The 71,145-nt window shown below is 54.8% G+C and overlaps 1 protein-coding gene across 2 annotated transcripts; it reads right to left on the bottom strand.

Annotated features, from left to right (window-relative positions):
- Positions 1-24,051: 24,051 nt before the first annotated feature.
- Positions 24,052-67,159, bottom strand: LOC137359605 (protein yippee-like 5). 2 transcript variants are annotated; one of them, XM_068025434.1, is made up of 4 exons: positions 67,054-67,133; positions 37,711-37,935; positions 37,136-37,310; positions 24,052-24,909 (listed from the first exon to the last, which is right to left on the bottom strand). In XM_068025434.1, exons 2-4 carry the CDS (start codon positions 37,722-37,724, stop codon positions 24,685-24,687), a joined length of 414 nt encoding a protein of 137 aa, XP_067881535.1. In that variant the 5' UTR covers positions 37,725-37,935; positions 67,054-67,133; the 3' UTR covers positions 24,052-24,684. The 2 variants fall into 2 exon arrangements, with proteins under 2 accessions (XP_067881535.1, XP_067881536.1); XM_068025435.1 differs by lacking the exon at positions 37,711-37,935 and having other exon boundaries at positions 67,054-67,159.
- Positions 67,160-71,145: the final 3,986 nt, after the last annotated feature.

Below are 71,145 nucleotides of genomic sequence, written 5' to 3'. Positions count from 1 at the left end.
TGTACAGGGAGAGAGAGAGAGAGGTGAGAATGTAGACAGGGTGTTTCAGTCAGGAGCAGGAGTCTCCGTGTACAGAGAGAGAGAGAGAGCGGTGAGAATGTAGACAGGGTGTTTCAGTCAGGAGCAGGGAGTCTCCATGTACAGAGATAGAGATAGAGATAGAGAGAGAGAGAGAGAGAGAGAGAGAGAGAGATGAGAATGGAGACAGGGTGTTTCAGTCAGGAGCAGGGAGTCTCCGTGTAGAGAGAGAGAGAGAGAGGTGAGAATGTAGACAGGGTGTTTCAGTCAGGAGCAGGGAGTCTCCGTGTAGAGATAGAGAGAGAGAGGTGAGAATGTAGACAGGGTGTTTCAGTCAGGAGCAGGGAGTCTCCGTGTACAGAGAGAGAGAGAGAGGTGAGAATGTAGACAGGGTGTTACAGTCAGGAGCAGGGAGTCTCCGTGTAGAGAGAGAGAGAGAGAGAGAGGTGAGAATGCAGACAGGGTGTTTCAGTCAGGAGCAGGGAGTCTCCGTGTACAGAGAGAGAGAGAGAGGTGAGAATGCAGACAGGGTGTTTCAGTCAGGAGCAGGGAGTCTCCGTGTACAGAGAGAGAGAGAGAGAGAGAGAGAGAGAGAGAGAGCGGTGAGAATGCAGACAGGGTGTTTCAGTCAGAAGCAGGGAGTCTCCGTGTACAGAGAGAGAGAGAGAGGTGACAATGCAGACAGGGTGTTTCAGTCAGAACCAGGGAGACTCCGTGTGCAGAAACAGAGAGAGAGAGAGAGAGGTGAGAATGAAGACAGAGTGTTTCAGTCAGAAGCAGGGAGTCTCCGTGTGCAGAAACAGAGAGAGAGAGGGAGCGGTGAGAATGAAGACAGGGTGTTTCAGTCAGGAGCAGGAGTCTCCGTGTAGAGAGAGAGAGAGAGAGAGAGAGGTGAGAATGAAGACAGGGTGTTTCAGTCAGAAGCAGGGAGTCTCCATGTGCAGAAACAGAGAGAGAGAGAGGTGAGAATGTAGACAGGGTGTTTCAGTCAGGAGCAGGGAGTCTCCGTGTACAGAGAGAGAGAGAGAGAGAGCGGTGAGAATGCAGACAGGGTGTTTCAGTCAGGAGCAGGGAGTCTCCGTGTGGAGAGAGAGAGAGAGGTGAGAATGTAGACAGGGTGTTTCAGTCAGGAGCAGGGAGTCTCCGTGTGGAGGGAGAGAGAGAGAGAGAGAGGTGAGAATGTAGACAGGGTGTTTCAGTCAGGAGCAGGGAGTCTCCGTGTCCAGAGAGAGAGAGGTGAGAATGTAGACAGGGTGTTTCAGTCAGGAGCAGGGAGTCTCCGTGTACAGAGAGAAAGAGAGAGAGAGAGGTGAGAATGTAGTCAGGGTGTTTCAGTCAGGAGCAGGGAGTGTCCGTGTACAGAGAGAGAGAGGTGAGAATGTAGACAGGGTGTTTCAGTCAGGAGCAGGGAGTCTCCGTGTACAGGAAGAGAGAGAGAGAGGTGAGAATGCAGACAGGGTGTTTCAGTCAGGAGCAGGGAGTCTCCGTGTACAGAGAGAGAGAGAGAGAGAGAGGTGAGAATGTAGACAGGGTGTTTCAGTCAGGAGCAGGGAGTCTCCGTGTACAGAGAGAGAGAGAGAGAGAGGTGAGAATGTAGACAGGGTGTTTCAGTCTGGAGCAGGGAGTCTCCGTGTGGAGAGAGAGAGAGAGGTGAGAATGTAGACAGGGTGTTTCAGTCAGGAGCAGGGAGTCTCCGTGTACAGAGAGAGAGGAGAGAATGTAGACAGGGTGTTTCAGTCAGGAGCAGGGAGTCTCCGTGTCCAGAGAGAGAGAGAGAGAGAGGTGAGAATGTAGACAGGGTGTTTCAGTCAGGAGCAGGGAGTCTCCATGTACAGAGAGAGAGACATAGAGGTGAGAATGTAGACAGGGTGTTTCAGTCAGGAGCAGGGAGTCTCCGTGTACAGAGAGAGAGAGACGTGAGAATGTAGACAGGGTGTTTCAGTCAGGAACAGGGAGTCTCTGTGCACAGGGAGAGAGAGAGAGCGGTGAGAATGTAGACAGGGTGTTTCAGTCAGGAGCAGGGAGTCTCCGTGTACAGAGAGAGAGAGAGGTGAGAATGTAGACAGGGTGTTTCAGTCAGAAGCAGGGAGTCTCCGTGTGCAGACAGAGAGAGAGAGGGAGCGGTGAGAATGGAGACAGGGTGTTTCAGTCAGGAGCAGGGAGTCTCCGTGTGTAGAGAGACAGAGAGAGAGAGAGAGAGGTGAGAATGTAGACAGGGTGTTTCAGTCAGGAGCAGGGCGTCTCCGTGAACAGAGAGAGAGACAGAGAGAGAGAGAGAGAGGTGAGAATGTAGACAGGGTGTTTCAGTCAGGAGCAGGGAGTCTCCGTGTGCAGAGAGAGAGAGAGAGAGGTGAGAATGTAGACAGGGTGTTTCAGTCAGGAGCAGGGAGTCTCCGTGTGCAGAGAGAGAGAGGTGAGAATGTCGACAGGGTGTTTCAGTCAGGAGCAGGGAGTCTCCGTGGAGAGAGAGAGAGAGAGAGGGAGGGAGCGGTGAGAATGGAGACAGGGTGTTTCAGTCAGGAGCAGGGAGTCTCCGTGTGCAGAGAGAGAGAGAGAGAGGTGAGAATGTCGACAGGGTGTTTCAGTCAGGAGCAGGGAGTCTCTGTGTGCTGAGAGAGAGAGAGAGAGAGAGAGAGAGAGAGAGAGGTGAGAATGTAGACAGGGTGTTTCAGTCAGGAGCAGGGAGTCTCCGTGCACAGAAAGAGAGGTGAGAATGTAGACAGGGTGTTTCAGTCAGAAGCAGGGAGTCTCCGTGTAGAGAGAGAGAGAGAAAAAGACGTGAGAATGTAGACAGCGTGTTTCAGTCAGGAGCAGGGAGTCTCCGTGTACAGGAAGAGAGAGAGAGGGGTGAGAATGTAGACAGGGTGTTTCAGTCAGGAGCAGGGAGTCTCCGTGTACAGAGAGAGAGAGAGAGGTGAGAAGGTAGACAGGGTGTTTCAGTCAGTAGCAGGGAGTCTCCATGTACAGAGAGAGAGAGAGAGAGGTGAGAATGTAGACAGGGTGTTTCAGTCAGAAGCAGGGAGTCTCCGTGTCCAGAGAGAGAGAGAGAGAGAGAGAGAGGTGAGAATGGAGACAGGGTGTTTCAGTCAGGAGCAGGGAGTCTCCATGTACAGAGAGACAGACAGAGACGTGAGAATGTAGACAGGGTGTTTCAGTCAGGAACAGGGAGTCTCTGTGCACAGGGAGAGAGAGAGAGCGGTGAGAATGTAGACAGGGTGTTTCAGTCAGGAGCAGGGAGTCTCCGTGTACAGAGAGAGAGAGAGGTGAGAATGTAGACAGGGTGTTTCAGTCAGAAGCAGGGAGTCTCCCTGTGCAGACAGAGAGAGAGAGGGAGCGGTGAGAATGGAGACAGGGTGTTTCAGTCAGGAGCAGGGAGTCTCCGTGTGTAGAGAGATAGAGAGAGAGAGAGAGAGGTGAGAATGTAGACAGGGTGTTTCAGTCAGGAGCAGGGAGTCTCCGTGAACAGAGAGAGAGAGAGAGAGAGAGAGAGGTGAGAATGTAGACAGGGTGTTTCAGTCAGGAGCAGGGAGTCTCCGTGTGTAGAGAGAGAGAGAGGTGAGAATGTAGACTGGGTGTTTCAGTCAGGAGCAGGGAGTCTCCGTGTACAGGAAGAGAGAGAGAGAGGTGAGAATGTAGACAGGGTGTTTCAGTCAGGAGCAGGGAGTCTCCGTGTCCAGAGACAGAGAGAGAGAGAGAGAGAGAGGTGAGAATGTAGACAGGGTGTTTCAGTCAGGAGCAGGGAGTCTCCGTGTACAGAGAGAGAGAGAGAGGTGAGAATGTCGACAGGGTGTTTCAGTCAGGAGCAGGGAGTCTCCGTGCACAGAGAGAGAGAGAGCGCGGTGAGAATGTAGACAGGGTGTTTCAGTCAGGAGCAGGGAGTCTCCGTGTGCAGAGAGAGAGAGAGAGGTGAGAATGTAGACAGGGTGTTTCAGTCAGGAGCAGGGAGTCTCCGTGTACAGAGAGAGAGAGAGAGGTGAGAATGTCGACAGGGTGTTTCAGTCAGGAGCAGGGAGTCTCCGTGTAGAGAGAGAGAGAGAGAGAGAGAGAGAGGTGAGAATGTAGACAGGGTGTTTCAGTCAGGAGCAGGGAGTCTCCGTGTACAGAGAGAGAAAGTGAGAGAGAGAGAGAGGTGAGAATGCAGACAGGGTGTTTCAGTCAGGAGCAGGGAGTCTCCGTGTACAGAGAGAGAGAGAGAGAGAGAGAGAGAGAGAGAGAGAGGTGAGAATGTAGACAGGGTGTTTCAGTCAGGAGCAGGGAGTCTCCGTGTCCAGAGAGAGAGAGAGGTGAGAATGTAGACAGGGTGTTTCAGTCAGGAGCAGGGAGCCTCCGTGCAGAGAGAGAGAGAGAAAAAGACGCGAGAATGTAGACAGCGTGTTTCAGTCAGGAGCAGGGAGTCTCCGTGTACAGAGAGAGAGAAAGAGAGGTGAGAATGTAGACAGTGTGTTTCAGTCAGGAGCAGGGAGTCTCCGTGTCCAGAGAGAGAGAGAGGAAAGAATGTAGACAGGGTGTTTCAGTCAGGAGCAGGGAGTCTCCGTGTGCAGAGAGAGAGAGAGAGAGAGAGGTGAGAATGTAGACAGGGTGTTTCAGTCAGGAGCAGGGAGTCTCCGTGTAGAGAGAGAGAGAGAGAGGGAGCGGTGAGAATGGAGACAGGGTGTTTCAGTCAGGAGCAGGGAGTCTCCGTGTGCAGAGAGAGAGAGAGAGAGAGAGGTGAGAATGTAGACAGGGTGTTTCAGTCAGGAGCAGGGAGTCTCCGTGTGCTGAGAGAGAGAGAGAGAGAGAGAGAGGTGAGAATGTAGACAGGGTGTTTCAGTCAGGAGCAGGGAGTCTCCGTGCACAGAGAGGTGAGAATGTAGACAGGGTGTTTCAGTCAGGAGCAGGGAGTCTCCTTGTAGAGAGAGAGAGAGAGAGGGAGAGCGGTGAGAATGTAGACTGGGTGTTTCAGTCAGGAGCAGGGAGTCTCCGTGTGCAGAGAGAGAGAGCGGTGAGAATGTAAACAGGGTGTTTCAGTCAGGAGCAGGGAGTCTCCGTGTACAGAGAGACAGAGGTGAGAAGGTAGACAGGGTGTTTCAGTCAGGAGCAGGGAGTCTCCGTGTACAGGAAGAGAGAGAGAGAGGTGAGAATGTAGACAGGGTGTTTTAGTCAGGAGCAGGAAGTCTCCGTGTGCAGAGAGAGCGAGAGAATGTAGACAGGGTGTTTCAGTCAGGAGCAGGGAGTCTCCGTGTACAGAGAGAGAGAGAGAGAGAGGTGAGAATGTAGACAGGGTGTTTCAGTCAGGAGCAGGGAGTCTCCGTGTACAGAGAGAGCGAGAGAGCGGTGAGAATGTAGACAGGGTGTTTCAGTCAGGAGCAGGGAGTCTCCGTGTACAGAGAGAGAGAGAGAGAGAGGTGAGAATGTAGACAGGGTGTTTCAGTCAGGAGCAGGGAGTCTCTGTGTGCAGAGAGAGAGAGAGAGAGAGAGGTGAGAATGTAGACAGGGTGTTTCAGTCAGGAGCAGGGAGTCTCCGTGTGCAGAGAGAGAGAGAGCGGTGAGAATGTAGACAGGGTGTTTCAGTCAGGAGCAGGGAGTCTCCGTGTACAGAGAGAGAGAGAGGTGAGAAGGTAGACAGGGTGTTTCAGTCAACAGCAGGGAGTCTCCGTGTACAGAGAGAGGTGAGAATGTCGACAGGGTGTTTCAGTCAGGAGCAGGGAGTCTCCGTGTACAGGAAAAGAGAGAGAGGTGAGAATGTAGACAGGATGTTTCAGTCAGGAGCAGGGAGTCTCCGTGCAGAGAGAGAGAGGTGAGAATGTAGACAGGGTGTTTCAGTCAGGAGCAGGGAGTCTCCGTGCACAGAGAGAGAGAGAGGTGAGAATGTAGACAGGGTGTTTCAGTCAGGAGCAGGGAGTCTCCGTGTACAGAGAGAGAGAGAGGTGAGAATGTGGACAGGGTGTTTCAGTCAGGAGCAGGGAGTCTCCGTGTAGAGAGAAAGAGAGAAAAAGACGTGAGAATGTAGACAGCGTGTTTCAGTCAGGAGCAGGGAGTCTCCGTGTACAGGAAGAGAGAGAGAGGGGTGAGAATGTAGACAGGGTGTTTCAGTCAGGAGCAGGGAGTCTCCGTGTACAGAGAGAGAGAGAGAGGTGAGAATGTAGACAGGGTGTTTCAGTCAGGAGCAGGGAGTCTCCGTGTACAGGAAGAGAGAGAGAGAGGTGACAATGTAGACAGGGTGTTTTAGTCAGGAGCAGGAAGTCTCCGTGTGCAGAGAGAGCGAGAGAGCGGTGAGAATGTAGACAGGGTGTTTCAGTCAGGAGCAGGGAGTCTCCGTGTGCAGAGAGAGAGAGAGAGAGAGAGGTGAGAATGTAGACAGGGTGTTTCAGTCAGGAGCAGGGAGTCTCCGTGTACAGAGAGAGCGAGAGAGCGGTGAGAATGTAGACAGGGTGTTTCAGTCAGGAGCAGGGAGTCTCCGTGTACAGAGAGAGAGAGAGAGAGGTGAGAATGTAGACAGGGTGTTTCAGTCAGGAGCAGGGAGTCTCTGTGTGCAGAGAGAGAGAGAGAGAGAGCGGTGAGAATGTAGACAGGGTGTTTCAGTCAGGAGCAGGGAGTCTCCGTGTACAGGAAAAGAGAGAGAGGTGAGAATGTAGACAGGATGTTTCTGTCAGGAGCAGGGAGTCTCCGTGTACAGAGAGAGAGAGAGAGAGGTGAGAAGGTAGACAGGGTGTTTCAGTCAAGAGCAGGGAGTCTCCGTGTACAGGAAAAGAGAGAGAGGTGAGAATGTAGACAGGATGTTTCAGTCAGGAGCAGGGAGTCTCCGTGCAGAGAGAGAGAGGTGAGAATGTAGACAGGGTGTTTCAGTCAGGAGCAGGGATTCTCCGTGTTCAGAGATAGAGAGAGAGAGAGGTGAGAATGTAGACAGGATGTTTCTGTCAGGAGCAGGGAGTCTCCGTGTACAGAGAGAGAGAGAGTGAGGTGAGAATGTAGACAGGGTGTTTCAGTCAGGAGCAGGGAGTCTCCGTGTAGAGAGAGAGAGAGAGAGAGAGAGAGGGAGAGCGGTGAGAATGTAGACTGGGTGTTTCAGTCAGGAGCAGGGAGTCTCCGTGTACAGAGAGAGAGAGGTGAGAATGTCGACAGGGTGTTTCAGTCAGGAGCAGGGAGTCTCCGTGTACAGAGAGAGAGAGAGAGAGAGGTGAGAATGTCGACAGGGTGTTTCAGTCAGGAGCAGGGAGTCTCTGTGTGCAGAGAGAGAGAGAGAGGTGAGAATGTAGACAGGGTGTTTCAGTCAGGTGCAGGGAGTCTCCGTGTGCAGAGAGAGAGAGAGCGGTGAGAATGTAGACAGGGTGTTTCAGTCAGGAGCAGGGAGTCTCCGTGTACAGAGAGAGAGAGAGAGAGGTGAGAAGGTAGACAGGGTGTTTCAGTCAAGAGCAGGGAGTCTCCGTGTACAGGAAAAGAGAGAGAGGTGAGAATGTAGACAGGATGTTTCAGTCAGGAGCAGGGAGTCTCCGTGCAGAGAGAGAGAGGTGAGAATGTAGACAGGGTGTTTCAGTCAGGAGCAGGGAGTCTCCGTGCACAGAGAGAGAGAGAGAGGTGAGAATGGAGACAGGGTGTTTCAGTCAGGAGCAGGGATTCTCCGTGTTCAGAGATAGAGAGAGAGAGAGGTAAGAATGTAGACAGGGTGTTTCAGTCAGGAGCAGGGAGTCTCCGTGTACAGAGAGAGAGACAGAGAGAGAGAGAGAGCGGTGAGAATGTAGACAGGGTGTTTCAGTCAGGAGCAGGGAGTCTCCGTGTCCAGAGAGAGAGAGAGAGAGGTGAGAATGTCGACAGGGTGTTTCAGTCAGGAGCAGGGAGTCTCCGTGTACAGAGAGAGAGAGAGCGCGGTGAGAATGTAGACAGTGTGTTTCAGTCAGGAGCAGGGAGTCTCCGTGTGCAGAGAGAGAGAGAGAGAGCTGAGAATGTAGACAGGGTGTTTCAGTCAGGAGCAGGGAGTCTCCGTGTACAGAGAGAGAGAGAGAGAGGAAAGAATGTAGACAGGGTGTTTCAGTCAGGAGCAGGGAGTCTCCGTGTACAGAGAGAGAGAGAGGTGAGAATGTAGACAGGGTGTTTCAGTCAGGAGCAGGGAGTCTCCGTGTACAGAGAGAGAGAGAGGTGAGAATGTAGACAGGGTGTTTCAGTCAGGAGCAGAGAGTCAATGTGTACAGAGATAGAGAGAGAGAGAGGTAAGAATGTAGACAGGGTGTTTCAGTCAGGAGCAGGGAGTCTCCGTGTACAGAGAGAGAGACAGAGAGAGAGAGAGAGCGGTGAGAATGTAGACAGGGTGTTTCAGTCAGGAGCAGGGAGTCTCCGTGTCCAGAGAGAGAGAGAGAGCGCGCTGAGAATGTAGACAGTGTGTTTCAGTCAGGAGCAGGGAGTCTCCGTGTACAGAGAGAGAGAGAGAGAGGAAAGAATGTAGACAGGGTGTTTCAGTCAGGAGCAGGGAGTCTCCGTGTGCAGAGAGAGAGAGAGAGCTGAGAATGTAGACAGGGTGTTTCAGTCAGGAGCAGGGAGTCTCCGTGTACAGAGAGAGAGAGAGAGGAAAGAATGTAGACAGGGTGTTTCAGTCAGGAGCAGGGAGTCTCCGTGTACAGAGAGAGAGAGAGGTGAGAATGTAGACAGGGTGTTTCAGTCAGGAGCAGGGAGTCTCCGTGTACAGAGAGAGAGAGAGGTGAGAATGTAGACAGGGTGTTTCAGTCAGGAGCAGGGAGTCTCCGTGTACAGAGAGAGAGAGAGGTGAGAATGTAGACAGGGTGTTTCAGTCAGGAGCAGGGAGTCTCCTTGTAGAGAGAGAGAGAGAGAGGGAGAGCGGTGAGAATGTAGACTGGGTGTTTCAGTCAGGAGCAGGGAGTCTCCGTGTGCAGAGAGAGAGAGCGGTGAGAATGTAAACAGGGTGTTTCAGTCAGGAGCAGGGAGTCTCCGTGTACAGAGAGACAGAGGTGAGAAGGTAGACAGGGTGTTTCAGTCAGGAGCAGGGAGTCTCCGTGTACAGGAAGAGAGAGAGAGAGGTGAGAATGTAGACAGGGTGTTTTAGTCAGGAGCAGGAAGTCTCCGTGTGCAGAAAGAGCGAGAGAGCGGTGAGAATGTAGACAGGGTGTTTCAGTCAGGAGCAGGGAGTCTCCGTGTACAGAGAGAGAGAGAGAGAGAGGTGAGAATGTAGACAGGGTGTTTCAGTCAGGAGCAGGGAGTCTCCGTGTACAGAGAGAGCGAGAGAGCGGTGAGAATGTAGACAGGGTGTTTCAGTCAGGAGCAGGGAGTCTCCGTGTACAGAGAGAGAGAGAGAGAGAGGTGAGAATGTAGACAGGGTGTTTCAGTCAGGAGCAGGGAGTCTCTGTGCAGAGAGAGAGAGAGCGAGAGAGCGGTGAGAATGTAGACAGGGTGTTTCAGTCAGGAGCAGGGAGTCTCCGTGTACAGAGAGAGAGAGAGAGAGAGGTGAGAATGTAGACAGGGTGTTTCAGTCAGGAGCAGGGAGTCTCTGTGTGCAGAGAGAGAGAGGTGAGAATGTAGACAGGGTGTTTCAGTCAGGAGCAGGGAGTCTCCGTGTGCAGAGAGAGAGAGAGCGGTGAGAATGTAGACAGGGTGTTTCAGTCAGGAGCAGGGAGTCTCCGTGTACAGAGAGAGAGAGAGGTGAGAAGGTAGACAGGGTGTTTCAGTCAACAGCAGGGAGTCTCCGTGTACAGAGAGAGGTGAGAATGTCGACAGGGTGTTTCAGTCAGGAGCAGGGAGTCTCCGTGTACAGGAAAAGAGAGAGAGGTGAGAATGTAGACAGGATGTTTCAGTCAGGAGCAGGGAGTCTCCGTGCAGAGAGAGAGAGGTGAGAATGTAGACAGGGTGTTTCAGTCAGGAGCAGGGAGTCTCCGTGCACAGAGAGAGAGAGAGGTGAGAATGTAGACAGGGTGTTTCAGTCAGGAGCAGGGAGTCTCCGTGTACAGAGAGAGAGAGAGGTGAGAATGTGGACAGGGTGTTTCAGTCAGGAGCAGGGAGTCTCCGTATAGAGAGAAAGAGAGAAAAAGACGTGAGAATGTAGACAGCGTGTTTCAGTCAGGAGCAGGGAGTCTCCGTGTACAGGAAGAGAGAGAGAGGGGTGAGAATGTAGACAGGGTGTTTCAGTCAGGAGCAGGGAGTCTCCGTGTACAGAGAGAGAGAGAGAGGTGAGAATGTAGACAGGGTGTTTCAGTCAGGAGCAGGGAGTCTCCGTGTACAGGAAGAGAGAGAGAGAGGTGACAATGTAGACAGGGTGTTTTAGTCAGGAGCAGGAAGTCTCCGTGTGCAGAGAGAGCGAGAGAGCGGTGAGAATGTAGACAGGGTGTTTCAGTCAGGAGCAGGGAGTCTCCGTGTACAGAGAGAGAGAGAGAGAGAGAGGTGAGAATGTAGACAGGGTGTTTCAGTCAGGAGCAGGGAGTCTCCGTGTACAGAGAGAGCGAGAGAGCGGTGAGAATGTAGACAGGGTGTTTCAGTCAGGAGCAGGGAGTCTCCGTGTACAGAGAGAGAGAGAGAGAGAGGTGAGAATGTAGACAGGGTGTTTCAGTCAGGAGCAGGGAGTCTCTGTGTGCAGAGAGAGAGAGAGAGAGAGCGGTGAGAATGTAGACAGGGTGTTTCAGTCAGGAGCAGGGAGTCTCCGTGTACAGGAAAAGAGAGAGAGGTGAGAATGTAGACAGGATGTTTCTGTCAGGAGCAGGGAGTCTCCGTGTACAGAGAGAGAGAGAGAGAGGTGAGAAGGTAGACAGGGTGTTTCAGTCAAGAGCAGGGAGTCTCCGTGTACAGGAAAAGAGAGAGAGGTGAGAATGTAGACAGGATGTTTCAGTCAGGAGCAGGGAGTCTCCGTGCTGAGAGAGAGAGAGGTGAGAATGTAGACAGGGTGTTTCAGTCAGGAGCAGGGAGTCTCTGTGTACAGAGAGAGAGAGAGAGAGGTGAGAAGGTAGACAGGGTGTTTCAGTCAAGAGCAGGGAGTCTCCGTGTACAGGAAAAGAGAGAGAGGTGAGAATGTAGACAGGATGTTTCAGTCAGGAGCAGGGAGTCTCCGTGCAGAGAGAGAGAGGTGAGAATGTAGACAGGGTGTTTCAGTCAGGAGCAGGGATTCTCCGTGTTCAGAGATAGAGAGAGAGAGAGGTAAGAATGTAGACAGGGTGTTTCAGTCAGGAGCAGGGAGTCTCCGTGTACAGAGAGAGAGAGAGAGCGGTGAGAATGTAGACAGGGTGTTTCAGTCAGGAGCAGGGAGTCTCCGTGTCCAGAGAGAGAGAGAGAGAGCGCGGTGAGAATGTAGACAGTGTGTTTCAGTCAGGAGCAGGGAGTCTCCGTGTACAGAAAGAGAGAGAGAGAGGAAAGAATGTAGACAGGGTGTTTCAGTCAGGAGCATGGAGTCTCCGTGTGCAGAGAGAGAGAGAGAGAGCTGAGAATGTAGACAGGGTGTTTCAGTCAGGAGCAGGGAGTCTCCGTGTACAGAGAGAGAGAGAGGTGAGAATGTAGACAGGGTGTTTCAGTCAGGAGCAGGGAGTCTCCGTGTACAGAGAGAGAGAGAGGTGAGAATGTAGACAGGGTGTTTCAGTCAGGAGCAGGGAGTCTCCGTGTACAGAGAGAGAGAGAGGTGAGAATGTAGACAGGGTGTTTCAGTCAGGAGCAGAGAGTCAATGTGTACAGAGAGAGAGAGAGAAAGAGAGAGAGGTGAGAATGTAGACAGGGTGTTTCAGTCAGGAGCAGGGAGTCTCCTTGTAGAGAGAGAGAGAGAGAGGGAGAGCGGTGAGAATGTAGACTGGGTGTTTCAGTCAGGAGCAGGGAGTCTCCGTGTGCAGAGAGAGAGAGCGGTGAGAATGTAAACAGGGTGTTTCAGTCAGGAGCAGGGAGTCTCCGTGTACAGAGAGAGAGAGAGAGAGCGGTGAGAATGTCGACAGGGTGTTTCAGTCAGGAGCAGGGAGTCTCCGTGTGCAGAGAGAGAGAGAGTGAGGTGAGAATGTAGACAGGGTGTTTCAGTCAGGAGCAGGGAGTCTCCGTGTAGAGAGAGAGAGAGAGAGAGAGAGGGAGAGGGGTGAGAATGTAGACTGGGTGTTTCAGTCAGGAGCAGGGAGTCTCCGTGTACAGAGAGAGAGAGAGAGGTGAGAATGTCGACAGGGTGTTTCAGTCAGGAGCAGGGAGTCTCCGTGTAGAGAGAGAGAGAGAGAGAGAGGTGAGAATGTCGACAGGGTGTTTCAGTCAGGAGCAGGGAGTCTCTGTGTGCAGAGAGAGAGAGAGAGAGGTGAGAATGTAGACAGGGTGTTTCAGTCAGGTGCAGGGAGTCTCCGTGTGCAGAGAGAGAGAGAGCGGTGAGAATGTAGACAGGGTGTTTCAGTCAGGAGCAGGGAGTCTCCGTGTACAGAGAGAGAGAGAGAGAGAGGTGAGAAGGTAGACAGGGTGTTTCAGTCAAGAGCAGGGAGTCTCCGTGTACAGGAAAAGAGAGAGAGGTGAGAATGTAGACAGGATGTTTCAGTCAGGAGCAGGGAGTCTCCGTGCAGAGAGAGAGAGGTGAGAATGTAGACAGGGTGTTTCAGTCAGGAGCAGGGAGTCTCCGTGCACAGAGAGAGAGAGAGAGGTGAGAATGGAGACAGGGTGTTTCAGTCAGGAGCAGGGATTCTCCGTGTTCAGAGATAGAGAGAGAGAGAGGTAAGAATGTAGACAGGGTGTTTCAGTCAGGAGCAGGGAGTCTCCGTGTACAGAGAGAGAGACAGAGAGAGAGAGAGAGCGGTGAGAATGTAGACAGGGTGTTTCAGTCAGGAGCAGGGAGTCTCCGTGTCCAGAGAGAGAGAGAGAGAGCTGAGAATGTAGACAGGGTGTTTCAGTCAGGAGCAGGGAGTCTCCGTGTGCAGAGAGAGAGAGAGAGAGCTGAGAATGTAGACAGGGTGTTTCAGTCAGGAGCAGGGAGTCTCCGTGTACAGAGAGAGAGAGAGAGAGGAAAGAATGTAGACAGGGTGTTTCAGTCAGGAGCAGGGAGTCTCCGTGTACAGAGAGAGAGAGAGGTGAGAATGTAGACAGGGTGTTTCAGTCAGGAGCAGGGAGTCTCCGTGTACAGAGAGAGAGAGAGGTGAGAATGTAGACAGGGTGTTTCAGTCAGGAGCAGGGAGTCTCCGTGTACAGAGAGAGAGAGAGGTGAGAATGTAGACAGGGTGTTTCAGTCAGGAGCAGAGAGTCAATGTGTACAGAGAGAGAGAGAGAAAGAGAGAGAGGTGAGAATGTAGACAGGGTGTTTCAGTCAGGAGCAGGGAGTCTCCTTGTAGAGAGAGAGAGAGAGAGGGAGAGCGGTGAGAATGTAGACTGGGTGTTTCAGTCAGGAGCAGGGAGTCTCCGTGTGCAGAGAGAGCGGTGAGAATGTAAACAGGGTGTTTCAGTCAGGAGCAGGGAGTCTCCGTGTACAGAGAGAGAGAGAGAGAGCGGTGAGAATGTCGACAGGGTGTTTCAGTCAGGAGCAGGGAGTCTCCGTGTGCAGAGAGAGAGAGAGTGAGGTGAGAATGTCGACAGGGTGTTTCAGTCAGGAGCAGGGAGTCTCCGTGTAGAGAGAGAGAGAGAGGGAGAGCGGTGAGAATGTAGACTGGGTGTTTCAGTCAGGAGCAGGGAGTCTCCGTGTACAGAGAGAGAGAGAGAGGTGAGAATGTCGACAGGGTGTTTCAGTCAGGAGCAGGGAGTCTCCGTGTACAGAGAGAGAGAGAGGTCAGAATGGAGACAGGATGTTTCAGTCAGGAGCAGGGAGTCTCAGTGTACAGAGAGAGAGAGAGGTGAGAATGTAGACAGGGTGTTTCAGTCAGGAGCAGGGAGTCTCCGTGTACAGAGAGAGAGAGAGAGAGCTGAGAATGTCGACAGGGTGTTTCAGTCAGGAGCAGGGAGTCTCCGTGTAGAGAGAGAGAGAGAGCGGTGAGAATGTAGACAGGGTGTTTCTGTCAGGAGCAGGGAGTCTCCGTGTGCAGAGAGAGAGAGAGAGAGAGAGAGGTGAGAATGTAGACAGGGTGTTTCAGTCAGGAGCAGGGAGTCTCCGTGTACAGAGAGAGAGAGAGAGGTGAGAATGTCGACAGGGTGTTTCAGTCAGGAGCAGGGAGTCTCCGTGTACAGAGAGAGAGAGAGAGGTGAGAATGTCGACAGGGTGTTTCAGTCAGGAGCAGGGAGTCTCCGTGTACAGAGAGAGAGAGAGAGCGGTGAGAATGTAGACAGGGTGTTTCAGTCAGGAGCAGGGAGTCTCCGTGTACAGAGAGAGAGGTGAGAATGTAGACAGGGTGTTTCAGTCAGGAGCAGGGAGTCTCCGTGTATAGAGAGAGAGAGAGAGAGAGAGAGAGAGAGAGAGAGAGATGTGAGAATGGAGACAGGGTGTTTCAGTCAGGAGCAGGGAGTCTCCGTGTACAGAGAGAGAGAGAGAGAGAGGTGAGAATGTAGACAGGGTGTTTCAGTCAGGAGCAGGGAGTCTCCGTGTACAGAGAGAGAGAGAGAGAGAGGTGAGAATGTAGACAGGGTGTTTCAGTCAGGAGCAGGGAGTCTCCGTGTACAGAGAGAGCGGTGAGAATGTAGACAGGGTGTTTCAGTCAGGAGCAGGGAGTCTCCGTGTACAGAGAGAGAGAGAGAGAGAGGTGAGAATGTAGACAGGGTGTTTCAGTCAGGAGCAGGGAGTCTCTGTGTGCAGAGAGAGAGAGAGAGAGAGAGAGCGGTGAGAATGTAGACAGGGTGTTTCAGTCAGGAGCAGGGAGTCTCCGTGTACAGGAAAAGAGAGAGAGGTGAGAATGTAGACAGGATGTTTCTGTCAGGAGCAGGGAGTCTCCGTGTACAGAGAGAGAGAGAGAGAGGTGAGAAGGTAGACAGGGTGTTTCAGTCAAGAGCAGGGAGTCTCCGTGTACAGGAAAAGAGAGAGAGGTGAGAATGTAGACAGGATGTTTCAGTCAGGAGCAGGGAGACTCCGTGCAGAGAGAGAGAGAGAGAGAGGTGAGAATGTAGACAGGGTGTTTCAGTCAGGAGCAGGGAGTCTCTGTGTGCAGAGAGAGAGAGAGAGAGAGAGCGGTGAGAATGTAGACAGGGTGTTTCAGTCAGGAGCAGGGAGTCTCCGTGTACAGGAAAAGAGAGAGAGGTGAGAATGTAGACAGGATGTTTCTGTCAGGAGCAGGGAGTCTCCGTGTACAGAGAGAGAGAGAGAGAGAGGTGAGAAGGTAGACAGGGTGTTTCAGTCAAGAGCAGGGAGTCTCCGTGTACAGGAAAAGAGAGAGAGGTGAGAATGTAGACAGGATGTTTCAGTCAGGAGCAGGGAGTCTCCGTGCAGAGAGAGAGAGGTGAGAATGTAGACAGGGTGTTTCAGTCAGGAGCAGGGATTCTCCGTGTTCAGAGATAGAGAGAGAGAGAGGTAAGAATGTAGACAGGGTGTTTCAGTCAGGAGCAGGGAGTCTCCGTGTACAGAGAGAGAGACAGAGAGAGAGAGAGCGCGGTGAGAATGTAGACAGTGTGTTTCAGTCAGGAGCAGGGAGTCTCCGTGTACAGAAAGAGAGAGAGAGAGGAAAGAATGTAGACAGGGTGTTTCAGTCAGGAGCAGGGAGTCTCCGTGTGCAGAGAGAGAGAGAGAGAGCTGAGAATGTAGACAGGGTGTTTCAGTCAGGAGCAGGGAGTCTCCGTGTACAGAGAGAGAGGAAAGAATGTAGACAGGGTGTTTCAGTCAGGAGCAGGGAGTCTCCGTGTACAGAGAGAGAGAGAGGTGAGAATGTAGACAGGGTGTTTCAGTCAGGAGCAGGGAGTCTCCGTGTACAGAGAGAGAGAGAGGTGAGAATGTAGACAGGGTGTTTCAGTCAGGAGCAGAGAGTCAATGTGTACAGAGAGAGAGAGAGAAAGAGAGAGAGGTGAGAATGTAGACAGGGTGTTTCAGTCAGGAGCAGGGAGTCTCCTTGTAGAGAGAGAGAGAGAGAGGGAGAGCGGTGAGAATGTAGACTGGGTGTTTCAGTCAGGAGCAGGGAGTCTCCGTGTGCAGAGAGATAGAGCGGTGAGAATGTAAACAGGGTGTTTCAGTCAGGAGCAGGGAGTCTCCGTGTACAGAGAGAGAGAGAGAGAGCGGTGAGAATGTCGACAGGGTGTTTCAGTCAGGAGCAGGGAGTCTCCGTGTGCAGAGAGAGAGAGAGTGAGGTGAGAATGTAGACAGGGTGTTTCAGTCAGGAGCAGGGAGTCTCCGTGTAGAGAGAGAGAGAGAGAGAGAGAGAGGGAGAGCGGTGAGAATGTAGACTGGGTGTTTCAGTCAGGAGCAGGGAGTCTCCGTGTACAGAGAGAGAGAGAGAGGTGAGAATGTCGACAGGGTGTTTCAGTCAGGAGCAGGGAGTCTCCGTGTACAGAGAGAGAGAGAGAGAGAGGTGAGAATGTCGACAGGGTGTTTCAGTCAGGAGCAGGGAGTCTCTGTGTGCAGAGAGAGAGAGAGAGAGAGAGGTGAGAATGTAGACAGGGTGTTTCAGTCAGGTGCAGGGAGTCTCCGTGTGCAGAGAGAGAGAGAGCGGTGAGAATGTAGACAGGGTGTTTCAGTCAGGAGCAGGGAGTCTCCGTGTACAGAGAGAGAGAGAGAGAGGTGAGAAGGTAGACAGGGTGTTTCAGTCAAGAGCAGGGAGTCTCCGTGTACAGGAAAAGAGAGAGAGGTGAGAATGTAGACAGGATGTTTCAGTCAGGAGCAGGGAGTCTCCGTGCAGAGAGAGAGAGGTGAGAATGTAGACAGGGTGTTTCAGTCAGGAGCAGGGAGTCTCCGTGCACAGAGAGAGAGAGAGAGGTGAGAATGGAGACAGGGTGTTTCAGTCAGGAGCAGGGATTCTCCGTGTTCAGAGATAGAGAGAGAGAGAGGTAAGAATGTAGACAGGGTGTTTCAGTCAGGAGCAGGGAGTCTCCGTGTACAGAGAGAGAGACAGAGAGAGAGAGAGAGCGGTGAGAATGTAGACAGGGTGTTTCAGTCAGGAGCAGGGAGTCTCCGTGTCCAGAGAGAGAGAGAGAGAGCTGAGAATGTAGACAGGGTGTTTCAGTCAGGAGCAGGGAGTCTCCGTGTGCAGAGAGAGAGAGAGAGAGCTGAGAATGTAGACAGGGTGTTTCAGTCAGGAGCAGGGAGTCTCCGTGTACAGAGAGAGAGAGAGAGAGGAAAGAATGTAGACAGGGTGTTTCAGTCAGGAGCAGGGAGTCTCCGTGTACAGAGAGAGAGAGAGGTGAGAATGTAGACAGGGTGTTTCAGTCAGGAGCAGGGAGTCTCCGTGTACAGAGAGAGAGAGAGGTGAGAATGTAGACAGGGTGTTTCAGTCAGGAGCAGGGAGTCTCCGTGTACAGAGAGAGAGAGAGGTGAGAATGTAGACAGGGTGTTTCAGTCAGGAGCAGAGAGTCAATGTGTACAGAGAGAGAGAGAGAAAGAGAGAGAGGTGAGAATGTAGACAGGGTGTTTCAGTCAGGAGCAGGGAGTCTCCTTGTAGAGAGAGAGAGAGAGAGGGAGAGCGGTGAGAATGTAAACAGGGTGTTTCAGTCAGGAGCAGGGAGTCTCCGTGTACAGAGAGAGAGAGAGAGAGCGGTGAGAATGTCGACAGGGTGTTTCAGTCAGGAGCAGGGAGTCTCCGTGTGCAGAGAGAGAGAGAGTGAGGTGAGAATGTCGACAGGGTGTTTCAGTCAGGAGCAGGGAGTCTCCGTGTAGAGAGAGAGAGAGAGGGAGAGCGGTGAGAATGTAGACTGGGTGTTTCAGTCAGGAGCAGGGAGTCTCCGTGTACAGAGAGAGAGAGAGAGGTGAGAATGTCGACAGGGTGTTTCAGTCAGGAGCAGGGAGTCTCCGTGTACAGAGAGAGAGAGAGGTCAGAATGGAGACAGGATGTTTCAGTCAGGAGCAGGGAGTCTCAGTGTACAGAGAGAGAGAGAGGTGAGAATGTAGACAGGGTGTTTCAGTCAGGAGCAGGGAGTCTCCGTGTACAGAGAGAGAGAGAGAGAGGTGAGAATGTCGACAGGGTGTTTCAGTCAGGAGCAGGGAGTCTCCGTGTACAGAGAGAGAGAGAGAGCGGTGAGAATGTAGACAGGGTGTTTCTGTCAGGAGCAGGGAGTCTCCGTGTGCAGAGAGAGAGAGAGAGAGAGAGAGGTGAGAATGTAGACAGGGTGTTTCAGTCAGGAGCAGGGAGTCTCCGTGTACAGAGAGAGAGAGAGGTGAGAATGTCGACAGGGTGTTTCAGTCAGGAGCAGGGAGTCACCGTGTACAGAGAGAGAGAGAGAGGTGAGAATGTCGACAGGGTGTTTCAGTCAGGAGCAGGGAGTCTCCGTGTACAGAGAGAGAGAGAGAGCGGTGAGAATGTAGACAGGGTGTTTCAGTCAGGAGCAGGGAGTCTCCGTGTACAGAGAGAGAGGTGAGAATGTAGACAGGGTGTTTCAGTCAGGAGCAGGGAGTCTCCGTGTATAGAGAGAGAGAGAGAGAGAGAGAGAGAGAGCTGTGAGAATGGAGACAGGGTGTTTCAGTCAGGAGCAGGGAGTCTCCGTGTACAGAGAGAGAGAGAGAGAGAGGTGAGAATGTAGACAGGGTGTTTCAGTCAGGAGCAGGGAGTCTCCGTGTACAGAGAGAGCGAGAGAGCGGTGAGAATGTAGACAGGGTGTTTCAGTCAGGAGCAGGGAGTCTCCGTGTACAGAGAGAGAGAGAGAGAGAGAGGTGAGAATGCAGACAGGGTGTTTCAGTCAGGAGCAGGGAGTCTCCGTGTGCAGAGAGAGAGAGAGAGAGAGAGGTGAGAATGTAGACAGGGTGTTTCAGTCAGGAGCAGGGAGTCTCCGTGTGCAGAGAGAGAGAGCGGTGAGAATGTAGACAGGGTGTTTCAGTCAGGAGCAGGGAGTCTCCGTGTACAGAGAGAGAGAGAGAGGTGAGAAGGTAGACAGGGTGTTTCAGTCAAGAGCAGGGAGTCTCCGTGTACAGAGAGAGGTGAGAATGTAGACAGGGTGTTTCAGTCAGGAGCAGGGAGTCTCCGTGTACAGGAAAAGAGAGAGAGGTGAGAATGTAGACAGGATGTTTCAGTCAGGAGCAGGGAGTCTCCGTGTAGAGAGAGAGAGGTGAGAATGTAGACAGGGTGTTTCAGTCAGGAGCAGGGAGTCTCCGTGTGCAGAGAGAGAGAGAGAGAGAGAGAGAGAGAGGTGTGAATGCAGACAGGGTGTTTCAGTCAGGAGCAGGGAGTCTCCGTGTACAGAGAGAGAGAGAGAGGAGAGAATGTCGACAGGGTGTTTCAGTCAGGAGCAGGGAGTCTCCGTGTACAGAGAGAGAGAGAGAGAGAGAGAGAGGTGAGAATGTAGACAGGGTGTTTCAGTCAGGAGCAGGGAGTCTCCGTGTACAGAGAGAGAGGAGAGAGAGGAGAGAGAGAGAGAGAGAGAGAGAGAGAGAGGTGAGAATGTCGACAGGGTGTTTCAGTCAGGAGCAGGGAGTCTCCGTGTCGAGAGAGAGAGAGGTGAGAATGTAGACAGGGTATTTCAGTCAGGAGCAGGGAGTCTCCGTGTCCAGAGAGAGAGAGGTGAGAATGTAGACAGGGTGTTTCAGTCAGGAGCAGGGAGTGTCCGTGTTCAGAGAGAGAGAGAGAGAGAGAGAGATGAGAATGTAGACAGGGTGTTTCAGTCGGGAGCAGGGAGTCTCCGTGTGCAGAGAGAGAGAGAGAGAGAGAGGTGAGAATGTAGACAGGGTGTTTCAGTCAGGAGCGGGGAGACTCCATGTACAGAGAGAGAGACAGAGGTGAGAATGTAGACAGGGTGTTTCAGTCAGGAGCAGGGAGTCTCCGTGTACAGAGAGAGAGAGAGAGAGGTGAGAATGTCGACAGGGTGTTTCAGTCAGGAGCAGGGAGTCTCCGTGTACAGAGAGAGAGAGAGAGCGGTGAGAATGTAGACAGGGTGTTTCTGTCAGGAGCAGGGAGTCTCCGTGTGCAGAGAGAGAGAGAGAGACAGGTGAGAATGTAGACAGGGTGTTTCAGTCAGGAGCAGGGAGTCTCCGTGTACAGAGAGAGAGAGAGAGGTGAGAATGTCGACAGGGTGTTTCAGTCAGGAGCAGGGAGTCTCCGTGTACAGAGAGAGAGAGAGAGAGAGAGAGGTGAGAATGTCGACAGGGTGTTTCAGTCAGGAGCAGGGAGTCTCCGTGTACAGAGAGAGAGAGAGAGCGGTGAGAATGTAGACAGGGTGTTTCAGTCAGGAGCAGGGAGTCTCCGTGTATAGAGAGAGAGAGAGAGAGCTGTGAGAATGGAGACAGGGTGTTTCAGTCAGGAGCAGGGAGTCTCCGTGTGCAGAGAGAGAGAGAGAGAGAGAGAGAGAGAGGTGAGAATGTAGACAGGGTGTTTCAGTCAGGAGCAGGGAGTCTCCGTGTGCAGAGAGAGAGAGAGAGAGAGAGAGGTGAGAATGCAGACAGGGTGTTTCAGTCAGGAGCAGGGAGTCTCCGTGTACAGAGAGAGAGAGAGAGGAGAGAATGTCGACAGGGTGTTTCAGTCAGGAGCAGGGAGTCTCCGTGTACAGAGAGAGAGAGAGAGAGAGAGAGGTGAGAATGTAGACAGGGTGTTTCAGTCAGGAGCAGGGAGTCTCCGTGTACAGAGAGAGAGGAGAGAGAGAGAGAGAGAGAGAGAGAGGTGAGAATGTCGACAGGGTGTTTCAGTCAGGAGCAGGGAGTCTCCGTGTCGAGAGAGAGAGAGGTGAGAATGTAGACAGGGTGTTTCAGTCAGGAGCAGGGAGTCTCCGTGTCCAGAGAGAGAGAGGTGAGAATGTAGACAGGGTGTTTCAGTCAGGAGCAGGGAGTCTCCGTGTTCAGAGAGAGAGAGAGAGAGAGAGAGATGAGAATGTAGACAGGGTGTTTCAGTCGGGAGCAGGGAGTCTCCGTGTGCAGAGAGAGAGAGAGAGAGAGAGGTGAGAATGTAGACAGGGTGTTTCAGTCAGGAGCGGGGAGACTCCATGTACAGAGAGAGAGACAGAGGTGAGAATGTAGACAGGGTGTTTCAGTCAGGAGCAGGGAGTCTCCGTGTACAGAGAGAGAGAGAGAGGTGAGAATGTCGACAGGGTGTTTCAGTCAGGAGCAGGGAGTCTCCGTGTACAGAGAGAGAGAGAGGTGAGAATGTCGACAGGGTGTTTCAGTCAGGAGCAGGGAGTCTCCGTGTAGAGAGAGAGAGAGCGGTGAGAATGTAGACAGGGTGTTTCAGTCAGGAGCAGGGAGTCTCCGTGTATAGAGAGAGAGAGAGAGAGAGAGAGAGAGCTGTGAGAATGGAGACAGGGTGTTTCAGTCAGGAGCAGGGAGTCTCCGTGTACAGAGAGAGAGAGAGAGAGAGGTGAGAATGCAGACAGGGTGTTTCAGTCAGGAGCAGGGAGTCTCCGTGTACAGAGAGAGCGGTGAGAATGTAGACAGGGTGTTTCAGTCAGGAGCAGGGAGTCTCCGTGTACAGAGAGAGAGAGAGAGAGAGAGGTGAGAATGTAGACAGGGTGTTTCAGTCAGGAGCAGGGAGTCTCCGTGTGCAGAGAGAGAGAGAGAGAGAGAGAGGTGAGAATGCAGACAGGGTGTTTCAGTCAGGAGCAGGGAGTCTCCGTGTACAGAGAGAGAGAGAGAGGAGAGAATGTCGACAGGGTGTTTCAGTCAGGAGCAGGGAGTCTCCGTGTACAGAGAGAGAGAGAGAGAGAGAGAGAGAGAGAGGTGAGAATGTAGACAGGGTGTTTCAGTCAGGAGCAGGGAGTCTCCGTGTACAGAGAGAGAGGAGAGAGAGAGAGAGAGAGAGAGAGAGAGAGGTGAGAATGTCGACAGGGTGTTTCAGTCAGGAGCAGGGAGTCTCCGTGTCGAGAGAGAGAGAGGTGAGAATGTAGACAGGGTGTTTCAGTCAGGAGCAGGGAGTCTCCGTGTCCAGAGAGAGAGAGGTGAGAATGTAGACAGGGTGTTTCAGTCAGGAGCAGGGAGTCTCCGTGTTCAGAGAGAGAGAGAGAGAGAGAGAGAGATGAGAATGTAGACAGGGTGTTTCAGTCGGGAGCAGGGAGTCTCCGTGTGCAGAGAGAGAGAGAGAGAGAGAGAGGTGAGAATGTAGACAGGGTGTTTCAGTCAGGAGCGGGGAGACTCCATGTACAGAGAGAGAGACAGAGGTGAGAATGTAGACAGGGTGTTTCAGTCAGGAGCAGGGAGTCTCCGTGTACAGAGAGAGAGAGAGAGGTGAGAATGTCGACAGGGTGTTTCAGTCAGGAGCAGGGAGTCTCCGTGTACAGAGAGAGAGAGAGAGAGGTGAGAATGTCGACAGGGTGTTTCAGTCAGGAGCAGGGAGTCTCCGTGTAGAGAGAGAGAGAGCGGTGAGAATGTAGACAGGGTGTTTCAGTCAGGAGCAGGGAGTCTCCGTGTATAGAGAGAGAGAGAGAGAGAGAGAGCTGTGAGAATGGAGACAGGGTGTTTCAGTCAGGAGCAGGGAGTCTCCGTGTACAGAGAGAGAGAGAGAGAGAGGTGAGAATGCAGACAGGGTGTTTCAGTCAGGAGCAGGGAGTCTCCGTGTACAGAGAGAGCGGTGAGAATGTAGACGGTGTTTCAGTCAGGAGCAGGGAGTCTCCGTGTACAGAGAGAGAGAGAGAGAGAGGTGAGAATGTAGACAGGGTGTTTCAGTCAGGAGCAGGGAGTCTCCGTGTGCAGAGAGAGAGAGAGGTGAGAATGTAGACAGGATGTTTCAGTCAGGAGCAGGGAGTCTCCGTGTCGAGAGAGAGAGGTGAGAATGTAGACAGGGTGTTTCAGTCAGGAGCAGGGAGTCTCCGTGCACAGAGAGAGAGAGAGAGAGGTGAGAATGGAGACAGGGTGTTTCAGTCAGGAGCAGGGAGTCTCCGTGTACACAGAGAGAGAGAGAGAGAGAGGTGAGAACGTAGACAGGGTGTTTCAGTCAGGAGCAGGGAGTCTCCGTGTGCAGAGAGAGAGGTGAGAATGTAGACAGGGTGTTTCAGTCAGGAGCAGGGAGTCTCCGTGTGCAGAGAGAGAGAGAGAGAGAGAGAGAGGTGAGAATGCAGACAGGGTGTTTCAGTCAGGAGCAGGGAGTCTCCGTGTACAGAGAGAGAGAGAGAGGAGAGAATGTCGACAGGGTGTTTCAGTCAGGAGAAGGGAGTCTCCGTGTACAGAGAGAGAGAGAGAGAGAGAGGTGAGAATGTAGACAGGGTGTTTCAGTCAGGAGCAGGGAGTCTCCGTGTACAGAGAGAGAGGAGAGAGAGAGAGAGAGAGAGAGAGGTGAGAATGTCGACAGGGTGTTTCAGTCAGGAGCAGGGAGTCTCCGTGTCGAGAGAGAGAGAGGTGAGAATGTAGACAGGGTGTTTCAGTCAGGAGCAGGGAGTCTCCGTGTCCAGAGAGAGAGAGGTGAGAATGTAGACAGGGTGTTTCAGTCAGGAGCAGGGAGTCTCCGTGTTCAGAGAGAGAGAGAGAGAGAGAGAGAGAGAGAGAGAGAGATGAGAATGTAGACAGGGTGTTTCAGTCAGGAGCAGGGAGTCTCCGTGTCCAGAGAGAGAGAGGTGAGAATGTAGACAGGGTGTTTCAGTCAGGAGCAGGGAGTCTCCGTGTTCAGAGAGAGAGAGAGAGAGAGAGAGAGAGAGAGAGATGAGAATGTAGACAGGGTGTTTCAGTCAGGAGCAGGGAGTCTCCGTGTGCAGAGAGAGAGAGAGAGAGGTGAGAATGTAGACAGGGTGTTTCAGTCAGGAGCGGGGAGACTCCATGTACAGAGAGAGAGACAGAGGTGAGAATGTAGACAGGGTGTTTCAGTCAGGAGCAGGGAGTCTCCGTGTACAGAGAGAGAGAGAGAGAGAGAGAGAGAGAGAGAGAGGTGAGAATGTAGACAGGGTGTTTCAGTCAGGAGCAGGGAGTCTCCGTGTGCAGAGAGAGAGAGAGAGCGGTGAGAATGTAGACAGGGTGTTTCAGTCAGGAGCAGGGAGTCTCCATGTACAGAGAGAGAGAGAGAGAGAGAGAGAGATGAGAATGTAGACAGGGTGTTTCAGTCAGGAGCAGCGAGTGTCCGTGTACAGAGAGAGAGAGAGACAGAGAGAGAGAGAGAAAGAGAAAGAGGAAGAGGTGAGAATGTAGACAGGGTGTTTCAGTCAGGAGAACTGACAGCGAACCTGGGCTAACATATTCCTTTTATTAAATTATTTATAAGTTACATTGGATACACACACTGAGGCTCCCAAGAGGAAACATGAAAATGCAACTTCCCTTGAGCAGACACTGGGCACAGACATGAGCAGAGGATGGTGCAGAGTCTGCAGGCAGGCGGGGAATCCGACTGCTCCGACCAGTGCAATCCAGTGACAATGGACCACATCCGGACTGTGGGAGAACAATTCCCATCTGAGACCACAGACCAGCAATACGTCTCACTAGACTGTGAGCTCACTCTACGCCAGCCTATGCTGTTAAACCTTTCCCTCCGAGTCACAAGCAGCAAGGTCTAGAAGCGTAGGTGAGCTGCCACTCAGCACCTAACAAGGAGCAAGAAAAGTACTATTTAAAAAAATGTTAAATAAAAGCTGAGCATGGCAGAATTTCTTTTCCCTACAGATACATAGATACTGGGAGTTAAAAGCACTGTTTATAAAGTGAGACACTTTCCTCCTGTCTCTGAACTTACAACACAACGCCTGACTCCATGCGAAAGTAACACTGTCCACCAGAGAGAGAAATTACTTTTTAAAATAAAAGGTTTGTCTTTTCTTTCAGAAACAGAACAAAAAGAAAAGTTACAATGAAGGAGAGTCTCCTCAGGAGGTGTCGGAAGGAACATGCTCTTCAAAGCCTTCACTCTCACGCACCAAAGCACGCTCCAGGATCACTCTGCCCTCCTTGTACCGCTGACTGTCCTCAGTTGCAAACTCGTAGATCCAGCCCAGCTTACTGTTGCAGTTCTTGCAGCTAACGTCTCTCACCATGTGTCGACCTGTCAACATAACCCGGTCCTGTACCTCACTGTACTGCAGATTCACAACCTGGGGGTGGGCGAAGGGAGGGAGAGAGAGAGAGAGATAGTGACTAATCACACCCACGCCTCACTATACAGGAGATTCACCACCTAGACACACACACACACTGACTAATCACACCCACACCTCACTGTGCAGGAGATTCACCACCTAGACAGACACACACACTGACTAATCACACCCACACCTCACTGTACAGGAGATTCACCACCTAGACACACACACACACTGACTAATCACACCCACACCTCACTGTACAGGAGATTCACCACCTATACACACACACACACTGACTAATCACACCCACACCTCACTGTGCAGGAGATTCACCACCTAGACAGACACACACACTGACTAATCACACCCACACCTCACTGTACAGGAGATTCACCACCTAGACACACACACACACTGACTAATCACACCCACACCTCACTGTACAGGAGATTCACCACCTAGACACACACACACACTGACTAATCACACCCACACCTCACTGTGCAGGAGATTCACCACCTATACACACACACACACTGACTAATCACACCCACACCTCACTGTACAGGAGATTCACCACCTATACACACACACACACACACACACTGACTAATCACACCCACACCTCACTATACAGGAGATTCACCACCTAGACACACACACACACTGACTAATCACACCCACACCTCACTGTACAGGAGATTCACCACCTATACACACACACACACTGACTATTCACACCCACACCTCACTGCACAGGAGATTCACCACCTAGACACACACACACTGACTAATCACACCCACACCTCACTGTGCAGGAGATTCACCACCTATACACACACACACACTGACTAATCACACCCACACCTCACTGTACAGGAGATTCACCACCTAGACACACACACACACTGACTAATCACACCCACACCTCACTGTACAGGAGATTCACCACCTATACACACACACTGACTAATCACACACACACACCTCACTGTACAGGAGATTCACCACCTATACACACACACACACTGACTAATCACACACACACACCTCACTGTACAGGAGATTCACCACCTATACACACACACACTGACTAATCACACCCACACCTCACTGTGCAGGAGATTCACCACCTAGACACACACACACACACCTCACTGCACAGGAGATTCACCACCTATACACACACACACACTGACTAATCACACCCACACCTCACTGTACAGGAGATTCACCACCTATACACACACACACACTGACTAATCACACTCACACCTCACTGTACAGGAGATTCACCACCTATACACACACACACTGACTAATCACACCCACACCTCACTGTACAGGAGATTCACCACCTATACACACACACACACTGACTAATCACACCCACACCTCACTGTACAGGAGATTCACCACCTATACACACACACACACTGACTAATCACACCCACACCTCACTGCACAGGAGATTCACCACCTATACACACACACACTGACTAATCACACCCACACCTCACTGTACAGGAGATTCACCACCTATACACACACACACACACACTGACTAATCACACCCACACCTCACTGCACAGGAGATTCACCACCTAGACACACACACACACTGACTAATCACACCCACACCTCACTGTACAGGAGATTCACCACCTATACACACACACACACTGACTATTCACACCCACAACTCACTATACAGGAGATTCACCACCCACACACACACACACACTGACTAATCACACCCACACCTCACTGTACAGGACATTCACCACCTATACACACACACACACTGACTATTCACACCCACACCTCACTGCACAGGAGATTCACCACCTATACACACACACTGACTAATCACACACACACCTCACTGTACAGGAGATTCACCACCTATAGACCTCCGAATAGTTCCAGAGATGTAGAGGAAAGGATAGCGAAGATGATTCTCGACAGGAGCGAGAGTAACAGGGTAGTGGTTATGGGGGACTTTAACTTTCCAAATATTGACTGGAAATACTATAGTTCGAGTACTTTAGATGGGTCTGTTTTTGTCCAGTGTGTGCAGGAGGGTTTTCTGACACAGTATGTGGACAGGCCAACCAGGGGCGATGCCACATTGGATTTGGTACTGGGTAATGAACCCGGCCAGGTGTTCGATTTAGATGTAGGTGAGCACTTTGGCGATAGTGATCACAATTCGGTTAGGTTTACCTTAGCGATGGGCAGGGACAGGTATATACCGCAGGGCAAGAATTATAGCTGGGGGAAAGTAAATTATGACGCGATTAGGCAAGATTTAGGATGTGTAGGATGGGGAAGGAAACTGCAGGGGATGGGCACAAACGAAATGTGGAGCTTATTCAAGGAGCAGCTAATGCGTGTCCTTGATAAGTATGTACCTGTCAGGCAGGGAGGAAGTTGTCGAGCGAGGGAGCCGTGGTTTACTCAAGAAGTTGAAGCGCTTGTCAAGAGGAAGAGGGCGGCTTATGTTAGGATGAGACGTGAAGGCTCAGTTAGGGCGCTTGAGAGTTACAAGCTAGCCAGGAAGGACCTAAAGGGAGGGCTAAGAAGAGCAAGGAGAGGACACGAGAAGTCATTGGCGGATAGGATCAAAGAAAACCCTAAGGCTTTCTATAGGTATATCAGGAATAAACGAATGATAAGAGTTAGAACAGGGCCAATCAAGGATAGTAGTGGGAAGTTGTGTGCGGAATCAGAGGAGATAGGGGAAGCGTTAAATGAATATTTTTCGTCAGTATTTACAGTAGAGAAAGAAAATGTTGCCGAGGAGAATACTGAGATTCAGGCTACTAGGCTAGATGGGATTGAGATTCACAAGGAGGAGGTGTTAGCAATTTTGGAAAGAGTGAAAATAGATAAGTCCCCTGGGCCAGATGGGATTTATCCTAGGATTCTCTAGGAAGCCAGGGAGGAGATTGCAGAGCCGTTGTTGTTGATCTTCAAGTCGTCATTGTCGACAGGAGTAGTGCCGGAGGACTGGAGGATAGCAAATGTTGTCCCCTTGTTCAAGAAGGGGAGTAGAGACAGCCCTGGTAATTATAGACCTGTGAGCCTTACTTCGGTTGTGGGTAAAATGTTGGAAAAGGTTATAAGAGACAGGATTTATAATCATCTTGAAAAGAATAAGTTCATTTGCGATAGTCAGCACGGTTTTGTGAAAGGTAGGTCGTGCCTCACAAACCTTATTGAGTTTTTCGAGAAGGTGACCAAACAGGTGGATGAGGGTAAAGCCGTGGATGTGGTGTATATGGATTTCAGTAAGGCGTTTGATAAGGTTCCCCACGGTAGGCTATTGCAGAAAATACGCAAGTATGGGGTTGAAGGTGATTTAGAGCTTTGGATCAGAAATTGGCTAGCTGAAAGAAGACAGAGGGTGGTGGTTGATGGCAAATGTTCATCCTGGAGTTTAGTTACTAGTGGTGTACCGCAAGGTTCTGTTTTGGGGCCACTGCTGTTTGTCATTTTTATAAACGACCTGGATGAGGGTGTAGAAGGGTGGGTTAGTAAATTTGCGGATGACACGAAGGTCGGTGGAGTTGTGGATAGTGTCGAAGGGTGTTGTAGGGTACAGAGGGACATAGATAGGCTGCAGAGCTGGGCTGAGAGATGGCAAATGGAGTTTAATGCGGAGAAGTGTGAGGTGATTCACTTTGGAAGGAGTAACAGCAATGCAGAGTACTGGGCTAATGGGAAGATTCTTGGTAGTGTAGATGAGCAGAGAGATCTTGGTATCCAGGTACATAAATCCCTGAAAGTTGCTACCCAGGTTAATAGGGCTGTTAAGAAGGCATATGGTGTGTTAGCCTTTATTAGTAGGGGGATCGAGTTTCAGAGCCACGGGGTCATGATGCAGCTGTACAAAACTCTGGTGAGGCCGCACCTGGAGTATTGCGTGCAGTTCTGGTCACCGCATTATAGGAAGGATGTCGAAGCTTTGGAAAGGGTGCAGAGGAGATTTACTAGGATGTTGCCTGGTATGGAAGGAAGGTCTTACGAGGAAAGGCTGAGGGACTTGGGGTTGTTTTCGTTAGAGAGAAGGAGGAGGAGAGGTGACTTAATAGAGACATACAAGATCATCAGAGGGTTAGATAGGGTGGATAGTGAGAGTCTTTTTCCTCGGATGAGGATGGCAAACACGAGGGGACATAGCTTTAAGTTGAGGGGTGAAAGATATAGGACAGATGTCAGAGGTAGTTTCTTTACGCAGAGAGTAGTAGGGGCGTGGAACGCCCTGCCTGCAACAGTAGTAGACTCGCCAACTTTAAGGGCATTTAAGTGGTCATTGGATAGACATATGGATGTAAATGGAATAGTGTAGGTCAGATGATCGGCGCAACATCGAGGGCCGAAGGGCCTGTACTGCGCTGTAATATTCTAATTCTAATTCTAACCTATACACAGACACACCTCACTGTACAGGAGATTCACCACCTGTACACACACACACACTGACTAATCACACCCACACCTCACTGTACAGGAGATTCACCACCTATACACACACACACTGACTAATTAGAATTAGAATTAGAACATTACAGCGCAGTACAGGCCCTTCGGCCCTCGATGTTGCGCCGACCTGTGAAACCATCTGACCTACACTATTCCATTTTCATCCATATGTCTATCCAATGACCACTTAAATGCCCTTAAAGTTGGAGAGTCTACTACTGTTGCAGGCAGGGCGTTCCACGCCCCTACTACTCTCTGAGTAAAGAAACTACCTCTAACATCTGTCCTATATCTATCACCCCTCAACTTAAAGCTATGTCCCCTCGTGTTTGCCATCACCATCCGAGGAAAAAGACTCTCACTATCCACCCTATCTAACCCTCTGATTATCTTATATGTCTCTATTAAGTCACCTCTCCTCCTACTTCTCTCCAACGAAAACAACCTCAAGTCCCTCAGCCTTTCCTCGTAAGACCTTCCCTCCATACCAGGCAACATCCTAGTAAATCTCCTCTGCACCCTTTCCATAGCTTCTACATCCTTCCTATAATGCGGTGACCAGAACTGCACGCAATGCTCCAGGTGCGGTCTCACCAGAGTTTTGTACAGCTGCATCATGACCTCGTGGCTCCGAAACTCGACCCCCCTACTAATAAAAGCTAACACACCATATGCCTTCTTGACAGCCCTATTAACTTGGGTAGCAACTTTCAGGGATTTATGTACCTGGACACCAAGATCTCTCTGTTCATCTACACAACCAAGAATCTTCCCATTAGCCCAGTACTCTGCATTCCTGTTACTCCTTCCAAAGTGAATCACCACACACTTCTCCGCATTAAACTCCATTTGCCATCTCTCAGCCCAGCTCTGCAGCCTATCTATGTCCCTCTGTACCCTACAACATCCTTCGGCACTATCCACAACTCCACCGACCTTCGTGTCATCCGCAAATTTACTAATCCACCCTTCTACACCCTCTTCCAGGTCATTTATAAAAATGACAAACAGCAGTGGCCCCAAAACAGATCCTTGCGGTACACCACTAGTAACTAAACTCCAGGATGAACATTTGCCATCAACCACCACCCTCTGTCTTCTTTCAGCTAGCCAATTTCTGATCCAAAGCTCTAAATCACCTTCAACCCCATACGTCCGTATTTTCTGCAATAGCCTACCGTGGGGAACCTTATCAAACGCCTTACTGAAATCCATATACACCACATCCACTGCTTTACCCTCATCCACCTATTTGGTCACCTTCTCGAAAAACTCAATAAGGTTTGTGAGGCACGACCTACCCTTCACAAAACCGTGCTGACTATCGCTAATGAACTTATTCTTTTCAAGATGATTATAAATCCTATCTCTTATAACCTTTTCCAACATTTTACCCACAACCGAAGTAAGGCTCACAGGTCTATAATTACCAGGGCTGTCTAAACTCCCCTTCTTGAACAAGGGGACAACATTTGCTATCTTCCAGTCTTCCGGCACTATTCCTGTCGACAATGACGACATAAAGATCAAGGACAAAGGCTCTGCAATCTCCTCCCTAGCTTCCCAGAGAATCCTAGGATAAATCCCATCTGGCCCAGGGGACTTATCTATTTTCACACTTTCCAAAATTGCTAACACCTCCTCCTTGTGAACCTCAATCCCATCTAGCCTAGTAGTCTGAATCTCAGTATTCTCCTCGACAACATTTTCTTTCTCTACTGTAAATACTGACGAAAAAAATCACACTCACACCTCACTGTACAGGAGATTCACCACCTATACACACACTGACTAATCACACCCACACACCTCTGCACAGGAGATTCACCATCCACACACACACACACTGACTAATCACACCCACACCTCACTGTACAGGAGATTCACCACCTATACACACACACACTGACTATTCACACCCACACCTCACTGTACAGGAGATTCACCACCTACACACACACACTGACTAATCACACCCACACCTCACTGTACAGGAGATTCACCACCTATACACACACACACACACACACACTGACTAATCACACCCACACCTCACTATACAGGAGATTCACCACCTATACACACACACACACTGACTAATCACACCAACACCTCACTGGACAGGAGATTCACCACCTATACACACACACTGACTAATCACACCCACACCTCACTATACAGGAGATTCACCACCTATACACACACACACTGACTATTCACACCCACACCTCACTGTACAGGAGATTCACCACCCACACACACTGACTAATCACACCCACACCTCTCTGCACAGGAGATTCACCACCCACACACACTGACTAATCACACCCACACCTCACTGTACAGGAGATTCACCACCTACACACACACACTGACTAATCACACCCACACCTCACTGTACAGGAGATTCACCACCTATACACACACACACACACACACTGACTAATCACACTCACACCTCACTGTACAGGAGATTCACCACCTATACACACACACACACGGACTAATCACACTCACACCTCACTGTGCAGGAGATTCACCACCTACACACACACACTGACTAATCACACCCACACCTCACTGCACAGGAGATTCACCACCTATACACACACACACACACTGACTAATCACACCCACACCTCACTGTACAGGAGATTCACCACCTACACACACACACACACTGACTATTCACACCCACACCTCACTGTACAGGAGATTCACCACCTACACACACACACACACTGACTAATCACACCCACACCTCACTGTACAGGAGATTCACCACCTACACACACACACACACTGACTATTCACACCCACACCTCACTGTACAGGAGATTCACCACCTACACACACACACACACTGACTATTCATACCCACACCTCACTGCACAGGAGATTCACCACCTATACACACACACACACACTGACTATTCACACCCACAACTCACTGTACAGGAGATTCACCACCTATACACACACACACTGACTATTCACACCCACAACTCACTATACAGGAGATTCACCACCTATACACACACACTGACTATTCACACCCACACCTCACTGTACAGGAGATTCACCACCTATACACACACACACTGACTATTCACACCCACAACTCACTATACAGGAGATTCACCACCTATACACACACACACACTGACTAATCACACCCAAACCTCACTGCACAGGAGATTCACCACCTATACACACACACACACTGACTAATCACACCCACACCTCACTGTACAGGAGATTCACCACCTATACACACACACACACACACACTGACTAATCACACCCACACCTCACTATACAGGAGATTCACCACCTATACACACACACACACTGACTAATCACACCCACACCTCACTGTACAGGAGATTCACCACCTATACACACACACACACTGACTAATCACACCCACACCTCACTGTACAGGAGATTCACCACCTATACACACACACACACTGACTATTCACTCCCACACCTCACTGTACAGGAGATTCACCACCTATACACACACACACACTGACTAATCACACCCACACCTCACTGTACAGGAGATTCACCACCTATACACACACACACACTGACTAATCACACCCACACCTCACTGTACAGGAGATTCACCACCTATACACACACACACACTGACTATTCACACCCACACCTCACTGTACAGGAGATTCACCACCTATACACACACACTGACTAATCACACACACACACCTCACTGTACAGGAGATTCACCACCCACACACACTGACTAATCACACCCACACCTCACTGTACAGGAGATTCACCACCTATACACACACACACACTGACTAATCACACTCACACGTCACTGTACAGGAGATTCACCACCTATACACACACACTGACTAATCACACACACACACCTCACTGTACAGGAGATTCACCACCCACACACACTGACTAATCACACCCACACCTCACTGGACAGGAGATTCACCACCTATACACACACACACTGACTATTCACACCCACACCTCACTATACAGGAGATTCACCACCTGTACCCACACACACACTGACTAATCATACCCACACCTCACTGTACAGGAGATTCACCACCTGTACACACACACACTGACTAATCACACCCACACCTCACTGTACAGGAGATTCACCACCTATACACACACACACACTGACTAATCACACCCACACCTCTCTGCACAGGAGATTCACCACCCACACACACTGACTAATCACACCCACACCTCACTGTACAGGAGATTCACCACCTATACACACACACACACTGACTAATCACACCCACACCTCACTGTACAGGAGATTCACCACCTATACACACACACACACTGACTATTCACACCCACACCTCACTGTACAGGAGATTCACCACCTATACACACACACTGACTAATCACACACACACACCTCACTGTACAGGAGATTCACCACCCACACACACTGACTAATCACACCCACACCTCACTGTACAGGAGATTCACCACCTATACACACACACACACTGACTAATCACACTCACACGTCACTGTACAGGAGATTCACCACCTATACACACACACTGACTAATCACATACACACACCTCACTGTACAGGAGATTCACCACCTATACACACACACACACTGACTAATCACACCCACATCTCACTGTACAGGAGATTCACCACCTATACACACACACACACTGACTAATCACACCCACACCTCACTGTACAGGAGATTCACCACCTATACACACACACACCTCACTGTACAGGAGATTCACCACCTATACACACACACACCTCACTGTACAGGAGATTCACCACCTATACACACACACACTGACTAATCACACCCACACCTCACTGTACAGGAGATTCACCACCTATACACACACACACACTGACTAATCACACCCACACCTCACTGTACAGGAGATTCACCACCTATACACACACACACCTCACTGTGCAGGAGATTCACCACCTATACACACACACACACTGACTAATCACACCCACACCTCACTATACAGGAGATTCACCACCTATACACACACACACACTGACTATTCACACCCACACCTCACTGTGCAGGAGATTCACCACCTATACACACACACACACACACTGACTAATCACACCCACACCTCACTGTGCAGGAGATTCACCACCTATACACACACACACACACACACTGACTAATCACACCCACACCTCTCTGCACAGGAGATTCACCACCCACACACACTGACTAATCACACCCACACCTCACTGGACAGGAGATTCACCACCTATACACACACACACTGACTATTCACACCCACACCTCACTATACAGGAGATTCACCACCTGTACCCACACACACACTGACTAATCATACCCACACCTCACTGTACAGGAGATTCACCACCTGTACACACACACACACTGACTATTCACACCCACACCTCACTGTACAGGAGATTCACCACCTATACACACACACACACTGACTAATCACACCCACACCTCTCTGCACAGGAGATTCACCACCCACACACACTGACTAATCACACCCACACCTCACTGTACAGGAGATTCACCACCTATACACACACACACACTGACTAATCACACCCACACCTCACTGTACAGGAGATTCACCACCTATACACACACACACACTGACTATTCACACCCACACCTCACTGTACAGGAGATTCACCACCTATACACACACACTGACTAATCACACACACACACCTCACTGTACAGGAGATTCACCACCCACACACACTGACTAATCACACCCACACCTCACTGTACAGGAGATTCACCACCTATACACACACACACACTGACTAATCACACTCACACGTCACTGTACAGGAGATTCACCACCTATACACACACACTGACTAATCACACACACACACCTCACTGTACAGGAGATTCACCACCTATACACACACACACACTGACTAATCACACCCACATCTCACTGTACAGGAGATTCACCACCTATACACACACACACACTGACTAATCACACCCACACCTCACTGTACAGGAGATTCACCACCTATACACACACACACCTCACTGTACAGGAGATTCACCACCTATACACACACACACCTCACTGTACAGGAGATTCACCACCTATACACACACACACTGACTAATCACACCCACACCTCACTGTACAGGAGATTCACCACCTATACACACACACACACTGACTAATCACACCCACACCTCACTGTACAGGAGATTCACCACCTATACACACACACACCTCACTGTGCAGGAGATTCACCACCTATACACACACACACACTGACTAATCACACCCACACCTCACTATACAGGAGATTCACCACCTATACACACACACACACTGACTATTCACACCCACACCTCACTGTGCAGGAGATTCACCACCTATACACACACACACACACACTGACTAATCACACCCACACCTCACTGTGCAGGAGATTCACCACCTATACACACACACACACACACACTGACTAATCACACCCACACCTCTCTGCACAGGAGATTCACCACCCACACACACTGACTAATCACACCCACACCTCACTGTACAGGAGATTCACCACCTATACACACACACTGACTAATCACACCCACACCTCACTGTGCAGGAGATTCACCACCTATACACACACACACTGACTAATCACACCCACACCTCACTGTACAGGAGATTCACCACCTATACACACACACACCTCACTGTACAGGAGATTCACCACCTATACACACACACTGACTAATCACACACACACACCTCACTGTACAGGAGATTCACCACCTATACACACACACTGACTAATCACACCCACACCTCACTGTACAGGAGATTCACCACCTATACACACACACACACCTCACTGTACAGGAGATTCACCACCTATACACACACACACACTGACTAATCACACCCACACCTCACTGTACAGGAGATTCACCACCTATACACACACACACACTGACTAATCACACCCACACCTCACTGTACAGGAGATTCACCACCTATACACACACACACACTGACTAATCACACCCACACCTCACTGTACAGGAGATTCACCACCTATACACACACACTGACTAATCACACACACACACCTCACTGTACAGGAGATTCACCACCTATACACACACACACACTGACTAATCACACCCACACCTCACTGTACAGGAGATTCACCACCTATACACACACACACACTGACTAATCACACCCACACCTCACTGTACAGGAGATTCACCACCTATACACACACACACCTCACTGTACAGGAGATTCACCACCTGTACACACACATACTGACTAATCACACAAACACCTCACTGTACAGGAGATTCACCACCTATACACACACACACACTGACTAATCACACCCACACCTCACTGTACAGGAGATTCACCACCTATACACACACACACACTGACTAATCACACCCACACCTCACTGTACAGGAGATTCACCACCTATACACACACACACCTCACTGTACAGGAGATTCACCACCTGTACACACACATACTGACTAATCACACAAACACCTCACTGTCCAGGAGATTTACCACCTATAGACACCCTCCTCACTGTACAGGAGATTCACCACCTATACACACACACATCACTGTACTGAGCAACTCCACCTGTCCAGGTTGGAGAGATCAGTGAGACTGATAATGAGGTCCTAAAACAGTGCACCTTATTGAAGAGGAAGGCTCTCCCTGTCGCTCCTGTGAAGCGTGTAGAGATGAGTTCGGAACGGTTCGTCAGAATTGTGTCACAGTTCGCGCAGGAGAAGAGGCGGGTACCTCCAATATGGTCAAGGAAAATTCTGCCCATGATTCCCAGCCTAGGGACTGTACTCACGTCGAATCTGCAGAAGAGAAGTCGAGTCTTCATTTAGAAAAAGTGACGTTTCAACTGAGCAATCAGGAGATTCCGGCTGAAGAGATAAGAATTAGGGCTGAAGATTAAAACCTCAAGGCTTGGAGGGGGGTGTGTTTGCACTGGGGAGTGGGTGGGAGAGGAGCTGTGATGTGGTAGTTTGTATGAAGGCAGAGAATTGACAACCATGTAACAAAGGCAAGCTACTTTTAAAGGGGAATTTGAACTTTCATAGATATTGGGATAAGCAGACTAGCAAATGTCAGAAAGGTGGTGAATTTCTCGAGTGTGTCCGGGATAGTTTTCTGCAACAGGGGGACAGGCTATATTAGATTTTATGAGTAATGAATCAGATTTAGTTAACAGCCTAATGGTGCACGAGCATTTACCCAATAGTGATCATAATATGATCAAGTTCAACACCGTGGCAGTTTCAGGTTTCTCCCTTTCTAACACATTTAGGGAAGAGTGACCTCAACGGGATGAGACAGAGACCGTCCGCAGTAAACTCCGTCCGCAGTAAACTCCGTCCGCAGTAAACTCCGTCCGCAGTAAACTCCGTCCGCAGTAAACTCCGTCCGCAGTAAACTCCGTCCGCAGTAAACTGGACAGATCTGTTAATGGGGAAAACAGAAAATCAGTGTGAGGTGTTTAAAACAGCATGTGATACAGAAGCAGTTTATACCCAAGAGACCAGAGCTCTACTTGTCAAAAAACCCCCATAGTGCCTAAATAGAGAAGAGACAACATAAATGCACAAAATAGCACAGATCCTGGCAAATGGGGAAGATACAATGAACAGCAAAGGGTGACAAAACAGTAAGAGTTACAAAAAAGGGAGTATGAAAACAAGGGATATCAAATCAACCAAAACATGTCTATAATTACATTAAGTCAGGAGTAACATGGGCCCCTTGATAACTGGTAATGGTGATATTGTCAATGGAAATAAGGAAATAGCAAACATGTTGAATAATTACTTTGCCTCAGTATTTACAGTAGAGGAAGAGATCAGAATGGCAGACATCCCAAAGAAATTATCGAATCAGGGCCAGGGGCTCATTAACAAGATAACAGTAATGGAGAAAATAATGGCACTAAAAAATGATAAATCCCGAGGACCAGATGGTTTCCATCCCAAGGTTTTAAAGGAAGTAGGTGAGAACATTTCAGATATCCTAACTATAATCTTCCAAAGTTCTCTCAATTCAGCAACCTGTCCTTTAGATTGGAAAATTGCATGCGTCACTCTGCTATTTAAGAAAGGAGAGAGAGGGAACCAGGGAATTATAGACCAGTTAGCCGAACATCTGTTGTTGGGAAATTACTAGAGTCTATAATTAAGGAGAGGGTGACTGAACACCTTGAAAATTTTCAGCTGATCAGAGAGCCAGCATGGATCTGTAAAGGGTACATGCCCGATGAACCTGATTGAATCTTATGAGGTGGCTAAAGTAGTGGACAGGGGAATGTCTAAGGATGTTACCTACATGGATTTCCAAAAGGTCAGTCAGAAGAGACTGTTAACGAAAGTTGCAGCTCATGGGATTGAAGGTAAATTGGTTTAGGTTAGGAAATTGGCAGACAGGAGACAGAGAGTAGGGATAATGGGCAGGTACTAGAATTGTCAGAATGTGACTTGTGTTGGGACCTCCACGATCAAACGTAGACGAGGATGAGTTGAAAGTCACATATGGAGTTGGTCACAGAACAGCCGTGATCTCACTGAATGGCAGGAATAGGCTTGAGGGGCTAAAATGGCCTTCTCCTGTTCCTATGTTCACAATTCCAAATTTGATGACACAAAGTAGGAAATATTGTAAGCAGTGTAGATGGAAGCATAAAATTACAGAGATGTTAGGTTAAGTGAATAGGAAAACCAGTTGCAATGTAGGCTTCAATACAGAGGTTTAAGGGGTGATTTGATTGAAGTCTTCAAGATATTACTGAGAACAGACAGGATTTTTTTTTAATTTATTCATGAGATGTGGGTGTCGCTGGCCAGGCCAGCATTTATTGTCCATCCCTAATTGTCCTTGAGAAGCTGCCTTCTTGAACCGCTGCAGTCCATGTGGGGTAGGTACACCCACAGTGCTGTTAGGAAGGGAGTTCCAGGATTTTGATCCAGTGACAGTGAAGGAACGGTGATATAGTTCCAAGTCAGGATGGTGTGTGACTTGGAGGGGAACTTGCAGGCGGTGATGTTTCCATGCATCGACTGCCCTTGTCCTTCTAGTTGGTAGAGGTCACGGGTTTGGAAGGTGCTGTCGAAGGAGCCTTGGTGCATTGCTGCAGTGCATCTTGTAGATGGTACACACTGCTGCCACTGTGTGTCGGTGGTGGAGGGAGTGAATGTTTGTGGATGGGGTGTCAATAAAGCGGGCTGCTTTGTCCTGGATGGTGTCGAGCTTCTTGAGTGTTGTTGGAGCTGCACCCATCCAGGCAAGTGGAGAGTATTCCATCACACTCCTGACTTGTGCCTTGTAGATGGTGGACAGGCTTTGGGGAGTCAGGAGGTGAGTTACTCGCCACAGGATTCCTAGCCTCTGACCTGCTCTTGTAGCTACGGTATTTATATGACTACTCCAGTTCAGTTTCTGGTCAATGGTAGCCCCTAGGATGTTGATAGTGGGGGATTCAGCGATGGTAATGCTGTTGAATGTCAAGGGGAGATGGTCATTGCCTGGCAGTTGTGTGGCACAAATATTACTTACCACTTATCAGCCCAAGTCTGGATATTGTCCAGGTCTTGCTGCATTTCTACACGGACTGCTTCAGTATCTGAGGAGTCACGAATGATGCTGAACATTGTGCAATCATCAGCGAACATCCCTACTTCTGACCTTATGATTGAAGGAAGGTCATTGATGAAGTAGCTGAAGATGGTTGGGCCGAGGACACTACCCTGAGGAACTCCTGCAGCTCAGATGATTGACCTCCAACAACCACAACCATCTTCCTTTGCGCTAGGTATGACTGCAACCAATGCAGAGTTTTCCCCCCTGATTCTCATTGACCTCAGTTTTGCTAGGACTCCTTGATGCCATACTCAGTCAAATACTGCCTTGATGTCAAGGGCAGTCACTCTCACCTCACCTCTTGAGTTCAGCTCTTTTGTCCATGTTTGAACCAAGGCTGTAATGAGGTCAGGAGCTGAGTGGCCCTGGCGGAACCCAAACTGAGCATCACTGAGCAGGTTATTGCTAAGCAAGTGCTGCTTGATGGCACTGTTGATGACACCTTCCATCACTTTGTTGATGATTGAGAGTAGACTGATGGGGCGGTAATTGAACGGGTTGGACTTGTCCTGCTTTTTGTGTACAGGACATACCTGGGCAATTTTCCACATTGCAGGGTAGATGCCAGTGTTGTAGCTGTACTGGAACAGCTTGGCTCGGAGTGCGACAAGTTCTGGAGCACAGGTCTTCAGTACTATTGCCGGAATATTGTCAGGGCCCACAGCCTTTGCAGTATCCAGTGCCTTCCTTGATATTACGTGGAGTGAATCGAATTGGCTGAAGTCTGGCATTTGTGATGCTGGGGGCTTCAGGAGGGGGCCAAGATGGATCATCATCTCGGCACTTCTGGCTGAAGATTGTTGCAAATGCTTCTGCCTTATCTTTCACACTGATGTGCTGGGCTCCCCCATCATTGAGGATGGGGATATTCGTGGAGCCACCTCCTCCAGTTAGTTGTTTAATTGTCCACCACTATTCACGGCTGATGTGGCAGGACTGCAGAGCTTAGATCTGATCCGTTGGTTATGGGATCGCTTAGCTCTGTCTATTGCATGCTGCTTATGCAGTTGGAAACGCAGATAGTCCTATGTTGTAGCTTCACCAGGTTGACACCTCATTTTGAGGTATGCCTGGTGCTGCTCCTGGCATGCCCTCCTGCACTCTTCATTGAACCAGGGTTGGTCTCCTGGCTTGATGGTAATGGTAGAGTGGGGGATATGCCAGGCCATGAGGTTACAGATTGTGGTTGAGTACAATTCTGCTGCTGCTGATGGCCCACAGCACCTCATGGATGCCCAGTTTTGCATTGTTAGATCTGTTCGAAATCTATCCCATTTAGCACGGTGATAGTGCCACACAACACGATGGACGGTATCCTCAATGTGAAGGTGGGACTTAGTCTCCACAAGGACTGTGCGGTGGTCACTCCTACCAATACAGTCATGGACAGAAGCATCTGCAGCAGGCAGATTGGTGAGGACAAGGTCAAGTATATTTTTCCTTCGTGTTGGTTCCCCCACCACCTGCTGCAGACCCAGTCTAGCAGCTCTGTCCTTTAGATAGACAGAGAGAAACTATTTCCACTGGTTGGGGAGTCTAAGACTAGGGGATATAGTGTAAAAATTACAGCCAGACAGTTCAGGAGTGAAATTAAGAAACACGTCTACACACAAAGGATGACAGCACATTGGAACTCTTCTTCTGCAAATGACAATACAGTGGCTACAAGAGCAGGTCAGAGGCTAGGAATTCTGCAGCGAGTAACTCACCTCCTGACTCCCCAAAGCCTGTCCACCATCTACAAGGCACAAGTCAGGAGTGTGATGGAATACTCTCCACTTGCCTGGATGGGTGCAGCTCCAACAACACTCAAGAAGCTCGACACCATCCAGGACAAAGCAGCCTGCTTGATTGACACCCCATCTACAAACATTCACTCCCTCCACCACCGACACACAGTGGCAGCAGTGTGTACCATCTACAAGATGCATTGCAGCAATGCACCAAGGCTCCTTTGACAGCACCTTGCAAACCCGTGACCTCTACCACCTAGAAGGACAAGGGCAGCAAATGCAAAGGAACACCACCACCTGCAAGTCACACACCATCCTGACTTGGAACTGTCGCTGGGTCAAAATCCTGGAATTCCCTTCCTAACAGTAAATGGTATTTATATGGCTGGTCCAGTTCAGTTTCTGGTCAATGGTAACACACAGGATGTTGATAGTGGGGGATTCAGCGATGGCAATGCCATTTAATGTCAAGGGGAGATGGTTAGATTCTCTCTTGCCATTAACAGCCCAAATCTGAATGTTGTACTCCTTCAGTATCTGAGGAGTTGCGAATGGAACTGAACACTGTGTGATCTGCAACAGGACATAGATGGGCCAGCAGAATGGGCAGAGAGGTGGCAGATGGAACTGAATACTGACAAGTGTGGGGTGATGCATTTTGGCAGGAAGAATAGGGAGAGGTAGTATCTACTTAATGGCACAGTTCTAAAGAGTGTGCAAGAACTGAGGGTGCATATGCATCGATCTTTGAAGGTGGCAGGACATATTGAGAGTGGTTAGAAAAGCATATGGGATCTTGGGCTTCATAAATCGAGATATCAAGTACAAAAGCAGGGAAGTTATGCTGAACCTTTATAAAACTCTGGTTAGGCCCCAACTGGAGTATTGTGTCCAGTTCTGGTCACCACACTTCAGGTAGGATGTGAGGGTCCATGAGAGGGTGCAGAGATTTACCAGAATGGTTCCAGTGATGGGGGATTTTAGTTACAAGGTTAGGTTGGAAAAGCTGGGGTTGTTCTCCTTAGAACAAAGGAGATTGAGGGAGATTTAACAGAAGTGTACAAGGTTATGACAGGCTTAGATAAGTTAGACAAGGAAAAACAGTTCCCACTAACAAGTGTCACAAGGACTAGGGGACACAGATCGAAGGTTTTGGGCAAGAGATGCGGGGGGAATGTGAGGGGGAACTTTTTTTACACAGCGAGTGGTAACGACCTGGAACTTGCAGTCCATCCACAAGTGTGGTGGATGCAGAGACAATGACCTACTTCAAGAGGAAATGGATGGCCATCTGAGAGAAACAGAACTGCAGGGCTAAGGGGATCGAGCCGGGGAGTGGGACTGACTGCACAGTTCCGTCGAGTGCCAACATGGACTCGATGGGCCAAATGGCCTCCTTCTGTGCCGTAAATGACTCATATGACTTCTGACCTTATGTTAGAAGCAAGGTCCTCGATGAAGCAGCCCAGGTTAATGCCCTGGGGAGACAGGGGTTCAAATCCCTCATCGCAGCTGGTGGGATTTCAATTCAATTAATTAATGAAAATCTGGAATTGAAAGCTAGTCTCAGTAATGGTGCCATGAAACCATCATCGATTGTCATAAAAACCCATCTGGTTCACTGATGTCCTTTAGGGCAGGAAATCTGCCATCCTTACCTGGTCTGGCCTACATGTGACTCCAAACCCACAGCTTTGTAGTTGACTCTAAACTGCCCTCTGAAATGGCCCAGCAAGACACTCTGTCGTCAAGGGCAATTAGGGATGGGAAATGCCAGCCTTGCCAGTGACACCCACATGCCCCAAAATAAAAAAACAGCTGAAGATGGTTGGGTCTAGGACACTACCCTGAGGAACTCCTGCAATGATGTCCTGGGACTGAGATGACTGACCTCCAACAACCACAACCATCTTCCTTTGTGCTAGGTGTGACTCCAACCAGCGGAGAGCTTCCCCTGATTCCTATTAACTCTTTTTGCTAGGGCTCCTTGATGTCACACTTGGTCAAATGATGCCTTGATGTCAAGGGCAGTCACTCTCACCTCACCTCTGATATTTAGCTCTTTTGTCTATGTTTGGAGCTGAGTGGCCCTGGTGAAACCCAAACTGAGCAGGTTATTGCTGAGGAAGTGCTGCTTGATAGCACCGTCAATGACACCTTCCATTACTTTACTGATGATTGAGAGTAGACTGATGGGGCGGTAATTGGCCGGGTTGGACTTGTCCTGCTTTTTGTGTACAGGACATACCTGGGCAATTTTCCACATTGCAGGGTAGATGCCAGTGTTTTAGCTGGACTGGAACAGTTTGACTAGGGACACGGCAAGTTCTGGTGCACAAGTCTTCAGTACTATTGCCAGAATGTTCTTAGGGCCCATAGCCTTCGCAGTATCCAGTGCCTTCAGCTGTTTCTTGATATCACGCGGAGTGAATCGAAATGGCTGAAGTCTGGCATCTGTGATGCTGGGGACTTCAGGAGGAGGCTGAGATGGATCATCAACTCGGCACTTCTGGCTGAAGATAGCTGAAAATGCTTCAGAGTTATCTTTTGCACTGATGTGCTGGGCTTGCCAATTCATTGAGAAGCCTCCTCCTCCTCCTCCTCTTCTTCCCATTAGCTGTTTAATTGTCCACCGCCATATCATCATTCACGACTGGATGTGGCAGGACTGCAAAGCTTAGATCTGATCTGTTGCTTGTGGAATCGCTTAGCCCTGTCTTATCGCATGCTGCTTCTGCCATTTGGCATGCATGTAGTCTTGTGTTGTATCTTCACCAGGTTGACACCTCGTTTTTAGGTATGCCTGGTGCTGCTCCTGGCATGCTGTCTGACACTCTTCATTGGTTAGTTCCCTGAGCTGGTGGTAATGGTAGAGTGAGGGATATGCCAGGCCATGAGGTTACAGACTGTGGTGCAACACAATTCTTCTGATGACCCACTGTGCCTTATGGATGCCCAGTTTTGACCTGCTAAATCTGTCCTAAATCTATCCCATTTAGCACGGAGGTAGTGCCACACAAGATGAAAAGTGTCTCATGGTTAGGATGGGACATCATCTCCACAAGGACTGTTTGGTGGTCATTCCTACCAATACCGCCAAGGATAGATGCATCTGCAGCAAGTAGATTAATGAGGACGAGATCAAGTAGGTTTTTCCCTCTTGTTGGCTCTCTCTTCACCTGCTGACCTGCTCTTGACCCAGTCTGGTAAATATCTCCATGAGGACTTGGTCCTGGTGCTACTGAGCCACTCTTGGTGATGGACATTGAAGTCCTCCACCCAGAGTACATTCTGCGGCCTTGCCACCCTGGATGCTTCCTCCAAGTCACAGAGTTATACAGCACAGAAACAGGCCCTTCGGCCCATCGTGTCTGTGCCGGCACTGATTCATCAGCCGAATGGAGGAGGTGGGGGGGGGGGGGGGGGTGTGATAGGTGGTAATCAGTAGGAGGTTTCCTTGCCCATGTTTGACCTGATGCCATGAGACTTCATGGGGTCCGGAGTCGATGTTGACAACTCCCAGGACAACTCCCTTCCCACTGTATACCACTGTGCCGCCACCTCTGGTCGGTCTGTCCTGCCGGTGGGACAGGACATACCGAGGGATGGTGACGGAGGTGTTGGCTGAAAAGTATGATTCTCTGAGAATGGCTGTCAGGCTGTTTGTAGGACAGCTCTCTCAGTTTTGGCACAACACCCCTGGGAAGAAAGAGATTAGGTAAACATGGGTTCGCGAGAGGCAGAGATAGAAGAAACTATAATTGGGAATAAGGAAATAGCAGTGATATTAAATAAATAGTGTGTCTGTCTTCAAGGTGGAACATACAAAATATTCTGGAAATAATGGGGAACACTGCGTCCAGTGAGAATGAGGAACTTAGGAATATTATCAGTAAAGAAATAACACTGGAGAAATTAATGAGACTAAGCCAACAAATCCCCCACCCTGCATCCAGGGGTTATAAAAGAGGTGGCTGCAGAGATCATGGGTGTATTGGTTTTGATCTTCCACAATTCCCTCGATTCTGAACAGTTCACATGGAATGTAGCAAATGTAATCCCGCTATTCAAGAAAGGAGGACAGAGAGAAAACAGGGAACCACAGGCCAGTTAGCCTGACATCAGCAGTACGGAAAATGCTAGAATCTATTATGAGGGACTTAGAAAATCATAATATGATTAGGCAGAGTCAACACAGAGTGATGAAAAGGAGATGGTGTTTGAGAAATGCTAGAGATTTTCAGGATGTAACTGGCAGGGTGGATAAGGTCGGGGGGTGGGGGGGGGGGAAACCAGTGGATGTCGAGGATTTGTATTTTGACAAAACATTCGATAATGAGTGATTACTGCACAAAATTAGGATTGAGGGTAATATATTAACATGGACTGAGGATTGGTTAACAGACAGAAAACAGAGAGGAGGAGGAAACGGGTCATTTTCCAGTTGGCAGGCTGTAACTAGTAGGGTACTGCAAGGATCAGTACTGGGGCCTCAGCTATTTACAATCTATATCAATGACTTAGATGATGGGACCAAGTGTAATGTATCCATGTTTGCTGACAGCACGAAGTTGGGTGGGAAAGTAAGCTGTGAGGAGGAGACAAAGAGGCTGCAAAGGGACATAGACAAGTTTAGTGAGTGAATAAAAACATGGCAGATGGAATAGAATGTGGGGAAGTGTGAAGTTACCCAGTTTGGAAGGAAAAATAGGAAAGAATATTTTTTAAAAGACTGGGAAATGTTGGTATGCAGAGGAACCTGGGTGTCCAGGAATCACAATGTTCACAACCAGGCACAACAGGTGAATTCATCAACTGAGAACCAGGCCAAATACAATAAGTTGAGAGGGAAGGTGAAGAGGAAAATAAGACTGGCAAAGAGAGAGAATATGAAAATGGAATGGCAGGCAACATAAAAGGGAACTCAAAAATCTTCGACCAGCATGTAAATAGGAAGCAGGGAATAAGGGATGGAGTGGGGCCTGTTAGGGACAGAGAGGGTGATATATTCTTCAAAGTGCAGGGCGAGACTGGAATACACAGCGAGTACATGGTATCAGTGTTTACTAAGGAAAAGGATGCTGATAAAACATCGGTCTGCTTTTTCATAAATACAGGGCAGAACCCCACTCCCCCATCCCCCGGGCAGAACCCCACTCCCACCTCCCCCGGGCAGAAACCCACTCCCCCATCCCCCGGGCAGAACCCCACTCCCACCTCCCCCGGGCAGAACCCCACTCCCACCTCCCCCGGGCAGAACCCCACTCCCCCATCCCCCGGGCAGAACCCCACTCCCACCTCCCCCGGGCAGAACCCCACTCCCCCATCCCCCGGGCAGAACCCCACTCCCCCATCCCCCGGGCAGAACCTCCTTCCCACCTCCCCCGGGCAGAACCCCACTCCCACCTCCCCCGGGCAGAACCCCACTCCCCCATCCCCCGGGCAGAACCCCACTCCCCCATCCCCCGGGCAGAACCTCCTTCCCACCTCCCCCGGGCAGAACCCCACTCCCCCATCCCCCGGGCAGAACCCCACTCCCCCATCCCCCGGGCAGAACCCCACTCCCCCATCCCCCGGGCAGAACCCCACTCCCACCTCCCCCGGGCAGAACCCCACTCCCCCATCCCCCGGGCAGAACCTCCTTCCCACCTCCCCCGGGCAGAACCCCACTCCCCCATCCCCCGGGCAGAACCTCCTTCCCACCTCCCCCGGGCAGAACCCCACTCCCCCATCCCCCGGGCAGAACCCCACTCCCCCATCCCCCGGGCAGAACCTCCTTCCCACCTCCCCCGGGCAGAACCCCACTCCCCCATCCCCCGGGCAGAACCTCCTTCCCACCTCCCCCGGGCAGAACCCCACTCCCCCATCCCCCGGGCAGAACCCCACTCCCCCATCCCCCGGGCAGAACCTCCTTCCCACCTCCCCCGGGCAGAACCCCACTCCCCCATCCCCCGGGCAGAACCCCACTCCCCCATCCCCCGGGCAGAACCCCACTCCCCCATCCCCCGGGCAGAACCCCACTCCCCCATCCCCCGGGCAGAACCCCACTCCCCCATCCCCCGGGCAGAACCCCACTCCCCCATCCCCCGGGCAGAACCCCACTCCCCCATCCCCCGGGCAGAACCCCACTCCCCCATCCCCCAGGCAGAACCCCACTCCCCCATCCCCCAGGCAGAACCTCCTTGCCCCCTCCCCCGGGCAGAACCCCACCTCCCCGGGCAGAACCCCACCTCCCCCATCCCCCGGGCAGAACCCCCTTCCCACCTCCCCCGGGCAGAACCCCCTTCCCACCTCCCCCGGGCAGAACCCCACTCCCCCATCCCCCGGGCAGAACCTCCTTCCCACCTCCCCCGGGCAGAACCCCACTCCCCCATCCCCCGGGCAGAACCCCACTCCCCCATCCCCCGGGCAGAACCCCACTCCCCCATCCCCCGGGCAGAACCCCACTCCCCCATCCCCCGGGCAGAACCCCACTCCCCCATCCCCCAGGCAGAACCCCACTCCCCCATCCCCCGGGCAGAACCCCACTCCCCCATCCCCCGGGCAGAACCCCACTCCCCCATCCCCCGGGCAGAACCCCACTCCCCCATCCCCCGGGCAGAACCCCACTCCCCCATCCCCCAGGCAGAACCCCACTCCCCCATCCCCCAGGCAGAACCTCCTTGCCCCCTCCCCCGGGCAGAACCCCACCTCCCCGGGCAGAACCCCACCTCCCCCATCCCCCGGGCAGAACCCCCTTCCCACCTCCCCCGGGCAGAACCCCCTTCCCACCTCCCCCGGGCAGAACCCCACTGCCCCCTCCCCCGGGCAGAACCCCACCTCCCCCGGGCAGAACCCCACTCCCCCTCCTCCGTTTCCGTGTTAACCCGGTCCCAGGCCTCCCCTCGCCCCCAGTCACCCCCAAGCTCCCGGACCACCCCTCCCTCCCTCACCCCTCCCTCCCTCAACCCCCAGGACTCCCTCCCTCACTCACCCCCCACCGGGCCTCCCTCCCTCACTCACTCACTCACCCCCTCCCCGGGCCTCCCCCCCCCCCACCCCAGGCCTCCCTCCCTCACACCCCCCCCCCCCCCCATGGGCCTCCCTCCCTCACTACCCCCCCACGGGCCTCCCTCCCTCCCTCAACCCCAGGGCCTCCTTCCTTCCTTCACAGAATCAGAATCACAGAATAATACAGTGCAGAAGAGGCCCTTCGGCCCATCGAGTCTGCACCGATGCATTAAAGACACCTGACCTGTCTACCTAATCCCATTTGCCAACACTTGGCCCATAGCTTTGAATGTTATGACGTGCCAAGTGCTCATCCAGGTACTTTTTAAAGGATGTGAGGCAACCTGCCTCTACCACCCTCCCAGGCAGGGCATTCCAGACAGTCACCACCCTCTGGGTAAAAAAGTTCTTCCTCAAGTCCCCCTGAAACTTGTGACCCCTCGTAACTGACCCTTCAACTAAGGGGAACAGCTGCTCCCTATCCACCCTCTCCATGCCCCTCATAATCTTGTACACCTCGATCAGGTCACCCCTCAGTCTTCTCTGCTCCAGCGAAAACAACCCAAGCCTATCCAACCTCTCTTCATAGCTTAAATGTTCCATCCCAGGTAATATCCTGGTGAATCGCCTCTGCACCCCCTCCAGTGCAATCACATCCTTCCTATAATGTGGTGACCAGAATTGCACACAGTACTCCAGCTGTGGCCTTACCAAAGTTCTGTACAACTCCAACATGATCTCCCTGCTTTTGTAATCTATGCCTCGATTGATAAAGGCAAGTGTCCCATATGCCTTTTTCACCACCCTATTAACCTGCCCTTCTGCCTTCAGAGATCTATGGACAAACACGCCAAGGTCCCTTTATTCCTCAGAACTTCCCAGTGTCAGGCCATTCATTGAATACTTCCGTGTCACATTACTCCTTCCAAAGTGTATCACCTCACACTTTTCAGCGTTAAATTCCATCTGCCGCTTTTCTGCCCATTTGACCATCCCGTCTATATCTTCCTGTAACCTAAGACACTCCACCTCACTGTTAACCACTCGGCCAATCTTTGTGTCATCCGCGAACTTACTGATCCTACCCCCCACATAGTCATCTATGTCGTTTATATAAATGACAAACAATAGGGGACCCAGCACAGATCCCTGTGGTATGCCACTGGACACTGGCTTCCTGTCACTAAAACAGCCGTCTGTCATCACTCTCTGTCTCCTACAGCTAAGCCAATTTTGAATCCACCTTATCAAGTTACCCTGTATCCCATGTGCATTTGCTTTCTTGATAAGTCTCCCATGTGGGACCTTGTCAAAGGCTTTGCTGAAATCCATGTAAACTACATCAACTGCACTACCCTCATCTACACACCTGGTCACATGCTCAAAAAATTCAATCAAATTTGTTAGGCATGACCTCCCTCTGACAAAGCCATGCTGACTATTCCTAATCAAATTTTGCCTCTCCAAGTGGTGATAGATTCTCTCCTTCAGAATTTTCTCCAATAGTTTCCCTATCACTGACGTGAGACTCACTGGTCTATAGTTCCCTGGCTTATCTCTACAACCTTTCTTAAATAGTGGGATCACATTAGCTGTTCTCCAGTCCTCTGGCACCTCCCCCGTGGCCAGAGAGGAATTAAAAATTTGGGTCAGAGCCCCTGCAATCTCCACCCTCGCCTCCCACAGCATCCTGGGACTCAAATCATCCAGACCTGGAGATCTGTCCACTTTTAAGCCTTCCAAAACCTCCAATACCTTGTCACTCCCTGTGACAATTTGCTCAAGAACCTCACAGTCTCTCTCTCTGAGTTCCATATCTACATCCTCATTCTCTTGGGTGAAGACAGATGTGAAATATTCGTTCAACACCCTACCAATGTCCTCTGGCTCCACCCACAGATTTCCCCCTTGGTCCCTAATGGGTCCTATTCTTTCCCTGGTTATCCTCTTCCCATTGATATACTTACAGAATATCTTGGGATTTTCCCCACTTTTCCCAGCCAGAGCTTTCTCATGTCCCCTCTTTGCTCTCCTAATTGCTTTCTTAAGCTCCATCCTACACTTTCTGTACTCCACTAATGCTTCCATTGATTTGCTCTCCTTGTATTTGCTAAAAGCCTCTCTTTTCCTTCTCATCGTACCCTGAATGTTTCTGGTCATCCATGGTTCTCTGGGCTTGTTGCTCCTACCTATTACCCTAGAGGGAACATGTTGGGCCTGTACCCTCCCCATTTCCTTTTTGAATGCCCCCCACTGCTCTTCTGTAGATTTCCCAACAAGTAACTCTTTCCAGTCTACCTTGGCCACATCCTGCCTTATTTTACTAAAATTTGCTCTCCCCCAATCCAAAACCTTTTTTTGCAACTTGTCTATTTCTTTCTCCAGAACAAGCTTAAATTGTACCATGTTATGGTCACTATCACCAAAATGTCCCCCCACCAACACATCAACCACCTGTCTGGCTTCATTCCCCAGAATTAGGTTCAGCACTGCACCCTCCCTTGTTGGATCCTCTATATATTGAGCTAGAAAGTTCTCCTGTCTACATTTTAAGAACTCCACTCCATTGAAGCCCTTAACACGATGACTATCCCAATTAATTTTGGGAAAGTTGAAATCACCGAATATAATTACCCTATTATTATTTCTACACACCTCTGCAAATTGCACACATATTTGCTCCTCAATTTCCCGCTGACTATGAGGGTCTATAATACACACCTCCCTCACTCCACGGGCCTTCCTCCCTCACTCCTCCCTCACTCCACAGGCCTCCCTCTCTCCCTACCTCCCTCCCTCACTTCCCGGGCCTACCTACCCCCCTCCCTCACTCCCCGGGCCTCCCTCCCTCCCTCACTCCCCGGGCCTCCCTCCCTCCCTCACTCCCCGGGCCTCCCTCCCTCACTCCCTCCCTCCCCGGGCCTACCTCCCTCACTCCCCGGGCCTACCTCACTCACTCACCCACCCCCCGCGCCTACCTCCCTCCCTCCCCGGGCCTACCTACCTCGCTCCCACCTCACTCCCCGGGCCTACCTACCACCCTCACTCCCCGGGCCTCCCTCCCTCCCTCACTCCCCGGGCCTACCTCCCTCACTCCCTCCCTCCCCCGGCCTACCTCCCTCACTCCCCGGGCCTACCTCCCTCACTCACCCACCCCCCGCGCCTACCTCCCTCCCTCCCCGGGCCTACCTACCTCTCTCCCACCTCACTCCCCGGGCCTACCTACCACCCTCCCTGGCCCTACCTCCCTCCCTCACTCCCCGGGCCTCCCTCACTCCTCCCCGGGCCTACCTTCCCCCCTCCTCCCTCACTCCCCGGGTCTACCTCCCCCCCTCCTCCCTCAGTTCCCGGGACTCCCTCCCCCCCCTCACTTCCCGGGACACCCTCCCCCCTCCTCGGGCCGGCCAATCTCCCACCCTCCTCGGGCCTGCCTGCCTACTTCCCTCCCTCCTCGGCCCTCGCTCCTGCCTGCCTACATCCCTCCCTCCTCCCTCACTCCTCAGGCCGGCCTACCTCCCTCGCTCCTCCCTCACTCCCCGGGACTCCCTCCCTGGCCCTACCTCCCTCCCCCCCTTCTCCCTCACTTCCCGGGGCTCCCTCCCCCCCTCCTCCCTCACTTCCCGGGACTCCCTCCCCCCCTCCTCCCTCACTTCCCGGGACTCCCTCCCCCCCCCCCCTCACTTCCCGGGACTCCCTCCCCCCCCAGCTCAGTTCCCGGGACTCCCTCCCTCCCTCCTCACTTCACGGGTCGCCCTCCCTCCCTCCCTCCTCACTTCACGGGACGCCCTCCCTCCCTCCTCACTTCACGGGACTCCCTCCCTCCCTCCTCACTTCACGGGACTCCCTCCCTCCCTCCCTCCTCACTTCACGGGACTCCCTCCCTCCCTCCCTCCTCACTTCACGGGACTCCCTCCCTCCCTCCCTCCTCACTTCACGGGACTCCCTCCCTCCCTCCCTCCTCACTTCACGGGACTCCCTCCCTCCCTCCTCGGGCCTGCCTACCTCCGTCCCCGGGCCTCCCTACCTGGCCCTACCTCCCTCCCTCCTCCCTCACTCCCCGGGCCTAACTCCCTCCCTCCTTCCTCCCTGGGTCTACCTCCCCCCCTCCTCCCTCACTTGCCGGGACTCCCACCCTCCCTCACTTCCTGGGACTCCCTCCCTCACTTCCCGGGATTCCCTCCCTCCCTCCCTCACTTCCCGGGACTCACTCCCTCCCTCCCTCACTTCCCGGGACTCACCTCCCTCCCTCACTTCCCGGGACTCACCCCCTCCCCCCTCCCTCACTTCCTGGGACTCCCTCCCTCCCTCCTCACTTCCCGGGACTTCCTCCCTCCCTCCTCCCTCCCTTCCCGGGACTCCCTCCCTCCTTCCTCCCTCACTCCCCGGGCCTTCCACCCTCATTCCTCCCTCACTCCCCGGGCCTACCTCCCTCATTCCTCCCTCACTCCCCGGGCCTTCCTCCCTCACTCCCCGGGCCTTCCTCCCTCATTCCTCCCTCACTCCCCGAGCCTACCTCCCTCACTCCCCGGGCCTACCTCCCTCACTCCCCGGGCCTACCTCCCTCACTCCCCGGGCCTACCTCCCTCACTCCTCCCTCACTCACCGGGCCTTCCTCCCTCACTCCCCGGGCTTTCCTCCCTCACTCCCCGGGCCTTCCTCCCTCACTCCTCCCTCACTCACCGGGCCTATCTCCCTCACTCCTCCCTTACTCCTCGGGCCTACCTCCCTCACTCCCTGGGCCTACCTCCCTCATTCCTCCCTCACTACCCGGGCCTTCCTCCCTCACTCCCCGGGCCTACCTCCCTCATTCCTCCCTCACTCCACCGGGCCTACCTCCCTCACTCCCCGGGCCTTCCTTCCACATTCATCCCTCACTCCCCGGGCCTACCTCCCTCACTCCCCGGGCCTACCTCCCTCACTCCTCCCTCACTCCCCGGGCCTTCCTCCCTCACTCGCCGGGCCTTCCTCCCTCACTCGCCGGGCCTACCTCCCTCAATCCTCCCTCACTCCCCGGGCCTACCTCCCTCACTCCTCCCTCACTCCCCGGGCCTACCTCCCTCACTCCCCCCTCACTCCCCGGGCCTACCTCCCTCACTCCCCGGGCCTACCTCCCTCACTCCTCCCTCACTCCCCGGGCCTACCTCCCTCACTCCTCCCTCACTCCCCGGGCCTACCTCCCTCACTCCTCCCTCACTCCCCGGGCCTACCTCCCTCACTCCTCCCTCACTCCCCGGGCCTACCTCCCTCACTCCTCCCTCACTCCCCGGGCCTACCTCCCTCACTCCTCCCTCACTCCCCGGGCCTACCTCCCTCACTCCCCGGGCCTACCTCCCTCACTCCTCCCTCACTCCCCGGGCATACCACCCTCAATCCCCGGGCCTACCTCCCTCACTCCTCCCTCACTCCCCGGGCCTACCTCCCTCACTCCCCGGGCCTACCTCCCTCACTCCTCCAGCACTCCTCCCTCACTCCCCGGGCCTACCTCCCTCACTCCTCCCTCACTCCCCGGGCCTACCTCCATCACTCCTCCCTCACTCCCCGGGCCTACCTCCATCACTCCTCCCTCACTCCCCGGGCCGACCTCCCTCACTCCTCCCTCACTCCCCGGGCCTACCTCCCTCACTCCTCCCTCACTCCCCGGGCCTACCTCCCTCACTCCCCGGGCCTTCCTCCCTCACTCCTCCCTCACTCCCCGGGCCTTCCTCCCTCACTCCCCGTGCCTTCCTCCCTCACTCCTCGGGCCTACCTCCCTCACTCCCCGGGCCTACCTCCCTCACTCCTCCCTCACTCCCCGGGCCTTCCTCCCTCACTCCTCCCTCACTCCCCGGGCCTACCTCCCTCACTCCTCCCTCACTCCCCGGGCCTACCTCCCTCACTCCCCGGGCCTTCCTCCCTCACTCCCCGGGCCTTCCTCCCTCACTCCCCGGGCCTTCCTCCCTCACTCCCCGGGCCTTCCTCCCTCCCTCACTCACCCACCCACCCCCCGGGCCTCCCTCCCTCCCTCCCTCACTTCCCGGGCCTACCTACCTCCCTCCCCAGGCCGACCTACCCCCCTCCCTCACTCCCCGGGCCTACCTCCCTCCCTCACTTCCCGGGCCTACCTACCTCCCTCCCCGGGCTGACCTTCCCCCTCCCTCACTCCCCGGGCATCCCTCCCTCCCTCACTGGGCCTACCTCCCTCCCTCACTGGGCCTACCTCCCTCCCTCACTGGGCCTACCTCCCTCCCCATGCCTACCTACCTCCCTCCCTCCCCGGGCCTACCTCCCTCACTCACTCACCCACCCCCCGCGCCTACCTCCCTCCCTCCCCGGGCCTACCTACCTCTCTCCCACCTCACTCCCCGGGCCTACCTACCTCCCTCCCTGGCCCTACCTCCCTCCCTCACTCCCCGGGCCTCCTTCACTCTTCCCCCCCCTCCTCCCTCACTCCCCGGGTCTACCTCCCCCCTCAGTTCCCGGGACTCCCTCCCCCCCTCACTTCCCGGGACACCCTCCCTCCTCCCCCACTCCTCGGGCCGGCCGACCTCCCTCCCTCGCTCCTCGGGCCTGCCTGCCTGCCTACCTCCCTGGCCCTCGCTCCTGCCTGCCTACCTCCCTCCCTCCTCGGCCCTCCCTCACTCCTCAGGCCGGCCTACCTCCCTCGCTCCTCCCTCACTCCCCGGGCCTCCCTCCCTGGGCCTCCCTCCCCCCCTCCTCCCTCACTTCCCGGGGCTCCCTCCCCCCTTCCTCCCTCACTTCCCGGGACTCCCTCCCCCCCCAGCTCACTTCCCGGGACTCCCTCCTCACTTCACACGACTCCCTCCCTCCCTCCTCGGGTCTGCCTACCTCCGTCCCCGGGCCTCCCTACCTGGCCCTACCTCCCTCCCACCCTCCCTCACTTCCCGGGACTCCCTCCCTCCCTCCCTCACTTCCCGGGACTCCCTCCCTCCCTCACTTCCCGGGACTCACCCCCTCCCCCCTCCCTCACTTCCCGGGACTCACCCCCTCCCCCCTCCCTCACTTCCCGGGACTCCCTCCCTCCCCCCTCCCTCACTTCCCGGGACTCCCTCCCTCCCTCACTTCCCGGGACTCCCTCCCTCCCTCATTCCTCCCTCACTTCCCGGGACTCCCTCCCTCCCTCATTCCTCCCTCACTTCCCGGGACTCCCTCCCTCCCTTATTCCTCCCTCACTCCCCGGGACTCCCACCCTCCCTCATTCCTCCCTCACTCCCCGGGACTCCCTCCCTCCCTCATTCCTCCCTCACTCCCCGGGCCTTCCACCCTCATTCCTCCCTCACTCCCCGGGCCTTCCACCCTCATTCCTCCCTCACTCCCCGGGCCTTCCACCCTCATTCCTCCCTCACTCCCCGGGCCTTCCACCCTCATTCCTCCCTCACTCCCCGGGCCTTCCACCCTCATTCCTCCCTCACTCCCCGGGCCTTCCACCCTCATTCCTCCCTCACTCCCCGGGCCTTCCACCCTCATTCCTCCCTCACTCCCCGGGCCTTCCACCCTCATTCCTCCCTCACTCCCCGGGCCTTCCACCCTCATTCCTCCCTCACTCCCCGGGCCTTCCACCCTCATTCCTCCCTCACTCCCCGGGCCTTCCACCCTCATTCCTCCCTCACTCCCCGGGCCTTCCACCCTCATTCCTCCCTCACTCCCCGGGCCTTCCACCCTCATTCCTCCCTCACTCCCCGGGCCTTCCACCCTCATTCCTCCCTCACTCCCCGGGCCTTCCACCCTCATTCCTCCCTCACTCCCCGGGCCTTCCACCCTCATTCCTCCCTCACTCCCCGGGCCTTCCACCCTCATTCCTCCCTCACTCCCCGGGCCTTCCACCCTCATTCCTCCCTCACTCCCCGGGCCTTCCACCCTCATTCCTCCCTCACTCCCCGGGCCTTCCACCCTCATTCCTCCCTCACTCCCCGGGCCTTCCACCCTCATTCCTCCCTCACTCCCCGGGCCTTCCACCCTCATTCCTCCCTCACTCCCCGGGCCTTCCACCCTCATTCCTCCCTCACTCCCCGGGCCTTCCACCCTCATTCCTCCCTCACTCCCCGGGCCTTCCACCCTCATTCCTCCCTCACTCCCCGGGCCTTCCACCCTCATTCCTCCCTCACTCCCCGGGCCTTCCACCCTCATTCCTCCCTCACTCCCCGAGCCTTCCACCCTCATTCCTCCCTCACTCCCCGGGCCTTCCACCCTCATTCCTCCCTCACTCCCCGGGCCTTCCACCCTCATTCCTCCCTCCCTCCCCGGGCCTTCCACCCTCATTCCTCCCTCCCCGGGCCTTCCACCCTCATTCCTCCCTCACTCCCCGGGCCTTCCACCCTCATTCCTCCCTCACTCCCCGGGCCTTCCACCCTCATTCCTCCCTCACTCCCCGGGCCTTCCACCCTCATTCCTCCCTCACTCCCCGGGCCTTCCACCCTCATTCCTCCCTCACTCCCCGGGCCTTCCACCCTCATTCCTCCCTCACTCCCCGGGCCTTCCACCCTCATTCCTCCCTCACTCCCCGGGCCTTCCACCCTCATTCCTCCCTCACTCCCCGGGCCTTCCACCCTCATTCCTCCCTCACTCCCCGGGCCTTCCACCCTCAAACCTCCCTCACTCCCCGGGCCTTCCACCCTCATTCCTCCCTCACTCCCCGGGCCTTTCTCCCTCACTCCCCGGGCCTACCTCCCTCATTCCTCCCTCACTCCCCGGGCCTAACTCCCTCATTCCTCCATCACTCCCCGGGCCTACCTCCCTCACTCCCCGGGCCTACCTCCCTCATTACTCCCTCACTCCCCAGGCCTACTTCCCTCACTCCCCAGGCCTACTTCCCTCACTCCCCGGGCCTTCCTCCCTCACTCCCCGGGCCTTCCTCCCTCACTCCCCGGGCCTTCCTCCCTCACTCCTCCCTCACTCCCCGGGCCTACCTCCCTCACTCCTCCCTCAGTCCTCGGGCCTACCTCCCTCACTCCTCCCTTACTCCCCGGGCCTACCTCCCTCACTCCCCGGGCCTTCCTCCCTCACTCCCCGGGCCTTCCTCCCTCACTCCTCCCTCCCCGGGCCTACCTACCTCTCTCCCACCTCACTCCCCGGGCCTACCTACCACCCTCCCTGGCCCTACCTCCCTCCCTCACTCCCCGGGCCTCCCTCACTCCTCCCCGGGCCTACCTTCCCCCCTCCTCCCTCACTCCCCGGGTCTACCTCCCCCCCTCCTCCCTCAGTTCCCGGGACTCCCTCCCCCCCTTCACTTCCAGGGACACCCTCCCCCGTCCCCCACTCCTCGGGCCGGCCAATCTCCCACCCTCCTCGGGCCTGCCTGCCTACTTCCCTCCCTCCTCGGCCCTCGCTCCTGCCTGCCTACCTCCCTCCCTCCTCGGCCCTCCCTCCTCCCTCACTCCTCAGGCCGGCCTACCTCCCTCGCTCCACCCTCACTCCACGGGCCTCCCTCCCTCCCCCCCTCCTCCCTCACTTCCCGGGCCTCCCTCCCTCCCCCCTCCCTCACTTCCCGGGCCTCCCTCCCTCCCCCCTCCCTCACTTCCCGGGACTCCCTCCCTCCCCCCCCCCCTCACTTCCCGGGACTCCCTCCCCCCCCCCCTCACTTCCCGGGACTCCCTCCCCCCCCAGCTCAGTTCCCGGGACTCCCTCCCTCCCTCCTCACTTCACGGGACGCCCTCCCTCCCTCCCTCCTCACTTCACGGGACGCCCTCCCTCCCTCCCTCCTCACTTCACGGGACGCCCTCCCTCCCTCCCTCCTCACTTCACGGGACGCCCTCCCCCCCCAGCTCAGTTCCCGGGACGCCCTCCCTCCCTCCCTCCTCACTTCACGGGACGCCCTCCCTCCTCACTTCACGGGACGCCCTCCCCCCCCAGCTCACTTCACGGGACGCCCTCCCCCCCCAGCTCAGTTCCCGGGACGCCCTCCCTCCCTCCCTCCTCACTTCACGGGACGCCCTCCCTCCCTCCCTCCTCACTTCACGGGACGCCCTCCCTCACTTCACGGGACGCCCTCCCTCACTTCACGGGACGCCCTCCCTCCCTCCCTCACTTCACGGGACTCCCTCCCTCCCTCCCTCACTTCACGGGACTCCCTCCCTCCCTCCTCACTTCACGGGACTCCCTCCCTCCCTCCTCACTTCACGGGACTCCCTCACTCCGTCCCCGGGCCTCCCTACCTGGCCCTACCTCCCTCACTCCCCGGGCCTAACTCCCTCCCTCCTTCCTCCCTGGGTCTACCTCCCCCCCTCCTCCCTCACTTGCCGGGACTCCCACCCTCCCTCACTTCCTGGGACTCCCTCCCTCACTTCCCGGGATTCCCTCCCTCCCTCCCTCCCTCACTTCCCGGGACTCACTCCCTCCCTCCCTCCCTCACTTCCCGGGACTCACCCCCTCCCCCCTCCCTCACTTCCCGGGACTCACCCCCTCCCCCCTCCCTCACTTCCCGGGACTCACCCCCTCCCCCCCTCCCCAGGCCTACCTCCCTCATTCCTCCCTCACTCCCCGGGCCTTCCTCACTCACTCCCCGGGCCTACCTCCCTCACTCACTCCCCGGGCCTACCTCCCTCACTCCTCCCTCACTCCCCGGGCCTACCTCCCTCATTACTCCCTCACTCCCCGGGCCTACCTCCCTCACTCCCCGGGCCTACCTCCCTCACTCCCCGGGCCTACCTCCCTCACTCCCCGGGCCTACCTCCCTCACTCCTCCCTCACTCCCCGGGCCTACCTCCCTCACTCCTCCCTCACTACCCGGGCCTACCTCCCTCACTCCTCCCTCACTCCCCGGGCCTACCTCCCTCACTCCTCCCTCACTCCCCGGGCCGACTTCCCTCACTCCTCCCTCACTCCCCGGGCCTACCTCCCTCACTCCCCGGGCCTACCTCCCTCACTCCTCCCTCACTCCCCGGGCCTACCTCCCTCACTCCTCCCTCACTCCCCGGGCCTACTTCCCTCACTCTTCCCTCACTCCCCGGGCCTACCTCCCTCACTCCCCGGGCTTACCTCCCTCACTCCTCCCTCACTCCCTGGGCCTACCTCTCTCACTCCTCCCTCACTCCCCGGGCCTACCTCCCTCACTCCTCCCTCACTCCCCGGGCCTCCCTCCCTCACTCCTCCCTCACTCCCCGGGCCTACCTCCCTCACTCCTCCCTCACTCCCCGGGCCTACTTCCCTCACTCCTCCCTCACTCCCCGGGCCTACCTCCCTCACTCCCCGGGCCTACCTCCCTCACTCCTCCCTCACTCCCCGGGCCTACCTCCCTCACTCCCCGGGCCTACCTCCCTCACTCCTCCCGCACTCCTCCCTCACTCCCCGGGCCTACCTCCCGCACTCCTCCCTCACTCCCCGGGCCTACCTCCCGCACTCCTCCCTCACTCCCCGGGCCTACCTCCCTCACTCCTCCCTCACTCCCCGGGCCTACCTCCCTCACTCCTCCCTCACTCCCCGGGCCTATCTCCCTCACTCCTCCCTCACTCCCCGGGCCTACCTCCCTCACTCCTCCCTCACTCCCCGGGCCTACCTCCCTCACTCCTCCCTCACTCCCCGGGCCTACCTCCCTCACTCCTCCCTCACTCCCCGGGCCTACCTCCCTCACTCCCCGGGCCTACCTCCCTCACTCCCCGGGCCTACCTCCCTCACTCCCCGGGCCTACCTCCCTCACTCTTCCCTCACTCCCCGGGCCTACCTCCCTCACTCCTCCCTCACTCCCCGGGCCTACCTCCCTCACTCCTCCCTTACTCCCCGGGCCTACCTCCCTCACTCCTCCCTCACTCCCCGGGCCTACCTCCCTCACTCCTCCCTCACTCCCCGGGCCTACCTCCCTCACTCCTCCCTCACTCCCCGGGCCTACCTCCCTCACTCCTCGGGCCTACCTCCCTCACTCCTCCCTCACTCCCCGGGCCTACCTCCCTCACTCCTCCCTCACTCCCCGGGCCTACCTCCCTCACTCCTCCCTCACTCCCCGGGCCTACCTCCCTCACTCCTCCCTCACTCCCCGGGCCTACCTCCCTCACTCCTCCCTCACTCCCCGGGCCTACCTCCCTCACTCCCCGGGCCTACCTCCCTCACTCCCCGGGCCTACCTCCCTCACTCCCCGGGCCTACCTCCCTCACTCCTCCCTCACTCCCCGGGCCTACCTCCCTCACTCCTCCCTCACTCCCCGGGCCTACCTCCCTCACTCCTCCCTCACTCCCCGGGCCTACCTCCCTCACTCCTCCCTCACTCCCCGGGCCTACCTCCCTCACTCCCCGGGCCTACTTCCCTCACTCCTCCCTCACTCCCCGGGCCTACCTCTTTCACTCCCCGGGCCTACCTCCCTCACTCCCCGGGCCTACCTCCCTCACTCCCCGGGCCTACCTCCCTCACTCCCCGGGCCTACCTCCCTCACTCCTCCCTCACTCCCCGGGCCTACTTCCCTCACTCCTCCCTCACTCCCCGGGCCTACCTCCCTCACTCCCCGGGCTTACCTCCCTCACTCCCCGGGCCTACCTCCCTCACTCCTCCCTCACTCCCCGGGCCTACCTCCCTCACTCCTCCCTCACTCCCCGGGCCTAGTTCCCTCACTCCTCCCTCACTCCCCGGGCCTACTTCCCTCACTCCTCCCTCACTCCCCGGGCCTACCTCCCTCACTCCCCGGGCCTACCTCCCTCACTCCTCCCTCACTCCCCGGGCCTACCTCCCTCACTCCTCCAGCACTCCTCCCTCACTCCCCGGGCCTACCTCCCTCACTCCTCCCTCACTCCCCGGGCCTACCTCCCTCACTCCCGGGCCTACCTCCCTCACTCCCCGGGCCTACCTCCCTCACTCCCCGGGCCTACCTCCCTCACTCCTCCCTCACTCCCCGGGCCTACCTCCCTCACTCCTCCCTCACTCCCCGGGCCTACCTCCCTCACTCCTCCCTCACTCCCCGGGCCTACCTCCCTCACTCCCCGGGCCTACCTCCCTCACTCCCCGGGCCTACCTCCCTCACTCCTCCCTCACTCCCCGAGCCTACTTCCCTCACTCCTCCCTCACTCCCCAGGCCTACCTCCCTCACTCCCCGGGCCTACCTCCCTCACTCCTCCCTCACTCCCCGGGCCTACCTCCCTCACTCCCCGGGCCTACCTCCCTCACTCCTCCCTCACTCCCCGGGCCTACCTCCCTCACTCCCCGGGCCTTCCTCCCTCCCTCACTCCCCAGGCCTACCTCCCTCACTCCTCCCTCACTCCCCGGGCCTACCTCCCTCACTCCTCCCTCACTCCCCGGGCCTACCTCCCTCACTCCTCCCTCACTCCCCGGGCCTACCTCCATCACTCCTCCATCACTCCCCGAGCCTACTTCCCTCACTCCTCCCTCACTCCCCAGGCCTACCTCCCTCACTCCCCGGGCCTACCTCCCTCACTCCTCCCTCACTCCCCGGGCCTACCTCCCTCACTCCCCGGGCCTACCTCCCTCACTCCTCCCTCACTCCCCGGGCCTACCTCCCTCACTCCCCGGGCCTACCTCCCTCACTCCTCCCTCACTCCCCGGGCCTACCTCCCTCACTCCCCGGGCCTACCTCCCTCACTCCCCCCTCACTCCCCGGGCCTACCTTCCTCACTCCTCCCTCACTCCCCGGGCCTACCTCCCTCACTCCCCAGGCCTACCTCCCTCACTCCTCCCTCACTCCCCGGGCCTTCCTCCCTCACTCCCCGGGCCTACCTCCCTCACTCCCCGGGCCTACCTCCCTCACTCCTCCCTCACTCCCCGGGCCTACCTCCCTCACTCCCCGGGCCTACCTCCCTCACTCCTCCCTCACTCCCCGGGCCTACCTCCCTCACTCCTCCCTCACTCCCCGGGCCTACCTCCCTCACTCCTCCCTCACTCCCCGGGCCTTCCTCCCTCACTCCCCGGGCCTACCTCACTCACTCCTCCCTCACTCCCCGGGCCTACCTCCCTCACTCCTCCCTCACTCCCCGGGCCTACCTCCCTCACTCCTCCCTCACTCCCCGGGCCTACCTCCCTCACTCCTCCCTCACTTCCCGGGCCTACCTCCCTCACTCCTCCCTCACTCCCCGGGCCTACCTCCCTCACTCCCCGGGCCTACCTCCCTCACTCCTCCCTCACTCCCCGGGCCTACCTCCCTCACTCCTCCCTCACTCCCCGGGCCTTCCTCCCTCACTCCCCGGGCCTACCTCCCTCACTCCCCGGGCCTACCTCCCTCACTCCTCCCTCACTCCCCGGGCCTTCCTCCCTCACTCCCCGGGCCTCCCTCCCTCACTCCTCCCTCCCTCACTCCTCCCTCACTCACTCCTCCCTCACTCCCCGGGCCTTCCTCCCTCACTCCCCGGGCCTACCTCCCTCACTCCCCGGGCCTACCTCCCTCACTCCTCCCTCACTCCCCGGGCCTACCTCCCTCACTCCCCGGGCCTACCTCCCTCACTCCCCGGGCCTACCTCCCTCACTCCTCCCTCACTCCCCGGGCCTACCTCCCTCACTCCTCCCTCACTCCCCGGGCCTACCTCCCTCACTCCTCCCTCACTCCCCGGGCCTACCTCCCTCACTCCTCCCTCACTCCCCGGGCCTTCCTCCCTCACTCCCCGGGCCTACCTCCCTCACTCCTCCCTCACTCCCCGGGCCTACCTCCCTCACTCCTCCCTCACTCCCCGGGCCTACCTCCCTCACACCTCCCTCACTCCCCGGGCCTTCCTCCCTCACTCCCCGGGCCTTCCTCCCTCACTCCTCCCTCACTCCCCGGGATAACCTCCCTCACTCCCCGGGATAACCTCCCTCACTCCCCGGGCCTACCTCCCTCACTCCCCGGGCCTACCTCCCTCACTCCCCGGGCCTACCTCCCTCACTCCCCGGGCCTACCTCCCTCACTCCCCGGGCCTACCTCCCTCACTCCTCCCTCACTTCCCGGGCCTACCTCCCTCACTCCCCGGGCCTTCCTCCCTCACTCCCCGGGCCTACCTCCCTCACTCCCCGGGCCTACCTCCCTCACTCCCCGGGCCTACCTCCCTCACTCCTCCCTCACTCCCCGGGCCTACCTCCCTCACTCCCCGGGCCTTCCTCCCTCACTCCCCGGGCCTTCCTCCCTCACTCCCCGGGCCTTCCTCCCTCACTCCTCCCTCACTCCCCGGGCCTACCTCCCTCACTCCCCGGGCCTTCCTCCCTCACTCCCCGGGCCTTCCTCCCTCACTCCTTCCTCACTCCCCGGGCCTACCTCCCTCACTCCCCGGGCCTTCCTCCCTCACTCCCCGGGCCTACCTCCCTCACTCCTCCCTCACTCCCCGGGCCTACCTCCCTCACTCCCCGGGCCTTCCTCCCTCACTCCCCGGGCCTACCTCCCTCACTCCCCGGGCCTACCTCCCTCACTCCTCCCTCACTCCCCGGGCCTTCCTCCCTCACTCCCCGGGCCTTCCTCCCTCACTCCTCCCTCACTCCCCGGGCCTACCTCCCTCACTCCCCGGGCCTTCCTCCCTCACTCCCCGGGCCTACCTCCCTCACTCCTCCCTCACTCCCCGGGCCTTCCTCCCTCACTCCCCGGGCCTACCTCCCTCACTCCCCGGGCCTTCCTCCCTCACTCCCCGGGCCTTCCTCCCTCACTCCTCCCTCACTCCCCGGGCCTACCTCCCTCACTCCTCCCTCACTCCCCGGGCCTTCCTCCCTCACTCCCCGGGCCTTCCTCCCTCACTCCCCGGGCCTTCCTCCCTCACTCCTCCCTCACTCCCCGGGCCTTCCTCCCTCACTCCTCCCTCACTCCCCGGGCCTACCTCCCTCACTCGTCCCTCACTCCCCGGGCCTTCCTCCCTCACTCCCCGGGCCTTCCTCCCTCACTCCTCCCTCACTCCCCGGGCCTACCTCCCTCACTCCTCCCTCACTCCCCGGGCCTACCTCCCTCACTCCTCCCTCACTCCCCGGGCCTACCTCCCTCACTCCTCCCTCACTCCCCGGGCCTTCCTCCCTCACTCCCCGGGCCTACCTCCCTCACTCCTCCCTCACTCCCCAGGCCTACCTCCCTCACTCCTCCCTCACTCCCCGGGCCTACCTCCCTCACTCCTCCCTCACTCCCCGGGCCTACCTCCCTCACTCCTCCCTCACTCCCCGGGCCTACCTCCCTCACTCCCCGGGCCTACCTCCCTCACTCCCCGGGCCTTCCTCCCTCACTCCCCGGGCCTTCCTCCCTCACTCCTCCCTCACTCCCCGGGCCAACCTCCCTCACTCCCCGGGCCTTCCTCCCTCACTCCCCGGGCCTACCTCCCTCACTCCTCCCTCACTCCCCGGGCCTACCTCCCTCACTCCCCGGGCCTTCCTCCCTCACTCCCCGGGCCTTCCTCCCTCACTCCCCGGGCCTACCTCCCTCACTCCTCCCTCACTCCCCGGGCCTACCTCCCTCACTCCCCGGGCCTTCCTCCCTCACTCCCCGGGCCTTCCTCCCTCACTCCCCGGGCCTTCCTCCCTCACTCCTCCCTCACTCCCCGGGCCTACCTCCCTCACTCCTCCCTCACTCCCCGGGCCTACCTCCCTCACTCCCCGGGCCTTCCTCCCTCACTCCTCCCTCACTCCCCGGGCCTACCTCCCTCACTCCCCGGGCCTTCCTCCCTCACTCCCCGGGCCTTCCTCCCTCACTCCTCCCTCACTCCCCGGGCCTACCTCCCTCACTCCTCCCTCACTCCCCGGGCCTACCTCCCTCACTCCCCGGGCCTTCCTCCCTCACTCCTCCCTCACTCCCCGGGCCTACCTCCCTCACTCCCCGGGCCTTCCTCCCTCACTCCCCGGGCCTACCTCCCTCACTCCCCGGGCCTACCTCCCTCACTCCCCGGGCCTACCTCCCTCACTCCTCCCTCACTCCCCGGGCCTTCCTCCCTCACTCCCCGGGCCTTCCTCCCTCACTCCCCGGGCCTACCTCCCTCACTCCCCGGGCCTTCCTCCCTCACTCCTCCCTCACTCCCCGGGCCTTCCTCCCTCACTCCCCGGGGCCTTCCTCCCTCACTCCCCGGGGCCTTCCTCCCTCACTCCCCGGGCCTTCCTCCCTCACTCCTCCCTCACTCCCCGGGCCTTCCTCCCTCACTCCTCCCTCACTCCCCGGGCCTTCCTCCCTCACTCCCCGGGCCTTCCTCCCTCACTCCCCGGGCCTTCCTCCCTCACTCCCCGGGCCTACCTCCCTCACTCCCCGGGCCTACCTCCCTCACTCCTCGGGCCTACCTCCCTCACTCCTCCCTCACTCCCCGGGCCTACCTCCCTCACTCCCCGGGCCTTCCTCCCTCACTCCCCGGGCCTACCTCCCTCACTCCTCCCTCACTCCCCGGGCCTACCTCCCTCACTCCTCCCTCACTCCCCGGGCCTACCTCCCTCACTCCTCCCTCACTCCCCGGGCCTACCTCCCTCACTCCCCGGGCCTACCTCCCTCACTCCTCCCTCACTCCCCGGGCCTACCTCCCTCACTCCTCCCTCACTCCCCGGGCCTACCTCCCTCACTCCTCCCTCACTCCCCGGGCCTACCTCCCTCACTCCTCCCTCACTCCCCGGGCCTACCTCCCTCACTCCTCCCTCACTCCCCGGGCCTACCTCCCTCACTCCTCCCTCACTCCCCGGGCCTACCTCCCTCACTCCTCGGGCCTACCTCCCTCACTCCTCCCTCACTCCCCGGGCCTACCTCCCTCACTCCCCGGGCCTACCTCCCTCACTCCTCCCTCACTCCCCGGGCCTACCTCCCTCACTCCCCGGGCCTTCCTCCCTCACTCCCCGGGCCTACCTCCCTCACTCCTCCCTCACTCCCCGGGCCTACCTCCCTCACTCCCCGGGCCTACCTCCCTCACTCCCCGGGCCTACCTCCCTCACTCCCCGGGCCTACCTCCCTCACTCCCCGGGCCTACCTCCCTCACTCCTCCCTCACTCCTCCCTCACTCCCCGGGCCTACCTCCCTCACTCCCCGGGCCTTCCTCCCTCACTCCCCGGGCCTACCTCCCTCACTCCTCCCTCACTCCTCCCTCACTCCCCGGGCCTTCCTCCCTCACTCCCCGGGCCTACCTCCCTCACTCCTCCCTCACTCCTCCCTCACTCCCCGGGCCTTCCTCCCTCACTCCCCGGGCCTACCTCCCTCACTCCTCCCTCACTCCCCGGGCCTTCCTCCCTCACTCCCCGGGCCTACCTCCCTCACTCCTCCCTCACTCCTCCCTCACTCCCCGGGCCTACCTCCCTCACTCCTCCCTCACTCCCCGGGCCTACCTCCCTCACTCCTCCCTCACTCCCCGGGCCTTCCTCCCTCACTCCCCGGGCCTACCTCTGCTTTTATTTTCCTCCGAACGAGCTTCTCCCTCCCGCGTCCGCACTGATCCTCAGCAGCCTGACGTCACCGACAAAAACAGAGCTCACGGCACGTCACCGGAGGCGGGGCCTGGCACCGAGTGACAGCGGGACTGGGCGGGGCCTGGGTGTTGTGTGACCAACGGCTCTGGGCGGGGCCTGGGACTGAGTGACCAGAGGCTCTGGGCGTGGCCTGGGACTGAGTGACGGCGGCACTGGGCGGGGCCTGGGTGTTGTGTGACCAACGGCTCTGGGCGGGGCCTCGGTCTGAGTGACGGCAGTACTGGGCGGGGCCTGAGTCTGAGTGACAGTTGTACTGGGCGGGGCCTGTATCTGAGTGACAGCGGCCCTGGGCGGGGCCTGGATCTGAGTGACAGCAGCACTGGGCGGGGCCTGGGCCTGAGTGACATCGAACCGGGCGGGGCTTTGTAATGATTGACAGGGTAGGTGGAGCCACAATCAGCTTTTTCCAACGAACATCATGGGACAGGACGTCAGAAATGCTCCATCCATCAATATCGGTGACCACGCTCTGGAAGTGGTTCAAGAGTTCACCTACCTCGGCTCAACTATCACCAGTAACCTGTCTCTAGATGCAGAAATCAACAAGCGCATGGGAAAGGCTTCCACTGCTATGTCCAGACTGGCCAAGAGAGTGTGGGAAAATGGCGCACTGACACGGAACACAAAAGTCCGAGTGTATCAGGCCTGTGTCCTCAGTACCTTGCTCTACGGCAGCGAGGCCTGGACAACGTATGTCAGCCAAGAGCGACGTCTCAATTCATTCCATCTTCGCTGCCTCCGGAGAATAATTGGCCTCAGGTGGCAGGACCGTATCTCCAACACAGAAGTCCTTGAAGCGGCCAACATCCCCAGCTTATACACACTACTGAGTCAGCGGCGCTTGAGATGGCTTGGCCATGTGAGCCGCATGGAAGATGGCAGGATCCCCAAAGACACATTGTACAGCGAGCTCGTCACTGGTATCAGACCCACCGGCCGTCCATGTCTCCGCTTTAAAGACGTCTGCAAACGTGACATGAAGTCCTGTGACATTGATCACAAGTCGTGGGAGTCAGTTGCCAGTGATCGCCAGAGCTGGCGGGCAGCCATAAAGACAGGGCTAAATTGTGGCGAGTCGAAGAGACTTAGCAGTTGGCAGGAAAAAAGATAGAGGCGCAAGGGGAGAGCCAACTGTGCAACAGCCCCAACAAATAAATTTCTCTGCAGCACCTGTGGAAGAGTCTGTCACTCTAGAATTGGCCTTTATAGCCACTCCAGGCGCTGCTCCACAAACCACTGACCACCTCCAGGCGCATATCCATTGTCTCTCGAGACAAGGAGGCCAAAGATTAGGTTCATGAGATGTGGGTGTTGCTGGCTAGGCCAGCATTTATTACCCATCCCTAATTCCCTTGAGAAGGTTGTCGTGAGCTGCCTTCTTGAACCGCTGCAGTCCATGTGGGGTAGGTATGAATATATGAATAGGAAGGGAATAGAGGGATATGGGCCCCGGAAGTGCAGAAGGTGTTAGTTTAGGCAGGCATCAAGATCGGCGCAGGCTTGGAGGGCCGAATGGCCTGTTCCTGTGCTGTACTGTTCTTTGTTCTTTGTATATCCACAGTGCTGTTCGGAAGGGAGTTCCAGGATTTTGACTCAGCGACAGTGAAGGAACGGCGATATCGTTCCAAGTCAGGATGGTGTGTGACTTGGGGAACTTGCAGGTGGTGATGTTCCCATGTATTTGCTGCCCTTGTCCTTCTAGTTGGTAAAGTTCATGGGTTTGGAAGGTGCTGTCTAAGGAGCCTTGGTGCATTGCTGCAGTGCATCTTTATAGATGGTACACACTGCTGCCACTGTGTGTCGGTGGTGGAGGGAGTGAATGTTTGTAGATGGGGTGTCAATCAAGCGGCTGCTTTGTCCTGGATGGTGTCGAGCTTCTTGAGTGTTGTTGGAGCTGCACCCATCCAGGCAAGTGGAGAGTATTCCATCACACTCCTGACTTGTGCCTTGTAGATGGTGGACAGGCTTTGGGGAGTCAGGAGGTGAGTTACTCGCCTCAGGATTCCTAGCCTCTGACCTGCTCTTGTAGCCACAGTATTTATATGGCTACTCCAGTTCAGTTTCTGGTCAATGGTAACCCCTAGGATGTTGATAGTGGGGGATTCAGCGATGGTAATGCCATTGAATGTCAAGGGAGATGGTTAGATTCTCTCTTGTTGGAGATGGTCATTGCCTGGCACTTGTGTGGCACAAATGTTACTTGCCACTTATCAGCCCAAGCCTGGATATTGTCCAGGTCTTGCTGCATTTCTACACGGACTGCTTCAGTATCTGAGGAGTTGCAAATGGTGCTGAACATTGTGCAATCATCAGCGAACATCCCCACTTCTGACTTTATGATAGAAGGAAGGTCATTGATGAAGCAGCTGAAGATGGTTGGGCAGAGGACACTACCCTGAGGAACTCCTGCAGTGATGTCCTGGAGCTCAGATGATTGACCTCCAACAACCACAACCATTTTCCTTTGTGTTAGGTATGACTCCAACCAGTGGTGAGTTTTCCCCCTGATTCCCATTGACCTCAGTTTTGCTAGGGCACCTTGATACCATACTCGGTCAAATGCTGCCTTGATGTCAAGGGCAGTCACTCTCACCTCACCTCTTGAGTTCAGCTCTTTTGTCCATGTTTGAACCAAGGCTGTAATGAGGTCAGGAGCTGAGTGGCCCTGGCGAAACCCAAACTGAGCGTCATGGAGCAGGTTATTGCTAAGCAAGTGCTGCTTGATGGCACTGTTGATGACATCTTCCATCACTTTACTGATGATTGAGAGTAGACTGATGGGGCGGTAACTGGCTGCGTTGGACTTGTCCTGCATTTTGTGTACAGGCCATACCTGGGCAATTTTCCACATTGCAGGGTAGATGCCAGTGTTGTAGCTGTACTGGAACAGCTTGGCTAGGGGTGTGGCAAGTTCTGGAGCGCAGGTCTTCAGTACTATTGCTGGAATATTGTCAGGGCACATAGCTTTTGCAGTATCCAGTGCCTTCAGTCATTTCTTGATGTCACGTGGAGTGAATCGAATTGGCTGAAGTCTGGCATCTGTGATGCTGGGGATTTCAGGAGGAGGCCGAGATGGATCATCAACTCGGCACTTCTGGCTGAAGATTGTTGCAAATGCTTCAGCCTTATCTTTCGCACTGATAGAACATAGAACAGTACAGTACAGGCCCTTCAGCCCACGATGTTGTGCCGAACCTTTAACCTACTCTAAGATCAAACTACCTACCTACCCTTCATTCTAATAGAACATAGAACATGTGCTGGGCTCCCGCATCATTGAGGATGGGGATATTTGTGGAGCCACCTCCTCCAGTTAGTTGTTTAATTGTCCACCACTATTCACGGCTGGATGTGGCAGGACTGCAGAGCTTAGATCTGATCCGTTGGTTATGGGATCGTTTAGCTCTGTCTATCGCATGTTGCTTACGCAGTTTGGCATGCAAGTAGTCCTAGGTTGTAGCTTCACCAGGTTGACACCTCATTTTGAGGTATGCCTGGTGCTGCTCCTGGCATGCCCTCCTGCACTCTTCATTGAACCAGGGTTGGTCTCCTGGCTTGATGGTAATGTTAGAGTGGGGGATATGCCGGACCATGAGGTTACAGATTGTGGTTGAGTACAATTCTGCTGCTGCTGATGGCCCACAGCGTCTCATGGATGCCCAGTTTTGCATTGCTAGATCTGTTCGAAATCTATCTCATTTAGCACGGTGATAGTGCCACACAACACGATGGACGGTATCCTCAATGTGAAGGCGGGACTTCGTCTCCGCAAGGACTGTGCGGTGGTCACTCCTACCAGTACTATCATGGACAGAAGCATCTGCAGCAGGCAGATTGGTGAGGACAAGGTCAAGTATGTTTTTCCCTCGTGTTGGTTCCCCCACCACCTGCCGCAGACCCAGTCTAGCAGCTCTGTCCTTTAGGACTCGGCCAGCTCGGTCAGTAGTGGTGCTACCGAGCCATTCTTGGTGATGGACATTGAAGTCCCCCACCCAGAGTCCATTTT

This window comes from Heterodontus francisci, unplaced genomic scaffold, assembly GCF_036365525.1.
Source record: "Heterodontus francisci isolate sHetFra1 unplaced genomic scaffold, sHetFra1.hap1 HAP1_SCAFFOLD_461, whole genome shotgun sequence".
Classification (NCBI taxonomy): Eukaryota; Metazoa; Chordata; class Chondrichthyes; order Heterodontiformes; family Heterodontidae; genus Heterodontus; species Heterodontus francisci.
Note: the sequence above shows the minus strand (reverse complement) of the source record. Positions and strands in the feature narration are given on the sequence as shown.

Coding starts and splice junctions, on each gene's coding strand:
- LOC137359605 (XM_068025434.1), bottom strand. Junction 24,910..37,135: donor GAGCCTTCCTCTTCAATAAG/GTGCACTGTTTT, acceptor GCCCACCCCCAG/GTTGTGAATCTGCAGTACAG.